Raw genomic sequence first — 72,089 nt, 5'->3', positions numbered from 1 at the left:
TCTTTATTAAAAACCTAGACCCACATCACTTCTATTCATCCAGGCTCCCCAGCAAAGCATTCACAAGAGGAGGAGGCCCCCTCCTCTTTTCATAACCAGAGGAAAGGCGGTTGTGTTCAACCCACGGTCTGTGCATGCCTGCTTGCATGCTAACTCCTCAATCTGTGACAGTTTGCGAGTGCAGCAGACAACAGAGCGTAACTAGCTATCACCCAATTCCTCTTTCCCGCCTGTTCCTCATAATGTCTAAGCAAACACATCTTTAGATAAGTACATATCAGCTCATTACGCATTCTCCTAAATCCACCTTATGTCTTTGCTTTAGGAAGCAAGGCAATGCACAGCACAATGACATATCACTAACGGTGTGCACCAAGCAGGTTTTTGTTTCAGTTCCAGTTCCAGGGAGTTCTGGAATAATTTCATTCCATTACCAGTTTGTTCCAACTGGGCCGGTGCTGCTTGGAACTGATCTGGATTTTTTTTCCAGCTGCACACACATGCAGTTCTTTTCAAGGGTGGAGTGGGGAGCAGTTGTTTGTGCTCTTAACCAAAAACTGCATCAAATATTAGTCTCCTTCCTAGTTTAAAGTAGGGTGGCCAGGTCCCCTTACCCTCCCAGCAGGAGGGGGGCTGGCAGTCACTTTGTCTTTGCTCCTTCTGTTTTTGCAAAGCTCCTGTGCATTTGTAGGGTTCCCAGGTCCCCCTACCCCCCAGATAGGAGGTGGGAGGCCCAACACATACCTTCCGTTCAATGGTCTTCAATTATGCTCACTCTCGGATAGTGCAATGACATCATTTTCAGGAAGTGACATCATCACATCAGCCATGGACCACCCTGGGAGTGCTCCTGCATTCCACAGGGGCCCGGATGGGGCTGCTGCAGAGCATGGGAGTGCTGCTGCACTCCACAGCAGCCCGATCCAGGCAGATTTGGGTTCCCGCACCCCACAGGGTCTGATCCAGGCTCTCTCACTCTGCAGGGGCCCGGATCGGGATGCTGCAGAGCACAGCAGCACACCTACTCTCTGCAGTGGTCCAATTCAGTCCAATTTGGGCCTGATCCAAGCCGATTCGGCCCAGGATTAGGCCACTGCAGAGCATGGGAGCACTGCTGCGCTCCACAGTGGCCTGATCTGGGCCGATTTGGGCCTGATCCAAGATGATTTGGCCCCAGTTTGAGCTGATTCGGGCCTGGAGCATGTTTACCCCCTCCCCACACCAGCCATGGAGATGCGTTCCCCCCCACCAGCTAGGTATGCAGGGATGGGGGGTTGGATGGGAGGGATCTCCCACCCCCAGAGGGGGATTGGCAACTCTACGTGTTTGGGACCCAAATTGGCCTACTGCAAAACACAGGAGCACTCTTGAGGTAGCACCATGACATCACTCCCAGGAAGTGATGCCATTGCACTGCCCCAGGAGCATGCCTGGGAGCTTGTTCCTGTGCTTCCCCCTACCATCAGCCAGGTAAGTGGTGGTGGGATTTAGGGTGGGAGCGGAGGATGCCATGCCCCCACCAGGTGACCTGGGATCCCTAGTCTAAGCAATTGTTCCACTGAGTTTTTCTTCAAGCACAATTACACACAATCTCACAACAATAACAATCGACCCTTAGAAGCCAAGTGTTGGCAAGTGGAACAGTGGGGCATGCCCAAACAGAAGAGCCCTCCAACAAATGCAGTCCTGCAACATTAAAAACAATTCTATTTCATGTTCAGTTTTTTCTTTTGCTGCAGCCTGTTGGTTTGATGTTTCCTTGTGCTTTGCTCCCCCATTGTGGGCCAATCCAGATCCTTCCTTTTGTTGCTTAGCATTCCGCTGCAAAATGGGTTATTCTCACTGTCAATCTTCTCCAGCTCCCAAGTGTAGGCAGGCAGACAGAATGATTGGCTGACTTCCTCCCTGGCCCTGCCCAAACAGATCAAAGTTTTCCTCTTGCTTCCTCTTGGGTGCAGGCAGGATTATTTTTAAAAGCGGGAAAGCAGGTACACCTTTGGTATTTGACTCAGAAAAAGAGAGAGCCCTGAAAGATTACAGAAGCAATCCTAAACAGGTCTACTCGGATTTATTTATTTATTTATTGTATTCTATTTATACCCCGCCCTTCCCACAAATGGGCTCAGCTCATAAGCTCCATGTTACTCCCAGGGAAATGTCTTTCAAATTGCAACCTATTATTGAAGTCTCCCTCCAAAATGTTTCCAAAGGTGATAGGAACGGAGAGGGTCTCCTCTTGTGAGGATGCAATTGGCACGGAGATAGATCCAGAGGAGTTAGCCGTGTTAGTCTGTAGTAGCAAAATAGTAAAGATTCCAGTAGCACCTTTAAGACTAACCAACTTTACTGTAACATAAGCTTTCGAGAACCACAGCTCTCTTTGTCAGATGTCTGATGAAGAGAACTGTGGTTCTCGAAAGTGTATGCTACAGTAAAGTTGGTTAGTCTTAAAGGTGCTACTGGACTCTACTATTTCCCAGGTAGCTATGCAGTCAGGATTGGGGAGATGCACTCACACTGCGCGCATTCCCCCTTCCTGTGCATTCCCTCTTCCTGCCAGCAGAATTAATTAATAACATAATGTCTCTCTCCCCATGGGATCTGATTGGTCCTGTTCAGGAAAACAAGCTTGCTGCCAATCAAGGCAAGCCCATTGCCTCCCCGCAGCTGGAAGGTATGAACTGCAATGAAACACACAAACTTGTTGGTGGGAGGGACTTGTTACAGTTTAGTTTCCCAGATTTGGGCCTTTTCTGCACTGGCAATTTTTGCCACATTTGGCGCCATACCTCTTTGGGTTTTCTTCCAAATTCCAGAAAATGTATTCCCCCTTCAGATTTCAATGTGGAGTTTCAAGAGTTCTCTCACAAGTTTTCTGCCTGCACTTTTTTCTGAGCAGGGAGAAAACTCAGAAGAGAACCCTTGAAACACACATGAAGAAAAGCATGCTCAGGACACAGGGTAAGTATCAAATCCCCCGCATTTGGTAACCCTAAGAGCCCCTGAGCAGTAGCTAGTGGGGCGGGGTGCTCAGGGACCTGCTGAGGGGAAGGGAAGACAGAGGCGATCACATTTACAAACCTGCTGCATTCACATTCCCTTGGAAACAACCCAATGTGTCTACCAATATTCTTAAAGTAATCCGGGGCAGAGAGGAACTTCTCAAAGCCGCGAGAACAGTGTCATATATGCATATGACAGAAACTTGAAAAGCGGAGAAGATGCTAGCTGAATTTATCAGCTGTCCAAACAGTTCATTCATTGGCACTTTTTGCTTGATTTTTCCCACCTTGTTTCATTCTGCTCATAATAACATCTATTAGTATGTCAAACCCATCTGTCTGCCACAAAATTAAAATACCTTCTGTCAGTCTCAATGGAGAATTGCCTGCCAAGGCTTAAGAGTATGCAACTTCATTGCTTATTCTGAATTCCTTTGCAAATCTTCTCTTTCTAGCTGTTCTGACCTGCTCATTATTGCCATTCTTCAAGAATAGGCTAGTATGAGTTTCATATTTGAAGCACTCACCCACTTGATCTTTTACCTCACCATTATCTTTTGTGAGTGTGGTAAGGCTTTTTTATTGTACCAGAGGCATAAAAAGGAAGTGAATATTCTTTTTCATCAGATGTAAATATCACTCAGCTTCCCTGAGATGGTGGCCATATTGCCTGAGGGCCAAATCTGGTTCATTGGCAATTTAGCACCAGGATTCTTGTTAGAAATTAAACCACTCTTTCCATTTTGAAAAGCTTGGTTCCACCCCTGAAGGATATGAGGAAGCGTTGGAAAAAAGAATGGGTTTAATTATCAGGAAAGAGAAGGCAGATAAAATAACACTAATATGTATTGGCTTTGGCTTGGATTCTGAGTATTGCTGGGGATAGAAGCATTTCTGCCTGGGGAGCATGATGCTTTCTCCTCTCCACTCCAGTTGTGGCCCAAAATGCCTTCCAAAACAGAAGCAGCATTTCAGAGGGAAATTTGGGCTGTAGTGAAAGGTGGAAGGTGAGTAAGTTGCTTTCTTCCTCCCAGAAACACTCTGCTGGACCAAGTCATTGTCTTTGTAATGTGCCCTTTTTGCTGTGGGTTCCCAGATTAGGATACTCAGGGCCAAGCTACAAGTGACAATGACGCTTGAACGGCAAGTGGACCGAGTGGAGAGCAAGTGGAGGGCAAGTGAACAGGGAGGAATACACTTGCCATTCAAGTGTCATTCGTCACTTGTAGTTTGGCCCTCACTCAGACACTCATCCTCAGGTCCATTCAGCAGAGACAAGCTGTCTCAAAACATCAGCCATTTATTTGCAAGAAGACAACTCCCACAACCAACAACTTCAGCTAACATACAAAAACTGGAAAAAAGAATCAAGAGCTCCACCCAATAGGACTGTTAGCCCACCCTCCCCCGATCCAATTGAGAAGAAGGCAGGCAGAGTAGAAGGAGTACAGAAAGTCTTTATTGCAATAAAGAGAGGAACAGGTTCTTTACACAAAGAAGTTACCTCAGGCTCCTCACAGAAAACAAAGCTACTGCCTCTTTTATACCAAGGGCAGTCTATTCCATATATGGTAATCCAAACTAATTGGCCTATTTCAATGGTGCAGTATGAAATTCAAGGTACATGTGGGTCTAAAGGGTTAAACAAGTTAAGTTGACCCCATTTCCTCTGGCTCCACCTGTGATCGGTATTTTCCTCTAGGAGTACTAGACCAGACTAGGCCCGACATCAGATATGTGCCATAGAGGTGCCATTTCCCCACCCAGGGTGGAGGATCCCCTTTCCCCCCCTCCCCTCAACCCACTTACTTGCTGGCCAGTGGGTGCGCTCCTCAGGGTGCCCCCCCCCAGGCGGTGCAGCACGCTCCTGTGCCCACAGTAGCCCAATTCAGGCTGAAACACACCCTGCAGCAGGCCCATTTCGGGCCAAATTGTGCCCCGCAGCAGGCAGATCCAGCCCTTTGGTGAGTGTGGGAGCGCTCCCAAGACACCCTACGACCCGTGTGATGATGTCACCTCCTGGAAGTGATATCATAATGCAACCTGGGAGCGCATGCACACACAACAAGGACCCAGGGGCACAGTGACGTAGGTGCCAGGCTCCTAATTTCCTGCCAGGGGAGTCAAGGGACCTGGGAAATCTAATGTGCCATCGGGACCGAACTAAATCACACAGATATTAGGGGAGGAGCAGACTGTTCTATTACATACATATATACATATTTATATATAGGGCTCATTTTGAAGGGGAATGAGCAGGAACGCAGTTCTGGCAGTTCCCCAAAGAGGTCACATGGCAGGTGGCCCTGCCCACCTGACTCTCAGCCATTTTGGACCCATTTTGGCCTGGATTGGGGCAGAAACGGCCTGGATCAGGCCTCTGAAGGGTGGTGGGCCATTTTCAGCCCCTTTTCGCCATTTTGGGCCCAATTTCGGTCCTGAATGGCCAGAATTGGGTCCAAAACAGCCAGGATAGGTGATGTCAAGGGGTGTGGCATATGCAGATCAATTATGCTAATGACACACTTCTGGTGCTGTCAAGAGGCATGGCATATGCTAATGAGCTATGCTAATGAGCTCCTCCAGCTCTTTTTCTACGAAATGACCCCTGTATGTATGTATGTGTGTGTGTGTGTGTGTACACACACACACACACACATACACACACACACACACACACACCACAGTCTTCCACACTATAATATGGCTTTGTGACATGTATCCTCTTACTCCACCAAGCAAAGTTTGGATCCTTTTTCCAGCTTAAAAAGCTTTCCTCCAACATAAGTTCTTGCCCATCTTGATCTCTCATTCCAGCCCTGACTAGAATTGAGTCCCTGTGCCGTGATTAACACATTTTACATAATTATGGAGGTTCTACCATTTAACCTGGTTTTACCCTTAGCTAGATTTGCCTTACCACTGATGCTCAGAAATATTGCCAGAGTTCAAGCAAGCAAAGTTTATTTAATGAGCGCATTCATTGCCTATGCATGTGCATCGTGCCTATGCATCAAGCAGCATCCTTTACTTGAAGAATTTTCTCTTTGACATAGATTTTGAAAGCATTGCTCAGTCAAAGCACAGTGGAATTCTATAGTGTGGCTGTTCGAGGAATAAGTTCACACTGAGGCTTTGTTATTTAGAACTAAAAATAGAAGTTCTTTATCGTGAAAGAACGCCATACTAGATAGGAAAGGCAAAATAAAGGCCTCTAGCTTTCTATTTCATCTAGGATGGAGACAGATTGTACAAAGCATGCCCAGTCGTCATGGTGGATAGAGGGAGAGAGAGAGAGAAGGGAAGTGACCAGAAGGAAGGAAACCCTCTGTACTGCCCTCCTATGAGACTCCAATGTCTGTACTGACATTAAGTAACACTGGACAATCCATTCCTTCCGATAGATTTAAGTATTACTAATTTTGTTAGAAATATGAGGGGAAATGGCAGACACAATAGCTTGTTTAAAGGCTTTGGGCTGGATGTTCCACACTTCAATACACTGTGCAGTTAGAGTTCCCAGGTGCCCACTGGTGGTGGGCAAACTCCTGGGGATTTGCCCCCTCGTCTGCTGATTGCCCAACCAGCACGGCAACATCACTTCCAGAAGTGACGTCATTACGCTGCCCGCAGAAGCCTTCCTGTGCTTCATTTGGGGACGATTTGGGCCCCAAACAGGCCAAATTGGCCCTGTGCAGACAGCGGGAGCACTTGCACAGCCAGCGTGGTGACATCACTTCTGGAAGTGACATCACCATGCCTGCTTCAGGGTGAAAGAGCACACAAGGTAATTCAGCACACAAGGTAAGTGCCAGGGACTCCCTCCGATGGGAGGTGAGGGGTACCTGCTATGTGTAAGCTCTGTTGAATTCATCTGAGATGAGTTAGTGTAATAAGGTTGCCAGCTCTGGGTTCAGAAACTCCTAGACATGTTGGGGTTAGAGCCTAAGGAGGGCAGGTTTTAGGTGGGGGAAGGATCTCAGCTGGGTATAATACCATAGAGTCTGACTTTCATGGCAGCCATTTTTCCAGGGGAACTGATCTCTGTCACTTGCAGATTAGTAGTAACTCTGGGAGATCTCCAGCCACCATCTGGAGCTTGGGAATGCTACAGTGTAAAATAAATCCAGTGGAGAGGAACATCAGGCCCTATTACCATACATGCATTGTTCATTAATAAATACTCCTTTCTAGATTCCACAATGGACAAGAATTTCAGCTTTGCCAAAAGGGTCTTTCTTCCATTGAACTCCTTTTGAAGCTCCTCTTCACAATCTCCGTTGGTTCTCACCATTATGAATCATTGGTGCCATCTGCAAACTTGGCCACTTCCCTTGTCTCTCCCAATGCTCTCCCAATGCTATTTTGATTGATTGTACTAATATTCTTAAATGTGTGCTGCATTCAAAGGCATATCAAAGTAATTCATATTGTTTCACTTTAAGGTTTAAGAATTATACCACTTTGCTTGAGTGTGCTAATCTTGTTTTAATACAATCTGGCTCGTTATGTATATAAAATATATGTATTTAAAATATTTATATATCTACTTTTACCTTGAGGATCTTAGAACTCAAGGTCCTTTCAGGGTATTACATTTTTTATTCCATGATCCTCTGAAGAAGTTAGCATGATGTTCATGAGTGATCCCCGGGTGACATAGTGCCCACCAATGTGTCTCCTGGTACCCACTTGCTTCCTCCCCCCCAAACATCTCTTTTCCCAAACAAACGTCAGGTCCTGGCTTCTTGCTCTTCATTGATAACAACCTGCAGTTCTCCTGTACTTTCACTATTACTGATTTTTCCAGAAGGAGGTAATTTTTTTCTGTTCTTGTGGAATCAACACACAATTTCTATGGCATGGATGGCCCATTATTGACTATGGTGTTCTTACAACTTCCTGCTCTGTTACCTATTACCTCCAAGCTATGCAGCTATACCTGTCCCAGTCTTGCTGGCAAAACAAAAAATCCATAAGTACATGAATGAATACCTTGAACCTAGAATAAACTGAAACTTGGGTGAAGCCTCTTGGGGAATAGAATGGCCAGGTCACCTGCTATAGTGGGAGACCTCCTGTCCTAGCAGGGTGGACAGGCATGGTCTCTCCTGGCAACTGGCAGAAAATGGGGGAGGCAGGAACTTACAGGTAGGTGGGCAATCAGCATTCTTGATCAACAATGTAACTTCTGGCATCACCTGGAAGTGCTGTAATCATACCAGGGCTGATACTCTAGCATTTGTCCAAAACTCTATGATTTAACCATAGAGTTTTTCAGCATACCACCACTGGAGTTACTGAACAGTAAGAGGGGGGGAATCATGATCAGAACTGACCGCCCCCCCCTCAAGCTCAATACTCCAGGCAGTAAATTGTTACAATTGCGTAATATGAAATGGAGTGTGGATTTTCGATTGCAATTTTGCATGCTGCTAATGCTGGACCAGCACTGACCATCTTGCAGAGAATGTCCTGATTGTGAAACTGATTTGGCTTCCATTAAGCCCTTGTCCTCTCTCTAGGCATGTTGACTTGGCTATATGAATCCTGTGTTACAGGACTTGCAACGTAAGATGAGACATTTAAGAGTGGAACTACATGAGACGTGCAGGTGTGTGTCAGGTCTGCAAGGTTCTCTGGGAAGTGTTGTTTAAAAAAAACCCTGGCCACTCAATAGGATTCTTAGCCAGGGAGAATATTTCTTTCAAAAATCCTCTGGAAGTTCAGGATGGGGGTGGGGAACAACGTAACAGGATGCATGAAAAAATCCGGGGTGTTTTGCATGCGAGAGAGAAACCCAGTGCCTCCCACTGTTGTTCTCCAAGCAGGGAATCACAGTGCTGATTTTCTCTCTCTCTCTCTGCTTTTTCCTGCCTCCTGTTACATTCCAGACACACACACACACACCCTGTCTCTAAGCTCCTGAAGCAAAACCGAGCCGAGTGGATTTTATTACAAAGAGCAGCCACTCGACTGGAGAGATGCTCTCTTCCAAAAATCCAGTTGGCTAGGTTTTCCTTCAGGAGCTCAGAGATGGGGCGGGGGAGAGGGGAATATAACAGGAGACAGAAAAAAGCAGAGAGAGAGAGAAGGAAAATCGGCGCTGTGATCCCTCGCTGGGAGAAGAACAGTGGTAGGGGCTGAGATTCTCTCTCATGTGCAAAATACCTCGGCTTTTTTCCTACCTCTTGTTATGTTGTTCCCCACTCCCCACCCCCATCCTGAGCTCCCGGAGGATTTTTGAAAGAGAGAGAGATTGAGATAGAGTCTTTCCCGTTGCAATTCTCCCAGGCTAAGAGTCGCATTGATCAGCTGTTTTTTTTTTAAACTACCCCTCCCAGGTAAGCATGCCAGACCCAACACACGAAGATCACGTCTGGCTCTAAGAAAGAGTTTTGCCCTCCTTTTTATTTTTCCATCTCAGTTTGAAACAATGTATGCCACTCACTTCCTCTACTTCCATCACTGTGTCACATTTAGCCTAATGCTTCCCTGATTGTTAATACAAACCCCCTCCCCGGTTCTGTTTAAATTAATTATTTACAATTTTATGACCTTGACCTGGTCACAAGCAATGTGCTGTCCTTTAGCAATTAGCCAACTGAATCTGTTTTCATTCTTTAGAGTTCACCCCAAAGTGGAATTCAGTGGAAGGAGAAAGCAGTGGTGTAGAAATGGGATGCTGGAAAACATTTCCTAAGAAAGGTTCTCTACTGAAAACTGATTGTGGCCTGTGAATATATGTGAAGGAAAGAAGATACACAATCCACTTGCAGCAGTAACTTCCAGGCGAATTTTAAGGAGACATTTCAAAATGGCATGAAAAGCCTAGATTGCATATTCAATACTATCGTCCACCATTATTTTTATTATTTAGCAGCTTATAAACTGCAGTGGAGAAAATTCCGCTCCCTCCTGCCCAAGTCAGTTCCTCGTCTATACAAGCTGCCTCCCTGCTAAGGAATATCATTCTCCATCTCGCCATTGAATTTATCAGCTTCTCCAGTGAGGAAGACGGGAGATGGAGATGGAGCCTCTTCTTCTCTGTGTGCTGAATTTGAAGGACATCCACTGTAACTTTATTCTGCAGGTGGGTGGTACATTTTTATTACATTTTTATTACATGCTGGTTGTTTAGAATAGCCATTTCCAGCTTTTATCAATAAATGTGTGCGTGTTTTTTCCAGATCTCTAATGAGCTCTTAGAAAACTTGTTAAACCATCAGCAGTGGCTAAAATTCCATATTTGGCAATGCAACTGGAAGGATACATAACGGTACAACAATTTTTAATCACAAAGGGCCCCTTTGCATGTTTGTGTGAAACTTGATCCAACATATACAAATAATTTCTAAGACGACTGTTAGGGCCATGTACTGTTTCCAAAGCCTCTCATAGTTTAGGGTTGTTAAATTGCTACTCGAGATGGAAGCTCTGATGGCTTCTACTCTATTGGGTACTGGCAAAAACAGAGCAAGGATTTAACTGCATGGTTTACTTGCAAGCTAAGTTTATAATATGCATATCATGTGTATGAATATGCAGAAGCAATATTACAAAGCATCACATATGAAGCAGCCCTCATGTAGAAGGAACATACTAATGTGAACGCATGTGAACACAAGAAGCTTGTATCTTCACATCACCTTCTACATGAACCTTTTAACTGAGTGAGCCAAGTTCCCACCAGAAGCAGTGATTTCCCCCCTGTCCCCAGCTCCCATTGCCCACTGGCATTGCAACAGCCGGCAGGAGGGGGAATAAACTTTTTAATTGATGTTGGATGATAGCATGACATCACTTCCAGGAAAAACCCTGAAGTAATGTCACACCTCTCTAAGAATCACTGGAAACTCTATGGTTACCACAGAATTTACAGTGATTCCTAGAAAGCTGTGACATTACTTCCGTTTATTCCTATGATATCACACCATCACCAGACAGCCCTCCCTTTCCCTGCCCCCCCCATCTCCCACTAATTAACAGGCCATGCCTGGCAACCTTAAAAGCAGATCATTGAGCCATGCCCCCATCCCAAATGACCAAACATATGAAGCTGACTTATACTGAGTATGACCTTCGGCCTATCAAGGACAATACTGTCTACTCTGACCATCAGCGGCTCTCACCCTGTCTCACATCATTAGATCTGGGTGTCTGATACTGATTGTGATGGAAATAATAAGAGCCAATGGTTTGCTATACTTAAATTTCCTGTCACAAAATGACTTCCTTTATCACAGAAGCCATTACCTGCACAACAGAAATGGAACCCAGAAAATAAATGATATAAAACAACCAGAACTCTTTGACACAGCAAACGTGAATTTTTCAAACATATGTATTCCATGTCTATGGGGAAGGTATCCCTACAGTTGAATTGTTTGAAAAGAACATAGTTAATTCAGGCAAAGTGGATTTCATTTCAACCGGCTGCGTGAAGGAAAGAAATGACAAAGGTAGAACACACTTGCACAGTGAAATCCTAGGCATTTCTATTGTAAGCTGTGGGTTTAAAAGGGAGTAACCCTGCTTAGAATCCCACTGTTGACTTCCAGGTCCCCTTTCCCACCTCCAAAACCTCCATATATGGAAATGTAATTGTCCTTTTTTACTAAATGGTGGAATAATCCTTGCCAGTGTTGGTCATGTCACCTTTTCTTTGCAATGGGTAATACAAAGAGCTCAACATCATATTTTGTTTCAAGCACAGAAGGACTAATGCCTCTGTATTCATTTCACTGGTGGCCATAGATCAAATAAATTTAAATAGAAGTAGAGAAGGAGGAAATCACAAGAAATCAGAAGAATAATGAGACTTGGAAGAGCACCTGTGAGCAGGGCCGGTGAGTCCATGGAAGTCCAGCAACTTCCTTTGAGCACTGAGGTGCTGGAGGGGGCTCTGGGGGCAGGGGCACATGCCACAGAGCTGGTGGGGGCAGTGCTGGCAGCTGAGCTGGAGGGCTGGGAAGCCACCCGCATGCTGCCCCAGCCACCTGCCACACCTGGCCCACAGCTGCTGCACTCGGCCAGGAGTGCGTGCTGGTGGTGGCAGCACAGGGCAGTCTGAGCGGGCAGCCTCCCAGCCCTCCTGTTCAGTTGCCCCATGCTGCTGCCACCGCCGCCTGCACACAGCTGTGGGACAGGCGCGGCAGACGGCCAGGGCGGCATGGGGCAACTGAGTGGGAGGGCTGGGAAGCCACCCAAGCACCATCCCAGCTGCCTGCTATGCCAGTGGGGCCAGCTGACAGCGGCATGCTGCATGATGATGTCACACGCAGTGATGTCATCACTCAGTCTGGAGGTGGCAACAGCCCTGAAGCTGCCCCCGGCCTCAGGCGCCAAAAACTCTGGCACCGGCCCTGCCTGTGAGGGAGCTAAATAAGATCCTTAAAGACAAAGATGTCTCTCCGGGAATCAAGATCAAGATAATCCAAACTATGGTATTCCCCATTACTATGTATGGATGTGAAAGTTGGACAGTGAAGAAAGCTGACAGGAAGGAAATTGATTCATTTGAAATGTGGTGCTGGAGGAGAGTTTTACAGATACCATACACAGCCAAAAAAAGACAAATAAGTGGGTACCAGATCAAATCAAGCCTGTATTCTCTCTAGAAGCTAAAATGACAAAACTGAAGCTATTGTGCTTTGGTCACATCATGAGAAGACAAAATTCTCTGGAAAAGACAGTAGGAAAAGCGGAAGACCCCAAACAAGATGGCTTTCTAAGCCGTCAGAACTGCCCTCATAATATTAGAAGGTTTATGGTTATGGATATGGCATGGACACTTTCTCTGAATGTGCTTCCAGCCGTAAAATTTCTGCCCAAGCAGGCACAAAACATGGAAGCTGCTGCCGAAACAGGCAAGCCAGATCCCAACCGGGAAATGGAACATGCAAACATGGGGAGAAGCAGGCAAGGCCTGTTCAACTCCCTCTCTTGCCCCAGAGGCATGCTAAGGACTCATAATACAATAGGGCCTTCCCAGAATTCCTGAATGAATCGTTGTATCCCACCTTATTGATCTCCGCTTAACCACTTTCCCATTCTTACACAGTTCAGAGAACTGATAGCCTCACCCATCCACCTCGCGGGTCATCAATCATAATTTGATAACAAAGATAAGGGTATTTGGATTAAGGTTGCCAACCTCCAGGTAGTGGCTGGAGATCTCCCGGAATTACAATTGGTCTCCAGGCCACAGAGATCAATTCACCTGGAGAAAATGGCTACTTTGGGGTGGGGGAGTGGACTCTGTGGAATCATGCCTTACCCACATCTTTTCCCTCCCCAAACTCCACTTTCTCCAGGTTTCACCCCCCAGATCTCCAGGAATTTCCCAACTTGGAGCTGGCAACCCTAATTTGGATTGATTTGTCTCCCTGTCAACTTAATCTATAAACTGAAAGCCAATTATACTTCTACGTAAATGGACTATAATACCACCACCACACACACACATACTTTTCCCTTAACCTAAAATAGCTCTATGCTAGAGTTTGATGCAATCTGGTTTAAAGCTAAACCTAACCTGGAAATTTCAGTTAATTTCCCCCAGTTACAGCAGATTCCCAGACACCACTCTAAAGAAAAATTCTGGGCTCTTCTAACCTCTTCGTTTTTGACATTTCTTTAATTTAAAGACACTTCAGTGGGGTAACTGTTGTTAGTGCATTGTAGTGAAAACAAAGTCAGATCCAGTCCATGAACATTTATTCTAGAATTTAAAAAATCGTTAGCCTTGCTAGAATAAAAAATTAGTCAGCCTTGCAGATGCGGCAGGACTCATGTTTGTTTTCAAACAGAACTCGTCAGAGCTGCAGTCTGGAATCTTTCAGGGTTTGGCTCTCAAGGATGTGGGTTAAACTGTTAGACAGATGAGATTTGTCGTTTCATCACTGCTCCTGCAGCTGCTGATACAAAACAGCGGCAACAAACCTTCTACATGGCTCAGTTCCCCATAGTTTCCCTGCCCCGGCTTTTTGGCAGAGGTCATTCTTCCCTCTCCCCCAAACACAGCATGAGGACTTTTTCGGAGTTTTTTAAAAATTCAACAATTGAATATCATTATATAGATATAACATTATAGCAATCTGTGTGTCATCTTCTGTGAACTCCCAGCACAGAGAGAGAGAGAGAGACTCTAGTCCCTTCCATTGGAGAAATATAAAGGGAAAACACATATATCCACAACAAAGGGGGCTACTTACTTTAAAAAAATGTGAACATTCAAAGAAAATGATATATGTATTCTTATAAAATTATACTGATATAATGACATTGTTTGCAATTTTCAGAAAGAAAGAAAGAAAGAAAGAAAGAAAGAAAGAAAGAAAGAAAGAAAGAAAGAAAGAAAGAAAGAAAGAAAGAAAGAAAGAAAGAAAGAAAGAAAGAAAGAACTCTCCCCCGGTTGCAGAGGAGGAAGTGTCTGCTGCAGGAATGGGGCAGAGAAAATGGCTGTTTTGTGGGTGGGGCTGGGAAAATCCAAATTCATATCCATGCAGCATCCATCCAGGCTTTGCTGTGATCTTTCCCAAAACTTCACAGCAAAGCAGGGTTGGAAAAGATAGGAGTTAAGCTGGAGAACCGCAAATGCACCACAATGCTATGGGGAAGCAAGAAAAAAAGCCCACTTGGTCAGCATCAAACTCAGTGGCCAACAACAACAACAGTGTGCTTATATACCTTCTGGACAGATTAGTGCCCACTCAGAGCAGTGACCAAGATCAGTGCTGTTATTAGCCCCACAATACAGCTGGGGAGTTGGGGCTGGGAGGAGTGGCTTATCCAAGGCCACCTGCTGAGTTCAAAGCAGTGTAGAACCATGAGGGCTACTCCAGAAACAAGGGACTAAACACTAAAAACAACATTTCCTGGAGTGTATAGTTAAAGATAGTCAATTATTTTCAATATATTTTACAGTACATTAAAGTGACAAAATGCAAAAAGTGTTCCACAATAATAAATAATAAATATAACAATTCACATACGAACCAACAATTAACCACTTCACCGCTCTGAGTGGGCACTAATCTGTCCAGAAGGTATATAAGCACACTGTTGTTGCTGTTGTTGTTGTTGGCCCCTGACTTTGATGCTGATGAAGTGGGCTTTTTTTCCGGTGGAGAAGATTTAATCACTTCAAAACTACAACCGTTCATACAAAATACAGGAGTCACAGAAAAAATGAACACTAGAGTCTCTTGAATATTTCCTTGTAGGTATCCAGAAGCCACAATAGGCAGAAAGACTTCAGTTTATGGCTGCAAAATTGCCTGTGAAGCTGCTGTGAACGACGAAGCTGTAACCAACGCCTCAATGGGCTGAAAAACTTCAGTGTCAAGCTGCAAGATTGCCTGCCGAGCTGCTGCAACCACCGAAGCTGCAACAAACGCCTACGGGTTTTGCCGACATAAATTTATGCAATCCCGTTTCGTAAAATCACTTCTTCACAGGCTTCTGCTTTCAATATAAATCTCCAACCTAACAGTATTTCACCACCACCGTGTTGGCTTCAATGGATAGTCCATTTTTAGGCTATATAAAGAGACAAGAAGTTGTAGGAATTTTGGTCTCCAGGGTTCAGGATGTTAGCAGAAGGCAGGAGAATGTTTTCCTACCAGCCACCTCAAAGCCAAACTACATGATATATTAGGGTCCCCTGATCAAATGTCCAAACATGTACTTCAGTCTTAAAAAGCAGGTTCAGGTGGGGAGTGGGTTTGTATGAAGGGCTGGGATTTTCTGGGGGGGGGGCATTTTCCTCATAGAAACACCTGAATTGCACCTGTCTTTTCCCTTACTGTGACTAATAGGATCTCAGGGTCCACTATCCGTGGTGGAAATGACTTGGGTGGGGAGGATAAAATCCAGACTTGCGCAGTGCCATCTCCCTGATTCAAACATTCCATTCTCAAGCCCTGCAGCTTCTATAGAAGGTCATGGTACACTTCAGCTCCATTCATGGTTCCCCGATGTAATATGTCGTTTGGTCAAACTAGGCAGATAGGGGGTGAATAGAAGCAAAAGAAAAATACCCTGTCCACACACACAACACAATATGCAGCTTTTCTGCAGACAGCAGAGAGCAATAGAGGGATTCCCCAACATATACATACCATAGGAAGTCAGCCAGTGGGGGGAAAGATTTGCTTGCATGTGCTGGTAAGCCGGCAAGGCTGCAGAAACTGGCTTCTGGAGACTTTGTATTGTGTCTGCATGTACTTTGGTTTTTATATGCAATGTATGCTGTATTTGGATAGTATTTATGTATGTTGTATACTATTTACATGGAAAACATACTATAATGTGTAATGCTAATTAATGGATATGCAAACAACATTAGGTAAGTGGGCAACAATGTAGCAAATTAAATTTCAACATGGGTAAGTGTAAGGTTATGCATATTAGGGGGGAAATCCTTGCTTAAAATATATGCCGATGGTGCCTGAACTGGATAAAAGTGATTGAAAGAGATCTTGGCATTGTTGTAAAAAGCCTGATAAAAATGTTGACTTAGTGTGCGGCAGTGATAAAAAAGGCAAACTCCATTCTTGGAGATAGATCAAGATGGGTAGCTGCGTTAGTCTGTCTGCAGCAGTAGAAAAGAGCAAGAGTCCAGTAGCATCTATAAGACGAACAACATTTGTGGTAGGGTATGAGTTTTCATGAACCACAGCTCATTTCTAGGAATTATTAGATAAGGGACTAGAAATTGAGCTAAATTGCGAACACATTTGGAATACTCTGTGCAGTTCTGGTCACCATATTACAAAAAGATATTACTGTGCTGAGAAAAGTACAAAAGAGGGCAACCAGGATGGGTAGAGGGTTGGATCACTTTTCCTATGAAGAACAGCTTGAGCATGGAATGTTTCAATCTAGAAACAAGACAGCTAAAGGGAGACAAGGTAGAAGTTTATAAAATTATTCATGAGTCAGAGAAAGTACATTGAGGGAGTTTTTCCTCCCTCTCCCATAATATTAGAACTTGGGGGCACCCAATGAAGTTGTTGTAAACTAGGTACAGAGGAACTAAATTGTGGAATTCACTGCCGATGGAGGTAATGATGATGGCCACAAGTTATCTGACTTTAAAAGAGGTTCATTGACGGCTACTAGCTGTGGTGATTGAAAAGAGCCTCCATGTACAGAGACAGCAAACCTTGGCATGCCAGTGCAGAGAGGCAGCTGCAGGGGGGCCTGTATGCGCTCTTTGTTTGGCCCTCCAGGGCAACCGGTTGGCTGCTGCATGAAACAGGATGCTACAGCAGATGGGCCACTGATCTTATCCAGCAGGCTCTTCTCATGTTCTTAAGTTCTTAAAAAGGAAACATTTGTATGTCTTACAGGAAAAAATCAGTACAAGGAAATAGAAAATGGTATGAAAACAACCTCTCAGATTCAGAGGAATGTTTCAGTGGTTGCACAGAGTGCAATTTTCTTGCCTTCCCCATCCTGCTTAGTCCAGAAACCTCTCAAATGCTGTTCCTGGGGACTCCTGCCCCCGAGGAACATCATCTTGGGGCAACTTTTTGGCTCCAGTTGCAAGGGGAGGTTAGAAAGTCACACTCCTTAGGTGCAATTCTTTCATTTGACAGAAATTCAGTTTTTCTCCAGAAGTGATGTTGTTACACTAGTGGTATAGCTATTTTTTAAAATTCTCTTCTACCACTTAGAACAGTAGCAGGTAATGGGAGCTTGAGGCGGGGATACCCAACCCTCACCAGGAGCTTGGCAGCCCTAAGCTCACAGCACAATGTCAGTTCTTTCTTCTAGGAGATGTTTGCTCCTCTCTTCACCTTGGTACATAATTACTTACTCTCTTCTAAAGCTGTCCATCTCTCACTTGAATGAAGCAATATTTGTGTTGGCTTTTTAAAAATTGACATTTTCATCAGCTCATTCTACTTTTTAGGAATCTGCATTTCAAGAGTCTGGCGGATTGTGATTGATGAATTGACAGGCATTTTGACAGCGCCCTCATTTCTTTTATGTTTCTTCTCTTCCTCCCTCAAAGCTGTTTGGCTGCCCTGCCATGGTCCAGCTAAAATAAACATAATTAGATTCTTTCAATAAGCCTTTAGCCAGGAACCAGGAGGCCTGGTGCATTAAAAAACAGATGTTCAACAAATGCAGCAATAATTGACTTGCTTCCTTTTTTACTTGGGGCCTCTGGTAAAATTCAGTAGAAGCAAAGCTGCTTTGTGTCCCTTCATTTCCTTGTGCTTATCATCTCAGTGTATTGTCACTTATCTGCAGGGAATGGAGTGGATGTTATTTTGACCTGCAACATGGTATGGGCAGAAACATAAGCCTGGCCTTGTGGACTTCTGCATCCGCTAGTGCTGTTTTCTTTATTATTACCAGAGATAAGAAAACAAGCCATGTGGCCTTCTTGACCTTATTTTCTACTGATTCTTCATACCTAAAATCTCTTCTCTTTCTGCTCTCTTGGTCTTTGCAATACACAGGCCCTCCCACCACAATATACTCCACAAATCCTAAGGACGGGCATTTCACTCATGGATGTCTGGTAAGGATCTTCAGCAGCTGAGCTTACTTTTTCATGATCAAACCATGAGCCCATCAGGGATATATTCAAATAGCACTGAGCAAATTTAAACACCATAGGCAGTGTTTTGCAACTGGTGGGAGGGTTTTGGGTGGGCAGCATTGCAGGAGAACATTTTCTTTTAAATGCAGCCTCATGTACTTACTGAACATGACAAAGAGTAGCTCTAGGAATTGCCAGAAACTCTATGATAAAACCATAGATTTTTCTGACAATTCCTAGAGCTACCCTTTGCACTTTGGTAAGAACTTTTGGTAAGTACATGAGGCTGCATTTTAAAAAAATTCTCCCACTGCTGCTCTGAGCCATGGTGGGCAACCAGACCTGGGTATGGAAGATTCCCTCATCCACACTGAGGGCTTGGCAGACCTAGAATACTAAGGTTGCAGCTGCCTGTTGGTCAGAAGCCTCTTCAGCTTCTGAGGAGGAAGAACAGCATCAGGTGATGAATGGCCCTGTAACAATTCAAGAGGTGGGGGAAGCAATTAAAAGGACAAAAATGGGGAAGACACCAGGCCCAGACGGACTATCTGGTCGGTATTATAAATACTTTGAAGATGAGATTTTAGTACCCTTGCAAAATACAATGAACTCAATTTTATCGGGAGGCAAGATATGAGGGACTTGGAAAGATGCTAACATACATTGATACCTAAAGAAGGGCAAGATCTAACATTTGTCAGGCCTGGCTAGGGGATTCTCTCAGACTCTCCACTTCACACACAGTTGTATGAGTTAAAGGTCTTTATTAGAGCATGCTCCCTAGAAGTACCCTGTACATGGTAATTGCCTGGAATGCCAAAGCAAAGTCTTCCCACAAAGGTTATACCCCCAGTCTCCTCCCCCTGCCCAGTTCAAACGACAGTCAGTTAAAGTTGGCGTGGAGCTCAGAAGCATGAAAGTCCTGGAAAAGATTAGTAACAGCATTAAGTCGAATGAACAACGATTTAGGATTGAAGCCCAACGCTTTGTTTATGGTGCCTTTAATGCGAGTTCTGAAGAAAAAGAACCAATAAAGTTGTATCATCGTGTTTGTGGCTTCTTGGACTTCCTTGTTTGTGCTATCTTTGAAGCCACCCCCTCTTATTTCTTCCTGTCTGACAACATTAGCAAAGAACTACACAGACCTATATCACTGCTGAATAATGATTATAAATTATTTACTTCGATTTTAGCAGAAGGATTTAAGTATGTTCTTAAAGATTTTATCCACGAGGATCAAAGTGGTTTCTTACCCAAAAGACAGTTGAAAGAGAATGTTAGAACTGTGTTAGACATAGTGGAATACTTGGATAAACATTGTGAAAAACAATTTTCTTGGGTGGTGAAAAGGCCTTTGACAATTTGAACTGGGGGTTTTTTGTCTGAAGTCTTAGAAAAGATGGATTTTGGGGAAAACTTTATAAAATGGGTGAAATCGATTTATACTTCACAGAATGCCAAAATCATCGTTAATGGAGAACTAACTAAACCATGTAAGATACAGAAAGGAACACATCAAGGATGTCCGTTGTCACTGCTCCTTTTTATTTTAGTGTTAGAGGTTCTGAATAGAGGCATTAGACAAGAGGAAAGAATCAAGGGGGTTAAAATAAAAAAGAGTCATATAAATTAAGAGCCTTCGCAGATGATTTAGTTTTGTCTTTGAAAGACGCATTGGATGGAATTGAAATATTGATGGAGAAGTTGAGAGAGTTTGGTACTCTGGCAGGCTTTAGAATAAATGAACAGAAAACAAAAATGTTGACAAAAGACATGGATATTAAAAGTCAGGAAGATTTGATGAAAATAACAGGTTTTAAGGTTGAAAAGAAGGTAAAACATTTATGTATCATGCTGATGGGGATGAACTGTATGCTATTTTAAAATAATTACGTTAAGACATGGAACAAATCAAAAAAGATATGTTAAGATGGGAAAGAGTACAGTTGTCCTTGTTGGGGAGAATATCAGTTATTAAGACGAACATTTTACCTAGAATGTTATTCCTTTTTCAGACAATACCGTGTTAACTTCAGATGTACCATTTAAGCAGTGGCAAAAGGATATTTCAGCATTCATATGGCAAGGGAAAAAACCAAGAGTTAAATATAAAATTCTACAGGATGCAAAGGAGAGAGGTGGACTTGGTTTACCAGATTTGAAAGTGTACTATGCATCCTCATGTCTAGTGTGGATGAAGGAATGGATGCTTTTGAGAAATGAGAGACTCCTGGCACTGGAAGGTCACAGCCTGAGATTTGGATGGCATGCCTATTTGTGGTATGACAAAGTAAAGGTCAATGCAGACTTTAAAAATCATTATATCAGGAGAGCCATTTTGAGAATTTGAAACAAATATAAACTGAGACTAATACAGAAGACACCACTTTGGATTTCAATACAGGAAGTGTTTTATAGAAGAGATGATTTTCAAACAGGGATGGTTGACTTATGGAGATTTACTAGAATTCTCACTGGGAGATTGTAAATTGAAGACAAGGGAGGATTTAATAGCTAAAGGTTATAACTATCAATGGTTTTCCTATGCTCAACTTTTAGAAAGATTCAAATTAGATAAAAAATTATGGGGCTTTGAACATGACAAGTCTGAATTTGAAAAAGAGCTGTGTTTAAATGATGAACATGTTATTTCTAAAATGTATAAGCTGTTACTGAAATTTGAAACAGAAGAAGAATTTGTGAAAGATTGTATGGTAAAATGGGCTATATATTTTGGGCATAATATAGTGGAAAAATATGTGGATAAAGGGGCTTAAATTTGCTTTGAGTGTTAGAATTAAAGAAATTTTTTATAAAATGATGTATCGCTGGTATATGTCCCAAGATAAATTAACTAAAACGAGTAAAGGTATGTCAAATAAATGTTGGAAATGTGAGAATCAAGAAGAAACATTCTATCATCACTGGTGGACTTGCTGTAAGGTGAGAAAATTTTGGATTCAAATCCATATAATAATACAAAAAATGTTAAAGACTACTGTACAGCTTAAGCCAGAAACCTTTTTGTTATGATTAATGGACAAACAGTTGTAAAATCAGCATGGAGTTTTATTTTTGCATATGACTACAGCAGCTTGGCTTTTATATGCGCAAAAATGGAAAAGCACAGAATTGCCTTCAATTGAAGATTAGATTATGAAAATGATGGAGCTAGCGGAGATGACTAAACTTACAGCTTTGATCAGAGATAAAACGTTGTCTACTTTGTCTACTTTGTTGGCTAACTGGAATCCCCTTATTGACTTTCCATGTGAAACAAGGAAAAATGATTTGATGTTTTGTGGCTTTGATTTTTAAGAAGATAAATCTGGGGAAAAACAAATAGAAGGGAGGCAGTAGTGGAAAAGATTAAATTTTAAGCCCGGAAAACCCACAACAACCATTTAAGTACGATGTTTGTTTTAAAAAGGTAAGTGTTGTAGAGAAGAATGGAAATGAAATATGTATTATTGTTTTGTTTTATTTTTAAGTTCTGTTTTTTTCTTGTTGTTGTAAGCTTTTTACTATCCTTTATTTTTTCTTTCTGCCCTTTTTCTTGGACTTTTAATTCTATGAATAAAATAAAACATTGAAAAAAGAAGCCTCCTCAGTTGATTGGGGGAATCAGCTGTTAGTCAGGTTCTTTTCTGTCCCTCAGCAAAATAGTTACACAGTGAAGCTGCAAAAGGGAGCTTTTCCTTCTCCTCCAAGCTGGACTGGGACAGAAGAAATGCTTTTAATTGCTGCACTGGACAAAGGATAAGAGAAAGAGCTGGTTTCTCTGCTTCTTTTATCTGTAGCCCAAGCCAACAGCTTGGGTGGGGAAACAGAAATCAGCTGGGCTTCTAATCACCTCCGATCCCCATTTGCTGCATCTCTGCAAGTCTTGGAAGCAATAAAGTTTCCAGGATGAGAGATCAGATGAACTGACTACCAATCATCAGCTCCCCTGATCCTCCCGTTAAAATTTCCCCAGGAGAAGATAGTAAGCCTATTTCCAGATGATCCCTTATCAGCTGGGAGTCTATTCATGATGGCTGCAAATAGCCTGTTCCTGCAAATATACACAAACAAGTTATGATGATCAGCTGAATAGCCCATCAATTAATTGCCTGCCTGATCACCATCAGTGAATAGGAAGTGAGGCACCCCTCAGATTCCTGCCAGTTGCAACCCTAGGAGGTTAGTAAAGGGGTTGTGTAATCCCTGTGAGGTTAATTGGTTTAGCCCAGTGGGGTGGAGTCAGAAGCTAGAGGCAGGCTGCTGAGGGGGAGGCTGTTTGCAGGGGAGCTTAATAAATTATAAGCTCTTATCACCTTGAATAAGGTAATCAAATATTGTATGTAAAACATGATTTAAGTGGTGTCTGTGTATTGTGTGTAGCTGGTGTTACTGGGATTGTATTATTTTTGCAGGGCTATAATTCCCAACCAGAAGCCTGAAGCCTGGGGTGCAGCTGCTTCAAATGGATGAGAGAGGACGCATCATCACTTCTTGGATGCCGTTTCAAGGACATTGTTGATTTGGAGGGTTTTTTGGTATGGTTGTACTTAAAAGTTAATTTTTTGTTAAAGTTGTATTTTATTAATTGTTAAAAAGTTTAAAAGAAAAAAAAGTTGTTTCTTAAAATTTTGTGAAAGTGCTTTCTAAGCCCCATAGAACCCATGTAAAGAGAAGTTACAGTTGCAAAGCCTATTCATCACCCCAGCACAACCTTGTGAAAATCACACTCCTTTGACCTAGCCTACCTCACAGGGTAGTTGTAATGATAAAATGGGGAAGGGGGATATTTGCTGTACTGAGCTCTTTGGAGGAAGAGCAGGAGCAAAATGTTCTAGACCAATAGATAAATACACTTGCCGAGCTCAATGAAGAGCATTACATTCCTAGCTTTAAGAAAAGCCCGATACTATATATCTTCTTTCAAAATCATTCTTCACAGTTAAATATAAACAGACTGAAGTGATGATTTGAATATTATATTCAGCATCCCAGAGTTCTCATTACAGAGATGTGGAAATGCATCAAAGGTACCCACTTCATTTAGAATTAAGCAGATGGTTGCGGCCCTTGACTTTGGCAATATATAATACATTCCTTGTAAATCTAGGTCATCCTTCTTTCCCCTCTCAGTGTTTCTGGTTTTTCATCTCCAAAAAATCTGGAAAGCTTTTAAGTGAAAAACAGACATTCCCCTGATGCAAGTATATCATTCCCTCAGGCTGCTAGCCACAGCCAGGCACGAAGCATTATCCTTGTACAAGAAGAAGCAGGGGGCAGGGGGGAAACAGTCTAGCCATCTGAAGGGTCCCTACAGGATTCAAAAACAGCCTCTTTGTTTTGGAAGGTTTTCAATCACATTCAGGTTATTTCTGCCCGCTGTCATCTCTGCTGGCAAAAGTGACAGAGTGAAAAGCACCAAGAAGGCCTGGGTTGTTTTTCTCCCTGAGGGGCCTCTAGCTAGCACAAAAATAAAAAATGAAGTTCACATATCCTTTACTGGTATCCTGACTTTGAAACTGTTTTGTGTGGCCAAGTTCATATAAAGGAGTAGGAAGGAAATGAGGACTGCTTCCTCCAAGGCAGGGGTATTCCAAGGGTTTCAGAGAAGATCCAAGGCTGACACTAACCTTGATGCAGGTGTACAGGCTCATTCCCTTTAAAAACAAAGGGTCTTGGCTGTTGCCAAAGAGGATAAGGAAGTGAGAGGAAAGGGGCTCCCTCAGCTACACTTTCTGAAGGAAACAACTAAAATATACTTTGAAGATGGAAGAGATGTTCTATGCTAACTATTGAGATGGACTAAACCAGCATTTATTCCACCTCACTGTTTCCAATCTACTATTTTTTAAATTTTACTTTGTCTATCATATTTGAATCCTATTGCTCCTCCAAGGACTGTTGCCTAAATAAGTCCCTGAGTCAGGCCTATCACATCAAGAGCATTCTCTCTATGGCTGTTTCCCCACGTCTTAAAAATAGCACCCGACTCAGATCGCAAGGGAGTATACTTTTTTTTCCCAGAAAGACAGATCGTTTTCAAGAATAGATATGATTTTGACATCAAGGGACATCGCCACTAGGGTGGTTAAAATAGAGGTTTTACCCAAGACTTTCTCAGATAATAATCCTGTATCTATGACTTATAGGGGGAAAATGGGTACCTTTAGGTGGCGATTAAATGAAGCTGTATTACAAAATGAAGGGATTATTAAAGACAGTATAAGTAAACTAAAATAATTTTTGAATTAAATCTAAACAAAGGCACAGCAGTCTGGGATGCAAGTAAAGTGTTTATTAGAGGTTATTTAATCCAACATAATGCTCAACTGAAGAAAAAGAATCAAAAGAAAAAGCAACATATTCTGGAGGAGAAAAGAGTAAAGAGGAAGAATTAAAGGGAGCTCCTGAGAATACAAACATGTTGCAACATATTAGATCCTACAACAACAATTATCGATGTTAATGTCAAGAGAAATGGAAATAAAATTGAGTTATGCCAAACGAAGAACATTGGAATACGCAAATAAGCCAGGGAAATGTTTGGCATATAAACTGAGAAAGGAGAGAGAAAAGAGAACAATATTGAAAATACAAGAGGCAGACACCATATTAACAGATACTTCAGACATACAAAAGGCATTCTATCATCATTATGCAAATATGTATAAGAGTTGTGACATATCAGTGGAGAAAACAGATGAATACATTAATAACCAGAAGTTACCTAAGATCACGGAACAGCAAAGACAAATGATGAATGGACCTATAACAGTAAGAGGATTTGGAGACACTATAAAAAAGAGTAAGTTGGGGAAAGCGCCTGGACCAGATGGACTCCCCAATTAGTTATTATAAATGTTTTGAGGATAAACTTCTGCAGCCTTTACAAAAGACGATGAACTCTATCTTAAAGGGAGGTAAAACACCTGAGATGTGGGAAATGGCCAATATAACACTTCTACCAAAAGATGGACAAGCCCAGACATTGACAAGAAATTATAGGCCAATATCATTATTAAACAATGACTATAAGTTGTTTGCAATGAGACTGGCTGGAAGACTTAAAAATATTCTCCAGGACATTATTCATGAAGACCAAAGTGGATTTCTACCTAAGAAGCAGCTGAAGGACAATGTAAGAATAGTATTGGATATTCTGGAGTACTTGGAAAAACATAATAAAAAACAAGCTGCTTTGATTTTTCTAGACGCTGAGAAGGCCTTTGCTCATTTAAATTAGAAATTTTTGTTTTAGATCTTGGAAGATATGAACTTTGGAGATAATTTTATAAAATGGACCAAGGGACCATTTTCTCCAAGGGCAACTCACTGAGTTCCACCACCTCTTTTCCCAGAAAAAAAGCCCTGAGCAGAGGTGTCTGGTTGGAGGACAGCACCAAGGACTGCACCTCATCAATAGCCCTGCTTAGGCTGGGAGAGATAATCTCTGGAGATGCAAGATATAATTTTTCCAAATAAATAAACACTCTGGTAAGGCTAGTCATTCCCATGGACACACAATGGGGTGGGGACACCAGGATGTTCATTGGGGTGACCCAAGGAATTGTTGAGGAGAACCCCCCCCCCTCATGGCCCATCCATAGTTGCCTGCTTGACGACTGAGCTATGCTTCCCTGTCAGAAGATATAATCAGCCAACTGGCTGTGCATAACTGTTTAGCCCCATCCCTACAATAAATTATGGAAAATAAGCATCTCTGTGGAAGTGTATTTACTTTGGCCGAATCCACACTCACTCGCCATCCACTTATCTTGCGCAGTCGTGGCAATCGGGTTCATTCCACTACCATGCTCTGCATCTTTACATTCACCCTTCCATTGCGTCTTTATGGCGCAATCAGTTCTCCACACACCACTAAGTAAAGTGTCACAGTGGGTGGTTCCATCCTCCACCATCAGAACTGACGGTGCTCGTCACTTCCCATTTTTTTTTTTAAAGGGTCAATTATCCGGTATACCGATATCTTGACTCCGGTGACCATTTCTTTTCCCGTGCAAACCACTGCTCACTATGGTTGGTTTACCGGTATACTGACCTTTATGCACTGTGAAAAAAAAGGGGAGGAAACGGATTTCCGCCAATATCACGTGGTTTTGAGGGAAGGCGCAATAGTGGCGCGGTGATGGCAGGGAACACGCGGAATGGAAAAGTGTGTGAGTATCTGCATGAATAGCGCGCCTCTTGCGAAAAAGGCGCGAAAACAAAAAGGAAGTGTAGCACAAAATTCAGATTTATTGCACAGGGATAAAATAGACAAAGTTCTGGCTATGGGTTGATCTCTTGTACAAAATGAATTTTCACCTGATAAATGTTGGAAGGTGTGGTAGTTATTCTGCAGGGTTATTTCTTGCCAAGAATGAATTAGGGACTGGCATTTGGCTCTTTGTCTGAGGTAAAACTGAGGTCACAGATTCTGCTTATATCCCCAGAAAAACTCTAATAGCTCTATCAATAAGTAACAAATGGCCTGTGCCGCTTTTCACTGTGTGTTCCCACAGTTAATAAGCTGTGACACTTAGCTTTATAGTACTACAAGAACCAATATTAATGTGACTGTTGGAAGCACAGGTTGAAAATGTTATGAAGGCAAGCCACAATTCTTTACCTGTCCAATGCACAGAAAAGACAGGTGCTGTAGACAACGAAACAGATGAATATTTGAGGGCTGCATAGTTGGCATAACTTCCTGGCAGGAAATGGAACTGTTACCAAATATGAGGAGTTTTATACCTGGAGGCTAAATGGGCACATGGAATAAATGAAAGAATGAGTGCTTGGGAAGCACTATTTGCATCTCTAAAAATTTTTACCTTTTATACTCAGAAAGAAACCCTGTGGACAATACATACATGCAACTGAGCAATCAATGTACATGCTTGTTGTGGATTTTCCGGGCTGTATAGCCATGGTCTTGGCCAAGACCACGGCTATACAGCCCGGAAAATCCACAACAACCATCGTTCTCTGGCAGTGAAAGCCTTCGACAATAAATCAATGTACAGGTTATTGTAACATCATAGTGAAAGAAAACTTACAATAAACTAAATTACTATTATTTACCATAATGGGCTGATATTCTATACTCCAATACTAAATAAAAGAGCCTCATCTTGTATAAATATCACTATCGCTGTTGTTTTCAATATTTTGCATGTAAGACGATGGCCTCTATCTAGTTAGAGGGAAGCCATGTGCAATAAGCAGTAGGTTTCCTCGTACAGCAACAATCACATCAGTTCAGGGGTGGTGGTATGGAGATAAACAGTGCTATCCTATGTAGAGCTTCTTGAATCTATTCTTTTCACTGTTAGTTCTCTTCCTCGGACTCTCCCCAGAACAGCTGAGCCATACAAATCACGCCGTCTTGGAGAGAGCTTTGTGTACTTGCTGCACACACACATAGAAGAACTGCAGCCTCTGGCTCCTTAGAGTCTTGATCATACCTAACAAGTTAATGAGATGCTGAGCACAGGTTCAAACCTGTGGCTGGTGATGCAATTTTACCTGGGAACTGTAGTTTTCAAAGTCAGAGCTGTGCGTTGGGGGACAGGGGAGGCATTCCCTTGCAGCCTCTGCCAGCTGCTTGGCTGGCTCCCTACTCCCCTGCTATGGCTGCTTGCCCACCTCCTGTGCTGTGCCACCTTCCACCTGCCATTGCTGCCTTCCCCTACACTCTGGGTGACTGCATGCCCACACTACCAGAAGGAGCAAAGGTAGGAAGATGGCAGCAGCACACAACAGCCTGTGCCACCACACAAAGCATGGGCAGTAGGGCAAGGCGAGCAGCCAGAGCAGGGGGAGGGAAGCCAGTTGAGCAGTCAGCAGAGGAGTTGGCAGCAGCCAGGCAGAGAGCTATGAGGGAATCCCTCTCCTCCCCCCTCTCCCAGCAAGCTGGCTCATCTCTGTCTTTGAAAACTACAGTTGCCAGGTAAAACTGCATCACCAACCACTGTTTTGAAATCATGCCCAGTGTGTCATTTGCCGTGACCCTAATTCTTGAACTTTCAGTTGCACAAAACCAACAGAGCCAAAGTAGATGATTGCCATCTTAAAGACTAGCAAGTTCTTATTATAGCAAAAGCTTTTGAGGATTAGAGTGCACCAACATGACCGTGCAAGTTTATTCTAGAGTGATAACTTCCTAGTCTTCAAGGTGTTGCATTTCAACTACTTACGAGTGTTCAAAATGATAAAACTTTCCAAAATGATAATCAATGAGAGATATTTTTAGAAAACTAACAACCTAATCCTTAATCAAAAAGAGTCCAGTAGCACCTTTAAGACTAACCAATTTTATTGTAGCATAAGCTTTCGAGAATCAAGTTCTCTTCGTCAGATGCCTGATACAGAGACTGCTCAAATACAGAAGAGGAGGAGAGAGAAGAGGCAATTAGGGGGAGGAAGGGGGAGGGAGCAATCAAAACATTCCTTTGCTAGTATATGTAAACATCTCCTTTTAGCGTGTGTATCTTCAGTCAGAAATACATCCAGTTGTGTCCAGTGGTACTTAGTCATATTTAGTCCATTTTTGCTGAAGCCCTGTTGAAATCAGTGTAACGAGTTAGTCATGACTAAGGCTGAGACAAAAAAGGGAAAGAGGCTTTCTTCGTATACTTTCACACCCTGTGCCCTCCCCCTCAACCTTTAATGATCTTTCAGAGGAAACTGTGAACAGGATTGACAGTGTTTGAGACAAATAAGAAATTTCAAAACAAATTTTAGAGTAACATGGCATCATGATGTCATCAAGCGGGCTACAGGATCCCTGACTTGTTGGGATAACTATTCCTAGCAGGAAGAATAATACCTATTGATTTCAAAAGGAGTTCTGTATTACTTTTTTTCCACATTAGGACTTTATTTATATCATTTATACCCTACTTTTCTCACCTATTGGGATCCAATGTGCCTTATAACATTCCTTCTCCATTTTATCCTCACAATCCAGAGAGGTGGATTAGGCTATGTGGCTGGCCCAAGGTCACCCAGTGGCTGACTGAGGATTCAGACCTAGATCTTCTATGTCCTTGTGGCAGACTGCATATTTTTAAAAAGCCTGAAAGTGCTGTACACATGGCTGCAGGACAAATAAGTGTTAATTCTTCACAGAATCAGAGGGCTTTGAGTGACAGGCTACTTCAAGAAATCTGATTGGGTAGCATGAGCTGGAAAGAGGAGGGTCTTTTTATCAGTCCTAGCAGAGAGAGATCCAGCGTGAAGAGTTGGGAGATGGATTCCTAACAGGGAGCAGTTTTAACCCTGACAGGAGAACTGGGGAAAGTTGGCAAGGAGGTTTGGGAAGTAGGTGTAGAATCCCATTCAGGCCAAAGAAAGGGGATAGGTCTTCTAAGGAGAGGAGACATTCCCTGCCCAATCAAATAGGGAAGTAGCTCGGGAGAGTGGAAAGATCCCTGGTTGGGTGTTGTTGGAAACTGCTTGTGGAGACTTTCAGATTCAATTAACAACTGAAGAAAAGCATTGGTGTGTGGAGAGAGGGGGCTTGGGGTAATAGAAAATATGTACCAGCATTCCTAACTGCAGGAGAAAAACAGAATACTAAAAGAAAGTATACTAGAGGGTTTGAGGAAATACAAGGGAACAAAGCAGGGCCAGATCTAGAGGGGGCAGGGGGGTTGCCTGCCCCCAGTGCCGATGAAGAGGGGGCACTGGGCGCGGCTGCCAACCAGGAGCATGCGGCAGCACTGGCGGTTGAGAGGGAGAGGGCTGGGAAGCTGCCTGTGCACTGCCCCGGCCGCCTGCTGCATTGACGGCTGTGCCTGGCCCGCAGCTGTTGTGCCCAGCCAGGAGTGTGCGCTGGCAGCGGCAGTGCAGGGCAACTGAGCAGGTGGCCTCCCAGCCTTCCTGCTCAGTTGCCCCATGCTGTCGCCTCCAGCACGCGCACTTCCAGCCGGGCGCAACAGCTGCTGGCCAGGCGCAGCCATCGGTGCAGGAGGCAACAGTGCAGGGCAACTGAGCAGGTGGCCTCTCAGCCTTCCCACACTGTTGCCACCAGCACATGTAACTTCTCTTTTCATGGGTTCTAAGAGGCTTAGAAAGCAACTTTCACAAAATTTTAAGAAATAACTTTTTTTTCTTTTAAACTTTTTAACAATTAATAAAATACAACTTTAACAAAAATTAACTCTTAAGTGCAACCATACAAAAAACCTCCAAATGAACAATGTCCTTGAAAAGGCAAACAGTTCAACATCCAAGAAGTGATGAGTCCTCTCTCATCCATTCGAAGCAACTGTACCCCAGGCTTCTGTCTTCTTGTTGGGAATTATAGCCCTGCAAAAATAATACAACCCCAGTAACACCAACTACACACAATACACAAACACCACTTTAAATAATATTTTACATACAACACTTGATTACCTTATTCAAGGTGATAAGAGCTTATAATTTATTAAGCTCTCCAGCAAACAGCCTCCTCCTCAGCAGCCTGCCTCTAGCTTCTTACTCCACCCCACTGGGCTAAACCAATTAATCTCACAGGGGTTACACACGCGCACTCCTAGCTGGGCACAACAGCTGCGGGCCAGGCACAGGAGGCAGCCAGGGCAGCGTGTGGGACAAATGAGCAGGAGGGCTGGGAGGCCACCCGCACGCCACTCTGACTGCCTGCTGTGCCGATGGGGCAGCCAGCTCACAGCTATTGGCCAGGGAGCGCACGGAATTGTGGGTGCGCTCCAGGGGGCGGTGTGCTCTGCGTGATGATGTCATCACACAGTGACATCATCATGCCCTCTGGGTGCATTCGTGTGCGCACTAGTGATCACAGGGGTGGCAACAGCCCTAGAGCTGCCCCCAGGGCCGGTGAGCCTTGCTACAGCCCTGGAACAAAGCCTCAAAATGGAAGCTTTTAAGTATCTGTGAAGAGCATAAGAACTGAAGTCTATACATTTTCTGAATTTTACCTCCTTCTACACACACACACACACACACACACACACACACACAAATAATCTTTGGAATTTTAAAAACGCCTCTGGTGCTATTTCTGTTAATTTAAGGACAAGAGATCGTCATAGTCCTAGTCAGACATTCTAAACAGTACACCATGCTGGTTCTTTTTAGAAAGCAATCAGTCAAGTTTTCAGTTCCCACCGAGGAAAAACTACATGAAAACTTTGAATTCAAATCCACCTTCAAAAGACTCCAGTGGGAAAAGCAACAGTCAGGTGTACCCCCCTCAAAGTAACAGAAAGCTTACTTAAACAAAGAACAAGCTTATTCTATACTGGTTTTAAAAAAACTATAGCAGATCCAGTTCTGTGTTGTGAATTTACATCAGGCCTCAGAACACTATAAATTTTCTCTCTGGAAATATTAACATCTCAGCCGTGATTTCTAACATTCACAGCTTCGTCTCACGCAACTGACTTCATGCCAAAAGCAGCTTCTTAGGGGACGTTTCAAGCCGTGGGTGTGGAAGTGTGTTGTAGCACCATCAGCAGTGGGAGGGGCTGCTTCAATTCTCTTCAGAAACCACCAGCAAAACATAAGTTTGAATCATTCACAAGACGACTGCAGCCTGGAAGTTCCCTGAGGACATTGCTGACTCGCCTTCTTCACAAACGACTGAACTATTTGCTGGAAAGGTATGTGCTACTGATTCTCTTTGAAATCCTAAACTGCCAGCTAACTTCTGAAAGTTTGCCGCAAGCTTTACTAAAGTCTCACTAAATTATCAATGAAGTTATAAGGTGGGGTCTCCTTTTCTTCTTTTTTGCACTTTCAAAACTTTTGCTTTTTCACAGCAATGCAAATACACGTTTGACTGAGGAATGCAATACAGTTTCAAGAGAGATGGCATAATGCCCGTTCAGCTTTGCTCCTGACACAATGGACTTGCATATGCATGGCTGGTGTTTAAGATAGTGAGAACAGTGATTCCAAAACTGGTCTCATCTGAGGTTGTAGGAGTGATAGAGAGCTGTGGGTCACCAACTGCTAATCAATGATAGGTTGGTGATAACAGTGGAGTAAAGGAGCTGGAAAAGGAATGTCTGTATGTTGAGGGTAGGCTCCATAATAATGGTTGCATGTTAGGGGCTGACCCCAAGCCACCCTGCTGTCTCTCAAGAAGGGAGCTCTGACTCTCAAAAGCTTATACTCTGAAAACCTTGTTGGTCTCTAAGTGCCACTGGACACAGAGTCTCTCTATACAAGACATCTTACACAGGGATACTCAAGTGACTTACTTTCTGCGTGGTCTTATATTCAAGTGTACTCTGTCTCCATAGCAGTGCACGTGTATCCACAATGGGAGAACAAGTGTAAGATCTTTTACTTGATCTTACTTGTGTAAGATGTCTTGTGTAGAGAGACTCTCATATCCTCCTGGGGTGCGGGTGGCTTAGGACACTGTCTGCAATATAACCTTTCGCTGCATTATTCACTAACCTCATAATTTCCGTATTAAACTGTGTTTTTAGTGCAATCTTCTCTAATGTTGTGTACAATTACTAGGGAGTAATCGTTGACTTTCTATGTTATCATGATCTTACTGCATTATTTATAGTTGTTTTTAGTGTGATCCTCCTGGGATCATTATGAGGAATGTGGACTGCAAATGAAGTAAATAAACAAACAAACAAACTGGGAAAACAGAGAAGAAAGACAGAAGTATACGGTAAAAACATTAACAGTAGTTCCTGTGTTGCAGCCTGTAGGTTAAAGACGGCTCTCAGGTTCTGAAAAGTTTAGATTGTTGCTGTGGGAAATGCACCCGCACAGGGTAATGCAATTGAAAAAGCAGACTGGCACAATCAAAATACAGTAGCTTTGATGTAGGAGCCACAGAAAAGAGGATAGACTGAAATAGCAATCTTAGGGTCAAACTTGATGTGATGCAGGTGAGGAGGATCTCACATGTTTTTTGATTAAACTAATTTGCAGACACATATTCCCCATTGGTTGCTTTGGAGATCAGGGAAGGGGAATGGTGTGTGTGTGTGTGTGTGGTGGGGGTGGGGGGTGTAATTTCTTCCTATTCCTTTGGAATTATTGAACTGGCCAAAACAAAGCTGCTGTTAGCTCCATGTATCCATCTCCTTCCTTGCCTTCTGTGAAACTAATTGCAGCTTCAGAGGGACAATTTAAATTGCAAAAGAACCATGGGAATGAAAGGTTATAATGCCCACTACGGAGACTCCAGATCATGAAGGGAGGCTTCAAATTAGTTGTTTTCAAGAAATTAGTAGTCCAAATTATTGATTCCTTACATCTCATTTGCCTCTTATTCAAACGTCACTGGATCACTGGGTTTTACTTCTAAGTAAGCTTGCGTAAAATTGTCCTAACTAAAGAGTAAGGATCACCCACAGAAGACCAGGAAGAGATGCTTTTAAAAGGTTTTTCTTTCCCCCACCTTTCCTTCATATGCGCTAGTACCTAGGTTTATGTAGGTGGGCAGGCTAGTAAAATGTTTGTGTGCAAGACCAGGCATCCTGGTCTTGCAGCTTGGCTCTCCGACTGCTGTCCAATGGACTTTTCAACTGTCATTTGTCCAACGTTCCTCCAAGCTGCCTACATTTTCCATCAAAACTTGAGGGAAGCTGAAAAGTGTCCAACCTGTGTCAGGCGTCACTTGTAGTTTGGCCCTAATAGTTGAAGAATTAGGTCCCTGTTTGCAACTGGGGAACAAGGTGCAAGCTGAACGAGCAGGTGTTACAGCATCCCTAGTGATCAGATGGTAGAGAGAATCTTTTGAATGCAGACAGTCTCAGGTTCAATCCCTGACATCCCCAGTGGAAAGGATCACGTAGGAAGTGATGTGAAAGACATCCATCTGAGATTCAATAGTCTCTGCCAATCAGATTAGACTATACTGACCTTGGTGGACCAGTACTCTAACTCAGTATATAGAGCTTCATGAGGTCATGTATATGTAAAACTTTGCTTATCAGCAAGAAGAAACAAATATGTTTTATTTTGCCAGTGACTCTTGCTGTGAAGAGTATGAAAAAAGTTCTAAGGCATCATCCATGAAAAATATAATCCCAACAGTGAGACTAAATAGCTTTTGTATAATCAGTATATTAGAGGAAGGGCTCGATAATATATCATTATTTCCCTTGGCTCTCAGAGACTGGTTCTGCATTAGATCTCTGTATCTCTCCCAGCTATAATATTAAAAATGGGGTTTAAAGCATTTGGAGCTTGTGTAGAAGCCATAGCCAGCACAGCCGTGGCTTGGGCGGAACTGGACATTTGACAGGACTCAGAGATGACTCAGAATCCCACCACTGATCATTCTTATCAATGTTCCCGATAATGTGCATACTTGTGCTATGATCTCCAATGCACCTTAACAGGTGGAATGTGGGATGCAAGCTAAAAGCAGTAGAACAGTAAGACTTGAGTCCAATGGCACCTTAGAGATCAACAAGATTTTCAGGGTATGAGCTTTGGAGAGTCAAAACTCCCTTCTTCAGGGAAGTCCTCTGTTAGTCTCTTGGGCAAGACCCTCCAAAAAAATAACTGGAGGTAGCTTCGGTGGAAACCATTTTTGGATCTCCTCCAGTTGTTGTTTCTACAGCACTCACAGGGAACAAATGCCTCAAACTGAGGGTCAAACTTGACATAATGAGTGCCATGTCTAGACTCTCTGTCAGCCTTTTGAAAAGGAAATTACAGTTATGCACAGCCCTGATTCAGACTTGGGCAGTGTGGTGAGAGAAGTTTAATCCTTCCATCCTTCCATGGCTACCACTCTCCCATGCTGTTATTAGCACTTTGAAGGGGGGTGGGGAATGTGCATCTGGCTTTTGCCTATGGTCCCCCTTCCTTCTAAAGGGTTGTTGTAGGTATGGGCCTTTATTACTGCGAATGAGTGGGGCCTCATTAGGAAATGGCTGTGTCTAAGCACTCGTGGGGAACTGGAGAAGGTGACCTCCCATGTGAGCGATGGTGATGGGGCAGGTGCATGTGAGCCTGTGGGAAAAGGACATTTCACATCTGGGCTAGGAAGAGAGAAAAGCAGACCCTGCTTTAAGTTGGCTGACATATCTGGTGCAAGATATTTTATTTTATTGTTTTCATTTATAGTCCACCTTTCTCACAGGGACCCAAGGTGGTTTGCAAACTATGATAACATCAGGCAATCTGTGAGTTTATTAAAAGATACGATAACATTTTAATCTAACATCAATGATTTCTAGTAAGGCAAAGAATGCAGTTGGGCTGAGATTAAGGGCCAAGGTACAAGTGCCATAGTGATAGAGTGGAGTGCAAGTGGAGCGCAAGTGAACAGGGAGGAATACATGTGAGTCTGTTCACTTGCCATTCAAGTGTCATTCGTCACTTGTAGCTTGGCCCTAAGTAACAGGGGGGAAAGGAGTGGGGAAGATAGTGGATCTGTTGCCCTATCAGAGTGCTCTTTTCCTCCACCATGGTTCTACCTGTATATTTATAAACAAAGCAAATTTTACTCCCCACAAATCATAAGATACTACTGCTTCCTCCTCTAACAAAAACTAGCTTGGGTAAGCACTGCCCTTAAACTTCTTGCTTCTTAGAGAAACATGGAACACTAACTGGGCTATTACTGTGCAGGCAGTCCAGTTTCTATTGCCATGGAGGGGTAGGAAAGTCATTTCCCCCATTCTCATCCCAACATACCTCCAAACAAAATTATGCCTCCATGCAGCTGTAATTGCTGGTAAAAAGAATTTGGGGGATCCAGTCACAGGTAGGGTTCCAAGGGCAAACTCCCAGTGATTTGCCTCCCTGTGATTGGCAGGAGGTAGCAAGCGCCCAGGAGGTTGCCTACCACTGACGGGCACCCAGCGAACACATGCCTTGTGTGTGCTCGCTGGGGGCGCAGTGACATCACTTCCAGAAGTGGTGTCATCATGCCAGCCACGGGAGAATTCCCGCACTTCATTCAGGACTTATTTGGGCCCCTAATGAGCTGAATCAGCCCAAAGCAGAGCACAGGAGTGGTTGCGCAGCTGGCAAGGTGACATCACTTCGAGAAGTGGCATCACCACTTCAGCCTCAGGGTGCACTCAAAGAAAGGCTGCATGCCCGACATAAGGTAAGTGCCAGATACCCTACCCTTCATGGGGGAGGGGAGAGGGACCTGGCAACCTTAGTCACAGGTCTCTAAGTATCTTATTCATTTTAACCTCAAGTGAGTTTTGTTCCATTTAACCATTTATTGTCTACTCTGAGAGGCAACAGGTCTCCGAGGCCTCAAGCTCATAAAAATGTTAACTCTCTTCCTATAGACATCATAGGACACCAGTGAGCAGCAAAAAGGTGAATGCCAGGTCCCCCCCGCCCCCCGGTCAGGAAGGTAAGAGAACCTGGCAACCCTACACTGACAAGAAAGATCTTTCTACAAACTTGAAGAAAGCCTCAGGTTTGCAGAAAAATACAAAATCTAAAACCAAACAAACCTCCAAAATGTTGTGATGTTACCCCCCCCCTCAAATAATAGAAGCAGGCCTGTAGCTTTAAGAAAGAAATGCCCTCAGAGGTGGTTGTTAGGCAAACACAATTGTCAGAATTTAAGACTTGGTTTCTGTCATTAAAAGGTAGGATCAGGTCAGGTCTAGAGATGGGCATGAAATGGGGGGAAATGAACCCTGAGTTTCGTGGTTCATTGTATTCCACGAAACATGAATCACGAACTTTCACGAAACAATTCATTAGGTTCGTGATTCATCAGATCCTGGGGTCCTACAACAGCCCCCTTCATACCCAGAGATGCCAAACTCGCCAGGAGACTTCAGCAGACTCTCCTCCAGCCACCCTCCAAGTAGCTCTCTTCAGGCTCTCTTTGCTAACTTTTCCTTCTTGTCCTTCCGCCCTCCTGCTGCTCTGACATGCCCTCCCCCCTGCCTGCAAGTTCTCGAAGGAAAAGCCAAGCAGAGCAGATCCACTCATGATCCTCTCTGGGGAGCTTGGGGGCAGGGGGCTGGGAAGGCATGTCAGAGCGGCAGGAGGACAGGAGGTAGAGAGTCAGGGAAGGGTTCCTGAAGCTGGAAATCAGCAAGCAGCAACAGAAAGAGCTGCTGAGGCTGCCGCCACAACCAATGCTACTCCACCATCCCGTTCTTAAAAACGGAGAAGGGAAACAGAGAGGGGAAGGAGTCTCCGACTACAGTTCCTAGGTCAACTTGCACAGACCCGCATTGCTCAGCTCTCAGGTTGGCAGCAAGAGCTGCCTGTCAAGGTTATGTGAGCAAGGATTGAGGTTTCCACAGCAACAAAAGGTCTGCAGACATTCTGAGCCTATGTTGCCTAGAAATCAATGGATCAGCGCCAACCAGTCTGGCATCATGAACCATTCACGAATTGAACGAATTGGCCCCCAAAGTCATAAATTTCGTGAAAAATGCAGCCACATGAAACATGTTTTTGTGATATACGAATCGGCTTGATTCATCATGAAATTTGATTTGTATTTTGATTCGTGCCCATGTCTAGTCAGGTCCCTTTCTAAAGCTACTTTAGCCTTAGAGGGAGGACTCATTGGGATCAGGCTAACCACCACCACCATCATCATCATCTGAGCAGAATACAACATATATAAAATACATAAATATAAAATACATATCAAGCAACTTGTTACCATACAACTTCCATGACTCACCCAGGACTGACTGCTTGCTCCTGTTGAACAGCAGCCACCCAGAGAAGACAGTGTGGTGTAGTGGTTAGAGTTTCAGATTAGGCTCTTGGTGACCCAGGTTTGAATCCCCGCTCTGACATGGAAACTCACTTGGTGGTTTTGGGCCCGTCACACACTCTCAGCCTAATAGGGTAGCCAGCCTCCAGGTGGTAGCTGGAGATCTCCTGGAATTATAACTGATCTCCAGGCCACAGAGATCAGTTCCCTTGGAGAAAATGGCTGCTTTGGAGAGTGAACTCTGTGACATTATACCTCACTGAGGTCCCTCCCCTCCTCAAACACCACCCTCCCCAGGCCTACTAGGATATAATTTTATGATTCTAGTGTCAAGTCTGAAGTGATTTGTGTGGTAACTTGGCTCTTTAGCTAGAAACTGAGAGTCCTTTGCTTCAGATGAGAAGACCTTTCAGGGCAGGATTACATCGGTGCAAAGCAAGGAATACTGTTTCCTAGGCTCCTAGCTGTTGTTAATAAAAGTAGAATGTGACCTTGCTCACCCTTCATTCTGGCCAGTGGAGGGGGTGGCATCTCTCTCATCTAGTCTCATGGTAGAGAGCTAGCGGTCTGGCATCCTTTAACTTTAATTGGACTGTATATGACTCTGGGTAGAAAACAGGACGTGAGTGTTGTTGTTTTTTCCCCTCCACTAGCATCATTTCCCTAGCAGAAGACGCCTGCTGCAAGAGGAAAATGTAATGTCCTCAGCTCTTTGTATGTCATCTACCTGGCCACTTCGTTCTATGTCTCCCAGGGGGAACGGCTCTCGTCTCTTGCTTTTATCTCATGTGATTGCCTATCAAGAAATGCTTCCTTAATTGTTCTGGGGGACAGCATGCCAAGCTGGAGAAAAGTACATTAAGCACCCTCGGAAAAGGACAGGTTCCCCTCCAGTGGCAAAGAAAGAAACGGGTCACAACCAGCAAATGTGGAAAAAACTGAGCAAACTCCCCTCCTCATGAAGTTAACGACAACAGCTTAGCCTGAGATTTCTCAGAAGAGCAGATAAGCAAGCATGATTTTCTTCTGTCTTTCTTTTTACATTTGATTGCAAGTCACCTCAAACAAAATAGAGGCAGGATATATATATATGAAATTAAAATAAATAGCACTGGCAACTAGACATGGGCATGAATGGGAAAAAAAACCCCAAACACCCTGTCATCATTCGTTGCCATCCACGGACAACGAACAACGAACATGGACGAACATGAACTGTTCCCGGACATGTTCGTTGTTCGTGGGGCCAGAACCATCCCCAACCCCTCTACACTTATCCCCCCTCCCCTCAAACCCACTTACCTGGCCCTTTAGAGATCCCTTTAAACTATCAACTGGAAGGCGGCAGGGGGGATTCCCCCCTGCCACCTGCCAGCTGATAGTTTAAAGGGCCCTGTCCTGGCAAAAACAGCAGTGTCTGCTGGCAGCTAGTTTGAGGGGTTACAAACTGACCTTCCCAATGTCCAATACCCACCAAATTTGCAGGGGACATAGTCTTCACTGTCCTCTGAAGACCCCCCCAAGTTTCAATTTGTGTCAATTTGGTTGGTGCCAATAAAAGGTATTGAGTTGTGGTAAGCCTGTAAGGCTATAGTAACTAGTAAGCTGTCCTTACTTGGAGGCTGCAACATTTCCAGATTGGGCCAATCCCTTCCCATAACCGTGCCCAGTTTGTACAGGGAGAAACAGTCACATGGCTGAAACTGTAGTCCTAGCTTAGTGAAGGAAGATCCAGCCCCCAGGCTGAAGAAATTGTACATCCCGGCATTTTGTTACCTTCTATTTCTTTTAAACATCTGGCCACTTTCACAACCATAGTAGCTGGAGGGTTAACCATAAATTTATCTGAAAAGAAGTTCCAGTTCTTTAAAGGATCCAGAGGAGTTAGCCGTGTTAATCTGTAGTAGCAAAATAGTAAAGAGCCCAGGAGCACCTTTAAAACTAACCGACTAGTTGGTTAAGTCTTAAAGGTGCTACTCGACTCTTTACTATTTTGTTCTTTAAATGGAAACTGTAATGTCACAAATTCTAACACTATTTTAAAAAGAGGAAGGGAGTGGTCCAGGTAGGGCTCTCCTTGTCTGCTTTCATATTGGGGGGGGGGGGGGATGTGTGTGCATGCACAAAAAAAACATGGTCTTGCCAGACAGCAGCAACAAGCTTCATGGGAACCTGGGAATGGCATCCACATGCCCCATCCAGGTTGTTACTTGATTGGATTTAAAGGAGAAAGCCCCGGAAAGTCTATGGGTCAAGAAGATCAGAATGATCCATGCTCCCATTTAAATCGGGACTCCTGCATTCCATGCCAGAAAAAAATCCTACTGTGGAAACCGCCTCTGTCTTCTTCAGCATTTACTTCCTTCCTGCTTTACATGCTCCAGTTGCTTTGTTTCTTTATTTAGAAGTCTACAGAAAGCACATCAGCTTAGCAAAGTCTTCACCACAACACAGCTCATATCAGGGGAGAGATGGGGGCTGTAAATAAATCCCAGAATATAACTGATAAATAAATCGTATGATGGCCCCAGAAACCTAATTCAAGAATCCCATGTTTGGGCTGTTAGAAGAGTTTATTGTTTAGCAGTAAAAGCATATTTATAGGTGGTTGTGAGCTTGTTCTGCTGACTGGTGTGTGTGCAGGAGAGAAAATAACACAGGATATACCTATTTATATTTAGAAAGGATATGAGAGTTCATTATTGTAGGAAATCCATACTCTGATAGGAAAGGAGGAGAGATGGATTCTTTCTACCTATCTAGTCTAACGATGGGCATGGATGCTAGGACAAGTCCTGCAACCGTGGTTCCAAGATGGAGAGAAGGAGAGAGATGGTGCCTGGAACAAAGCCAGGAAGAAAAGAATGAGGAGGACGTCACAAGGAGGAAGTCTTGAGAGTAGCAATCTACATATCAAAGGGATAGTCAGAGCAGTAAACAATAAACAGAATGCAATAAACAGAAGACTTCTCTGTCTTTTTAACTCTGGTTTGTCCTCCTCTGAAACCTGAGGAAGGGGACAGTGCTGAGTCCTCTTCTTCCAACAATAAGACGTTTTAGAATCATAGAATTAGAAGGGGTTTACAGACCATCTGGTCCAACCCCTGCCAATGCAGGAACAGCCTAAAGTATCCCCAACAAATATTCGTCCAGCTGCTCCTTGAAGAGTGCCAATGAGGGGGAACACACCACATCCCTAGGCAGCCAATTCCACTGCTGGATTACTCTTCACATGAAGTTTTTCCTAACATCCAGCATTTCCCTCTTGTAGTTTAAACCCATTGTTTCTAGTCCTATACTCTGTTGCCAACCAGAACAGCTCCCCTCCCTCCTCACAGTGGCAGCCTTTTAAATACTTAAAGAGAGCAATCAAATCTCCCCTCAGCCTCCTCTTCTCCAAACTGAACATTCCCAGATCCCTCCGTCTTACCTCATAATGCTTAGTCTCCAGGCCCCCGATCATCCTTGCTGCCCTCTGCACCAATTTGTCCACATCTTTTTGAAAAGAGGCTTGCACACAATACTCCAGGTGACACCTAACCAACGTGGTATATCAATTGCATATAAATTGAGGGGGGCTGGGGGGAATGAAATGGTCAGGAACACCGGCAATTAACATGTGCAGAAGGAAAAGACTCACAGTGACAAGGTACAAAATCAAAAAGAAACAAAAAGAGGCTTCCAGTCTGAGTAGACAATACTGATCTTGATGGCTCAATGGTCTGATTCAGTATAAGGGAGCTTCATGTGTTCCAGGTAAGGTTGCCAGGTCCCCTTATCCTCCTGGTGGGAGGGGAGGCGGCACTTACCTTGTCTTCACTCCTCATGCCTGCATGATGATGTCACTTCTGGGAAGTGACATCACCACGCAGGCACAGGAGCGCGAGTGTGCTTTGCGGTGGGAGCACTCGGGGTGGTGTGATGGCGTCACTCCCATGAAGTCACTTCGTTGTACTGCCCCAGGAGCATGCCTGGGAGGTCCTGCCAGCCAGGTAAGTGGTGGCAGGGGATGGAGGGTGGGAGCAAGGGATTCCCCCACCCCACTGAGGGACTGGTAACCCTAGTTGCCTGCAGTGGCTTCTACTGTTGGTTATTCTACCTCATAATCGTGGTTTAGCATCTGTAAAGGGATAAAGGAAACCTTGAAGCAGCAAGTGGTGGTAAAACTAAATGATACATATAGTCCCCATGTTCTTGGGTGCTCGAGACTACAGTTCTAAGAACACTTTCCTGAGAGTAAGCCTCACTGAATAAAATCAGACATACTTCTGAGTAGACCTGCTTAGGATTGCTCCCTAAGAAACAAAGGTCCTGTGCAGAGACCTATGGTCAAAGTGCACAGAAAAGGGAAATGAGAGCATGAATGTTGTGGACCTTAACCACAACTTCCCCGCATACAGATAATTTCTGGTGGGTGGCCATGCTGGTTTGCAGAAGAGCAAGATTTGGGTTAGATATCTGATGAATGGAGTTTGGACTCTCAAAAGCTCTTACCCTGGAAATCTAGTTGGTCTTCACGGTACTTTTGGACCTGATTCTTCCATGCATATACTGTGCCTTGGGCATAGAAACCTGTTATGGGAACGAGCCTCTGGAAAGAGGCTACCATCTAGAAGGACCTGCAGAACAGGGGCGACTTTATAACTACAATCCCACTCTCTCTGTGTTCATTGTTTCTTGAATGCAGTTGTATGTCCAAGGCTGTGTGATGGAGAGTGCCCTCAAGTCAGATTTGACTTATGGCGATTCCTGGTGGGGTTTTCACGGCTTTGGTCAGATCTGTAGTAGGGATTCCATTCCCCTCCCTGTCCCATGGGAGTAGGGGATTACCCGCTCCCAGTCTCCACCCACCACCCCACACCTGGCAGGTGGGGGGGAGGCATGGGAATGGGTCAGATCCCCTCCCCAGAGAGCACTTTCAAATGCTTCTACATTACACCAGGATTGGGGACTGGTTTTTACCAAATCAGCCCATGATGAGACCCGTCACTTCCGCATCGTGAATGACATCATTCCCACCGTGATGCAGAACCATTCCGGAGTGAGCGAGAGAGGTAAGTTCTCCCGGTGTGCCCCCCTCCACGACCCCCCATCCCCCAGTTTGAGCTTCAGGGCACCTGGCAACCCTATTCTGCAAAGAAGTACTGCTCCCAGAGGCCTGTTCTGGATCCAGGCTGTAATTGTGTGCTATCGATCTGACACAACACCTCCTTTATTCCGTCTCAGCATGGGCCTTCTGCCAACATTACTCTTGTGGTGTGGGAATGGATTCTGAGGGGCTATGGGCCTGGGCTTGTGTCCTGCCTAGCGCCTGCTGCCTATCTCAGAGGCCGGCGGCAAGGTCTCTCTTGCAGGCTCTGGCAGGGTGGCCTCTGGTGCTGCTGGGAAGTGGTTGGCAGGTGCTTCAGCAGCACCAGGCTCTCTCTGATCCCACTGGACCTCTTGGTTCCCTGGCCTTGGCTCCTCGGGCTCTTCTTCTGAGCACTCTGACTCAGAGTCCCCAGGCTGGTCAGAAGGGGTCATGACAATAATAGCAAATATTAAGGAATAAGAGATGAATATAGATGTGACACATTTTAACAAGACCAGAGAAAAGAAAAGCATGGCACATTTTAGAAGGATGAGACATTCTGTATGACCTCAATGAAAGATATGGGGGTAATACAGAAAACTGTTGTAAAACAATTAGTAGAAAAGAGCATGATGGGAAGAGAAGAACAGAAGAAATGTGGTGTTATAGCTGCAAAGAGAACTAGTCTGGTATTTATTTATTTATTCATTTATACCCAACTGTTCTCCCCAACGGGGAGACGTCCAGTATTCTGTTGTACCCAGTAAGATAGGCTTTGGCTGAGAGTGTGACAGGCCCATGATCACCCGTCAAGTTTCCCCTCACAGTGTGGGGATTTGAACCTGGGTCTCCCAGACCCTAGTCTGACACTCTAACCAGTACACCACACTGATTCTCATTATAGAGGTTAGGGTATCAGAGGACTTTGGAAGACTCAGTTTTCAGACCCCTTCCCCCTTCAGTGAGATCTCTGAGCCAATCAGACTTCCTTAATCTATGGCTACATCCATATGGAATTGTGCTATTATAATCATAACTAGGGTTTTCCTAGTGTGGAGAAGACATTCTATTTGTGAATGATTGCCACGATGCAGTGAGCATGAAATATCTAATGATGTATGGATTCAGCTTAAGTTACCTCATTGGACTATTATAAGGCCAAAATGGTGGAGGGGAGGGCTATGTATACTTCCCTGGGATCTTTGGTGAATTGATGGGATAGAAATGTGGAGATCTTGTCAGATCTTGGAAGGTGAGCAGGGTTGGCCTTGGTTAGTAATTGGATGGGAGAACTCCAACAAAGACCAGGGTCCCTATGCAGAGGCAGGCAATAGCAAGCCACCTCTGTTAGTCTCTTGCCTCGAAAACGCCGCCATAAATCAGCAATGACTTGATGGCACTTTCCACTACTATCACCCGGTATACCAAGCCTGAAGCAAAGAAAAGTCTTGAGATTTCAAGGCACAAGAGCAGGGGATCTCTTTGCCCATTGAATCTTCTTGAGCCCTCTTATGTGTTTATGTATGTTTCATGCTGTATAGCCCGTGAGCCACTAAGCTAAATGCAATCAATGAGCCATCCATGGTAGCCCATGAGGCACCTCAAGAGTTGGTCAAGCAGATTGCAAGCTGTATTTCACAGCCAAAGGGCTAAATTCAGGTTGATGGGGCATTTATACTGATCCCATGCTCTTTCACAAAATGCTCCCCAGAGTTACAAAGGTGAGTTTGTCCTATAATGTAGCGGGAAAGGAGCTGGTTTCCAATTGTTGTAGGCCCTGCAAGGGACGGAGCCCCCCACTCCTATATTCACTTTTCCAATACACACAGACAGGCAGAGGGAGACACACAGATTTACACAGATTCTTTGTCTTTTCTTCTGCCCCACTGTCTAAAAATGAAGGTAGGTGGGATGGCTGATTTGGGGTATTGGTCTAGCAGGAAAGCATGAGACCATGAGCATGTCTGCCTGACATGATCTCCATTCATGGTAACAGATCGTAGCAGGCTCAGTATTTTGGCTTCCCCAACCTCAACAGCTGTGCACACCTTGCCAGATTCCTGGCAACAAGAAGAGGAGTCAGAGAGTTTGTGTGTGTATGTGGGTGTGTGTAATTTGGCTGCCTGCTCTTTAAACTGTTTGGGTCTAAACTGGACAATAGCCAGCCCTAGAGCAAATCCCTTCTTGCTCCATGGAGCTCTCAAAGAATGCATACGTGAGCAGGCAGAAATAGTTTTAAAATGTTTAAAAACTGTGAGGCAGCAATTGGGAGCTCTGGTTGGTAGGAGGCCCTGGCAGATACCTGAGTTTCCTGCCTTAGATGCCCATTCAACCAATATAAATGCAAAGCTTTGCTGAGGGCAAATGGCACAAAACCCACGTTGTGGGGAGTCAACACTCTCACAGCAACTGAATCCTCATTTTCTGTAAGCTGGCAGGTGATTGGCCACCAGCCTTTGGGGTTCTATTTTGCTTGGGGTTCTTTTTAGAAAAAAAAAGAGAGAGTAAAGAGTGGTCTTAACAAAGTAGGTATAGCAGCAATGACCACGTACTAGCCCTGCTAACAGTCACAATGTATTTACTAATACAATACATAAACTCAATACACAGTAAAATGCATGTACAATGAACAATTATCAATACAATTAACAATACAATTAATTCTACACTTCACATGTGGAAAACCATTCATACAATTGATAAAATACAGGTACCTCAAGATAATAAAGTGCTGGTGCTACCAATTGCTACATAAATTCATTGCACATATAACTATTAAAGTGCATAGTAACAACCCAGCATATTTCTATTCCATAGGTCCTGGATAGCAAAAGTCCAATTAGTGAGTGAGAATGTCCAATAAAACAACTTCAGTCCTTGTTGTGTGTACTTGCTGTGTTAGATCTGCAGCAGAGACAACCATATTATACTCCCGTGACGGTCCGTTGTGGACATTTAGAAACCTGCTTCTTTGAGTGGTTTGAACCAAGCTACATTTCTTGACCTTTCCCCATATTAATCTGAAGACCTTACGTGCCGGTATGTACTTTATACGTGTTTGCTTTCTCTCTTTTTTTTCACTTAAATAATATGCTGCCTTTCTGCTTTGCAAATATGCGTGAAATCCTCCTGGAGTTGAGTGAATGGCAGAAGAATTGCTTTAGTTCTCCTTTGTGCATCTCAATGAACCAACTGCCAAAATTGGTTCATTGAGAATTAGCATCTCGCACTGACAAAATGCAATCTAGGCAGGGAGAGAAGCTCTTTTACCACGGGCCAGGCTGAAACGGGACCGATGATGTCGAGGCCCGTCTCAGCACCTGCAAAAGGCCTGTGAATTTGTTCTGCCTCTGGGAACTTCCCACCCTTCTGGCTCCACACCTTCCCTCCTCAAATGTGTATTAGAAATACATTGATTTTTTTTAAAAAAAGTCCTGGAGCATAGAATGCAGCAGGGAATGTAGATGATAAAGAGACAGGTAAGCCAAAACACTACAAGTAGGAGGGGAAACTGACTGACTTGATAAAGATCTCAAGTGCAGACAGTCATTTTTCTGGCATGTGGTCAGAAAGGTGAGCTACGGGGCCATTTGTACAGCCACCTAATCGTATTGTACATGAAACCCTGCGCCACTGCCTACGGTATTCATCATCACTGGACCACTTGCAAAGCCTTGTTGTAAGATGATGCCAACGGCATCTCTGTAGTTTATGGCCTGTTTCCTGGTTTGGGCAAAGCTGTTCTGCTTGTTAAAAAGAGATCAGAAATTATTTGTATCAAAGGATACGGAAGTTGCTTTCTATTAGAATCAAGGCAGTTTCCTCCCCCCACCCCTCTAAATTAGTTTGGGGCATAGCCTCTTTTTTTTCTTGCATTTCTAAAATGCCTTTTGCAAAGTAGTGAATGGTGCCAGGTTCTGACTTAGAGGTTTTAATAACCTGATGGGAACAGCTAAGCAGCTGCCTTCATGAAGAGTAAAGCCAAGTGAACATCTAGCTTACTTCTGCCATGTACTCAATCAGTGCGCACAACCTTCCTCACATTCGTTTCTATCCCTGCAGTCACTTCCATCTCCCTAGAAACGCCCCCTCCGGGGCTGAAGGTAAGGTTTTCACTTCAGGCCTTCACTGGCAATCCTCAGGAGGATTTTGGGGACAGAGCCTGGGGAAGTAGAGTGTCACAAATGTTGAGATGTCACTTCCGTTGGAGCACCTGGAAGTGACACCACAGCATCCACAATGCTCTAGGAAGTCCCCAAATCTTTACAGCAAATACCATGGATATTGGGGGAATTCCAAGGGAGTTTCAGATGCTATGACATCACTTTGAGGTGCTTGACCGAAAATGATGCTGCAACATGCAGGCCAACTCCGCCCCCATTTTTCCTTTCCGCTGCTCTGCTAGTGAGGATGGAAGCTGGAGTGCAGAGGAGGGAGCTTGCCCAGTGCAGTGGGCAACATGTTAAGCTTAGTTGCAGGATATATGGGGAGGAACGGCCATGTGGGCTGGAATTAGGATGGACAGGGAGTGAAAACCAGCCCCTTTGCTCCATGGAATTGTGACTGTTTCACTAGGTTGGCAACACTGCCAGCGCCAGGGTCTCTGGAGCCTGTGGCAACCCTCCCACGCGCGTGCGCCGCATGTGCCGTGTGCGCCGCGAGCGCCGCGTGCGCCGCGTGCGCGCACCACAGACTGTGTGATGATGTCATCACACAATGACGCCATCGCGCAGCGCAAGCCGGGGGCATTCACTGGTGGATGGCTGGGGTGGCGGGCAGAGGCTGCTCCATGCTCTACATGTGGCTGCTGCGCCCGGCTGGGGGCGTGTGGCGGCAGCGGCACAGGGCTGGCTGGCTGCAGCAGCTGCGGGCCAGCCACACCAGCTCCACGGCGCATGCCTCCACCCCCGACACCCCCTCCGGCACCTCTCCAGTGCCCTCGCGCCTGAGGACACCGCCTACCTGTCCTCTATGGGCGCGCCGGCCCTGGTTGTCAGGTTCCCTTACCCTCCCAGTGGGCGGAAGGGAACCCGTCACTCATCTTTTTTGTGCTCCATTGCAAGCCTGCATGATGATGTCACTTCCAGCAGCCAGTCTGGGGCCCAAATTGACCTGCTGGGGTGCGACAAAGTCAGTCCTGGGAGTGATGTCATTGCACCACCCAGGAGTACGCTCAGGAGGCCTGATCCCCTGTCTCCCCAACCCCACTAGCCAGGTGAGTGGTGGTGGGGGGTAAAGGGTAGGAGCAGATAATCCCCTACCCCCACTAGAGGATCTGGTATCCCTATATTTCACGCACTTGTCGTTCCTCACTCGAGCTCTCCAGCCCATGCAGCTGTTCTTTCACATGAGTCCCATGGTCCTGGGAATTATTTTTCTGGGTATTGGAAAAGGAACAGAGTGGAATTCAGACTAGCTCTTTGTCTGTGCATGGAGCAGAAAGAAATAGGCCACTATCTACATTAATGTGTAGAATAGCTGTCAGATGGGCCATTTCTGCCCCTCCTGTTTGATATTCTTAGTTGGAGGTGGCAATAATTGAACCTGAGTCCGTACAATTTAAGGTAAACTGAGCCGTCAGTGACTTTTGTAGATAGTCTTTTCTCATCGGCTAATACAAGTCACTATTTGAGGTTGAACATCAGAGATTTTTACGGGCGTAGGTGGTTCAGACATATTGGTTGATCAAGGGTTACTTGACACCAACTTGTACACAGCAATATTGCACATTCTTGCGCAGTATTACAATGATGAGCAAAGGAATGGGCAGCACTCTTCCATGTGCATGAAAGGAATGGGCAGCACTCTTCCATGTGCATGATCTTACAGCACCGTCACAGTAGAGCTGGAAGAGGAAGGAACCAACTCCATATTTTTCTTTGCTTTGCTGCTTTGCTGAAATCTTTCCCAAACCCGATTCGAGATGATCTTTTTTGGAAAGAGCCTTTCGACTCCATGTGGATAAGAAGCCATTTTTTCATGTCCCATCCACATTAGAACCATTTTCCTTACCCCCTTTCCCTTTGGCAGTCAGTCCCTTCCCACACCAGAGGACTTCAGGCGTTTTTTTAAAAAAATTGGTAATAGCCATACATATAGTGTAGTGTCATAACATTATAACAATATATTTTTTAAGTGTGTACTAGTTCCCAGATTTCATTTTTAAAACAAAGGTATCGCTAGACCTATTCATTGTTGAATTATTAGGGGAAAGCGACCAGCTGCACATTTCTTCTTATAAATCCATAATCTCAAGAACTGATCAAAAAATTAGTAGAACAGACACTGAAGGCTCATTGAGATGCCAAAATGTTAAACCTCAGCTCTTTGGTACCTGTCACAAAATAGAATCATAGAATCATAGAGTTGGAAGGGACCTCTAGGGTCATCTAGTCCAACTTCCTGCACAATGCAAGAAATTCACAACTACCCTCCCCCCAACTTCCCCAGTGACCCCCTACTCCATGCCCAGAAGATGGCAAAACACTGCCAGGATCCCTAGCCAAACTGGCCTGTGGAAAATTGCTACCTGACCCCAAGGTGGTGATCAGCCTTACCCTGGACATGTAAGAAGGGCCACAAGAACTGATGTAACCCATTCTGCCCTCCCCCTCATGATCTGCCCAGGTTCATAGAATCAGCATTGCTGCTGTCAGATGGACATCTAGCCTCTATTTAAAAACCTTCAAAGACGGAGAGCCCACCACCTCCCGAGGAAGCCTGTTCCATTGAGGGACCGCTCTAACTGTCAGGAAGTTCTTTCTATTGTTTAGCCAAAAACTCTTTTGATTTAATTTCAAGCCGTTGGTTCTGGTCCGATCTTCTGGGGCAGTGGAAAACAACTCTGCACCATCCTCTGTGTGACAGCCCTTCAAGTACTTGAAGATGGTTATCATATCACCTCTCAGTCGTCTTCTCTCCAGGCTAAACATTCCGAGTTACTTCAACCTTTCCTCATGGGACTTGGTATCCAGACCCCTCATCATCTTCATTGTCCTCCTCTGGAAACATTCCAGCTTGTCTATATCCTTCTTAAATTGTGGTGCCCCAAACTGAACACAATATTCTAGGTGAGGTCTAACCAGAGCAGAGTAGAGCAGTACCATCACTTTGCATGATCTGGACACTATGCTTCTGTTGATACAGCCCCAAACTGCATTTACCTTCTTAGCTACCACATCACAATGCTAACTCATGTTCAGTAGATGGTCTACTAAGACCCCATACTACTGCCAAGACAAGTCTCCCCATCCTATAATTATGTATTTGATTTTCCTTCCTAAATGCAGAACTTTGCATTTACCTCTGCTGAAATTCATTTTGTTTAGCCCAGTTTTCCATCCTGTATCCTCACTCTGTCTTCAGCCGTAAATGCAGCCATTGTCTCTCCCATAACTTAGCATTCAAGTTGGCTCAAAAACTGCACGCTCATTATTAAACTTATTTAACTGTCTAAGTGCTGAGAGATAAGATCAGTCTGAAGTATGGTCTTTTGTGTGTGTACTCTCTTGGTAGAAGAGAGCAGACAGGAGGCCTGGATCTCTGTGGGCAAGGCCTCCTGTCATAGTGCTCAGGAAAGTGACAGAGAGTGTTCCATTAAAAGCTTGTTGATGTGTCATTGGTCTGATTAAGTTAGGCAGTGCCCATGGGCTGATGCTCACTGCATGGCAGGAATGCTTGCTGTGTGTCTACCAACAAACACACTACATAGTAAGAAAGGGAGAAATGCATGTTTGTAAACAGAAATGCATGTCTCAGCGGCACTGTATGGTGTGTCCCATATGTCTGTTGTGCCAACTGTTGCTCAGCCCTTATATTTATTCAGTGTTTATTAGCCTTCTTTCATGTTGCACAGCCGGTTGCTCCGAATGTAGTTACATTTGTTGGTTGGCCTCAGAGACAGTTTCACAGTAATGCTCAATGACTGTGCCAGCTGTCCTGATGAGAGCACAGCATGCTCCATTCGAGCTGGGAATAGAAGAGTGAGAAGAGCAGGCTGAGTTGGTGACTCAAAGCGTCCTGAGCCACAACTGGCCTGGCTGCAGGGGGGGAACCTCTTGCAACATTCTGAACTGGGAAGCAAAAGCGCTCACCACAACCACCGCCGTGCTTTGTTGCATCAAGATGACACCTTCGTTGCCTTTATCGTACAGAATTTCATCATCCGGCTGATTCAGGTCTGAGCTTAGCCAGGGTGAGGAAGGGAAACAGCTCCAGATTCTCAGGAATGTGGTTTAGGAGATGCAGCGACTAGACAGGCTCTCGAAGTTCAGGAAAGCTGCAGACAAGGAGCCTCCTATATTTTGATATTTCTAACCTGCTCCTCCTCACATGGGAAATCAAAGTGGATCACAACATCATGCTCCCCTCCTTCATTCTATCCTCATAGTAACAACTATGTGAGTAGTTTAGACTGAGAGTGAATTATGGGCCTAACGTCACCCAGCAAGCTTCATGGCAGAACAAAGCCAGTCTCCCTGATCCTGGTCTGACACTCTAACCGTTACGCTACGCTTGCTTCCTGACTGTACTAATCCGATCGGGGCAATGTTGCTAGTCTTTACAGAACTGGTACTAGGGGTATTGGCTCATTCTCAAATCACCCAGCTTCTGACTCTCTCCTTGTTTTTATGCTTCCAGATCATTGTTGACATGCATTGGGGGGTGCGAAAGGAGGTTTTTGTAGCATTATACCATTTATTTGATTGATTGATTGATTGATTGATTGATTGATTGATTGATTGATTGATTGATTGATTGATTGATTGATTGATTGATTGATTGATTGATTATGTCGTTTATAGTCCACCTTTCTCATTGAGACTCAAGGTGGATTACACAGTATGAAATTAGTACCATCAGTATCAAGTACATTTCAATACAGTATCAAGGACATTTCATAAACAGTGCCATAGGGTAGATAGATACAAGTTTAAAAGACATAGGCCATTTCCACACGTCTTACCTTCTGCCGGAACATCGCGGAAGACAATGTCTTCATGTGTGAAATCGTGCCAGGAAGACGCTGTCATCCGGGATTTTTGCATGAAATTGCGTCTCCTGGCGTGATTTTGCACGCAAAGAAGCTGTCTTCTGCGATGTTCTGGCAGAAGGTGGAAACGGCCATAGTATTAGCAAGAATCCAATACAGAGTAGAAAAACACTGAAGCAGAACATAATCAATTCTAGGACTAACATTAGACAACAGGGAGCACTGGTGGCACATAGGAATACATATTTAAATCAGCAGATAATATGTAAGGCAACATAGTGATGAAGTCTATGGTCCCTAACTCATTAGTGAAGCACCTGAGACCCCCTCCCTACTCATAAATACTCACCCAAAAGCCTCCCCCACAGATCCTTCTCCAGTACATTCCTGCCTAAAACTATTATCCAGTCGGGGAGCCAGCTTCCTGTTATGGCAGGAGACCTCCTGGCAATGGAACCCATTGCCCACCAGTACCTCAGATGCCATTGGAAGAAAAATAGTGGGAAATGGGGCATGCACAGGGACACCTCCAACAAAGACGAGAGTTGCAGTGGCAGGCAATGGCAAACTACCTCTGTTGGTCTCTTGCCATGAAAACCCCACCAGGGGTCGCCCTAAGTCAGCTATGACTTGAGGGCACTCTCCACCACCGTACCTGCATTAGCTTTAAGTTAGAAAATCACATTTTGCCATCATTGGAGCAGCTCAGATCCAGCATTCCCTCTTGGGAGGGAAACGTTTGCAGAGTTGGAAGCTGAGTAACCATCACAATCTGTGCAGTGATGTGTTCTTTTTTCCCAACCAGCTTGAGGAAGAGTTCTGTGTAACTTGCAAGCATGCAACCTGCATTATGACCATGAGTTGCTTCAAACTGGCCCTTGCTTGCTGAGTTTCTTGTTGTATGGGACCAATTTGCTTGATCCTACAGAACCAAAAGTAGAGTGAGTTTGCATATAGGATTTCTGCTGTCTCCTTCCTTCCAATTTCTTCCCTACCTTCCCCCTGCAGTCCCTTTCTGAAAATCAGGGGAACCACAAGAATGACTTGGGATTGGGGCGCAGATAAATGGGGGAATCAGCAGGTATTCTTCGCCCATCTCTTATGTAAGCTTTTCCATGATATGTACATGGGGGTGTGATTTCTGCAGATTCCTCCTGACTGGGGCCTCCCCACTGCATCCCACACCATCCTGAGCCCCCCCCCCCAATACCTTCGGGGACACCTTTTTAGGATACTGCTATGTGAAGGGAAGGCTGTAAAAATCCCAGCTCCATACTCAGTCCATTGTGATTCTTTAGGATCCAGTCCTTTGATCTGTTTTTTCTGTTTTTCCTTTTGGGACTTCACAGGCAAGAAAGGAAGCTGATGCATAGGAAGCTGTTGCCTAGAAATGCAGCATATTTATTGTTGAGTGGAGCTGCCAGAGACATAAACATGCACACTGACCTCTCCTTCCTCCACAACAGAGATTTCAGCAAAGCTGTGAAGATGAATAGAACTCCCATATGGCTTGGCAATACTCCTCAAAAAAGAAAATGTTCCTCTTAATTACTGAAGGACTAGATCTGTTCTCCAAAGTCTTGCTAAGGCACAACAGGACACACACAATTACTCTAGGGGTTTACAGAAATTACAATAGTGTGTACCAGCAGCCAGCCAACCATGTGTGATGGGAGTGGGTACAATCTGCAATTTGTGTAGTCATTATAATCACGTTCCATGAAAACGAGCAGCATGCCACAGTATGTGCAAATCGGCAACTAAATTTTACAGGATTTGTATTCACATGTTGTATATGCATGGTAAATACATGCACTGCTCTGGTCACACAATTCGGCAACCATATGTATTGGGAGAATTGTGGGTAGTGCTTCTTCCCAACTTCAATGGCTAGTGGGCTCCTAATACATGTTATTGTAATGTATGAAAATGTCTTGTGCGTAGTCTGTACACATGTATGTTAGACATGCTTTCCAAACTGGCATCAGAAGTGTTACAAAGGACATGGATGTCTCACAAAAGAGCCAAGCACAGGAGAGAAACCTCTGCCATCTCTCATTTCCTGTCCCAGCAGGACTTTGGACTTGGATTTTAATATCCGGCTAGCTAGATAACTAGACCAGCACACTTCAGTTTACGTATCTTTTTGGCAGAGCGATGGGGCTCCACTGCAAGTTTACGATGAAGACAAAGATTAGATTGGGAGGCCTTTCCTGTCATCATCTTTTATTTTAAAACAGCAAGTTCTTTGGATTGCATTCAGTATTAAAGGGTAGTTGGCAATCCATCACGTTCCAGTGTTTTTTCCTGTCTTTTTTTCAGGCCTCATTACTGACAATTTCTAAACACAGTTTTTGGAGCATGAGACCATCCAATGTGAAGAGTCCGCAAGCTATTGAGTTTTCTCCGGTCCCTTCAACATTTCCTCCTTTCCATATGATTCCAGCTCTACTTAATCAATTCTGACTCTCTGAACTAATTGACTGTGATATTCCTGAATCAATCAAATTATACTCCCCCTCCTTCTTCTCCAATGTATAACAAACCAGGAAAGTGATAAAGAGCCAACGTAGTGTAGTTAGAGTGCTGGACTAGGATTTGGGAGACCCAGGTTCAAATCCTTACTCTGCTATGAAAGATTGCTAGGTGACCTTGGGCCAGTCACATCCTATCAGCCTAACCTACCTCACAGGATTGTTGTGAGGAATGGAAGTGATGAGAACAATGTAAGCCATTTTGGGTTCCTATTGAGGAGAAAGGCAAGGTATAAATGAAGTAAGTAAGTAAATTGGAATATCATTATAAATATTGGTCAAATGTATGGTGGTGGCTATGATACTACCACCAGATCAACTCTTTGTACAAATATAAAGCATGCTCCTGATTTTGAATGTTACCTTTTCTATGCTTTTCTTTTTAAAAAGTTTGCATCTCAATTCTACACCAAGCAAATTCTCTTGTTTTCACTTGTTTTGAATAATTTACCTGGCCTTTTATCAGTTTGCATAATTTACTCAGCATCTGTTAATTGAGAGCACTAAAACTCCACTCTGTCTACTGAAAAAAACTTATTTATTCAGAAGCTCTTTAGATTTCTGAGGCATCACCAGGCCACACAATTTCAAACACTGACTTGCAGTCCCAAGGACTAAAAAACCTGAAGTGCTTTGGAAACTGAATTCCACTCCCAGTGTTACATTCTGTTCCTCTTCTACACTTGCATGGAATTGAGGCAAAAGCACATCCCTGCCTGGCGGATGGACACCGGATAATGCAGTCTCTGGTGCAGGGTTAACTTGTCAGATAAGGTTGCTGGCCTCCAGGTGCACCCAGGAGTGCCCTCAACAGGCCTGTTCCCCCCTTTTCACCAGCCAGGTGAGTGGCAGCTGGGAGCAGAGGCTGGGAGTGGGTGATCCCCGTCCCCACTGGGAACCTGGCAGCCATGCTATGGAATAGGTTTGGGTTGGCCCAAAGTCACCCAAATAGTTTCAGGACTGAGCTGCTATTTGAACTCAGATATCCCATTTCTCAGTCTGTACCATGTGGGCTCAGGCCATTCTCTGACTCCTCCCCGTGCCAATGGGATCTTTCCTGGAGGAAAATATTGGTCTATGGAAGAGCTGCTGGGAGGGGCTCTTGTCACAGGGCTTTGGAGGTTATTCAAGCAGAGGAGAAATAGCCCTGCGGTAGCTCCTGCTCCTGTGTCACCCGGAGTCTTACAAAAGAGCTCCAAATGTATATCCAGCATAGGGTTCCCAGCCTCCAGGTAGTGGCTGGAGATCTCCCGGAATTACAGCTGGTCTCCAGGCCACAGAGATCAGTTCACCTGGAGAAAATGGCTGCTTTGAGGGGTGGACTCTATGGAATTATGCCATGCCAAGGTCCTTTCGCTCCCCCCAAACCCACTTTCTCCAGGTTTCATTCCCCAGATCTCCAAGAATTTCCCAACTTGGAGCTGGCAACTCTAATCCAGACATCAGTTTTTTCTGCTGGTCTCGTCTTCCTCTCCCTCTTCCTGCTGCAGCCTGCAATGCTCCCCCACATCCTGATCTAGGTGGGTTGGTGAGCCCTTGGGAACAGCCTGGGGCCTGGCTTCAGTGGGAGGAGGAAATGGGAGGGGAAGCAGAAGGGCCATTGGTATGAGCAGCAAGGCAACACACAGGCCAGAGCCTGCACGCTTGGTTTTTGGAGTAGTGTCGTCAGAGCAATGATTTCTGAAAGAAACTTGCCCTTTACCAAGATGCTATGGTACATTTCATATCCTTAGCTCAATTTCTTTCATGCACGGTGGCCTTGTGCCATAGGGTTGCCAGCTCTGGGTTGGGAAATTCCTGGAGATCTTAGGAGTAGAGCCTGGGGAGAGTGGAGTTTGGGGATGTGAAGGACCTTACTGGTGTATAATGCCATAGATTCCACCCTCCAAAACTCCCATTTCCTCCAGCGGAACCGATCTCTATGGCCTGGAGATCAATTGTAATTCCAGGAGATCTCCAGCCACCACCTGGAGGTTGACAGCGCTATTTATTTAGTTGCACTGCAAGGAAATACCACCCCCATTTCATAACTTCTTTTGTTGCTATCAACAGGTGAGAAAGACATGATGCACCACTAGAAGCATATTACAGCTGTCCTCCTTGAGCCATTTTTCCTGTCTTCCTCAACTTTTTCCCCACAGTGGATCCCATCAGGACTTCATGTAAAAAACTATCACATCCGAGTGAAAAGTCCTACCCTAGCCTGCTTTATTGTGTTAGGTTTTTTTCTTTTTTAAAAACTTGCAGGTTCTTTTTAATGTAGAGGGAATTAAAAATGGCACATTCTTATATGCAACAGGATAGTACATTATCACCTCATGATTCTATCACCTCAGTCCCACTCATTAGTTTACACATAGATATTTTAGACAGTTTTTCAAGCCAGTGGTACAGTCCTCCTGCGATGTTCTGCCTCTTTTGTTCTCTCTGTATTTAACGAGGTATAGTGGCTGGCTTTGTGGACTGAGCCTTTCTTTGCAGTGCTGCCAAAAGGGAATCTATTCCCCTGTGTCATTCTCTTCCTAGAAGGGTGTTCCTTGACTCTTTGTAGTCAGCAGGCCAAGATTTTAAAAAAACAACAACAGACAGCTCTTGAAGTGTTCTGGGTTTTTTAAAACCTGTAGTGGAGAGCTGCTGTGAGTTACATTTGTTGTTTAGCTTCTACTATTTTTTTCACCACTTTGTTAAAATTCATGATGTTGATGTTGATTGAATGTCTGTAGTGGCTTTTAAGTGATTTCCATTCACCATGTTGGCTATGTGTATCAAGAGGTGGGATATAACTATTTTTATAAATGAAGAGAAGAGTCCTGAGGAGTTGTTTCCGTATATGTGTAAAATAATAATGTAATTGTTTGCTATTCTAACATTATCTCTCGCCAGGGTTTCCTGAGTAGAGAATGGCACTGCATAATAAAGATAATATTTTCTTTTGTTTCCATACAAACACACACACACAACACTCATTAGCTGGTAACAAAGAAGCATGCTTCTTGACACATTGTTCTGGAGCTATTATCTAGGGTATTGACCATTTTCCTCATTTTACCCCAGATGATACCATTCTGATGCAAGTTGGTACCAGTCTTTTCCTTTTCCATGGGTGTATGACCTATGAAATGTAAAAGTTAGTCTTACAAAGCAAAGAAAGGAAACTGGATATATTCTGGAAAAAAATTACATTTTTAAAAGCACAGCATCCAAATGTTTCTCATTATTTATGTTTTCAAATACACAAAACTTCTTATAGCTTTGTGGAAACTCCTTGTTCCGAAACAGGCTACCACTCATTAACAGATGTTATGATAAATAACAGAATGGTTATCACTTTTGCATCCTGCTTATATAGGTACAGAAGCTTGTCTTGAGCTAAAGAGGCTTTGGTCTGACCCTCTAAGGCTATTCTTATGCTTCAAGGCATAAGAATAGCCAGGAACTGTATGGCAGAGTTCCTGGTGATAGCATCACTTCTAGGTTTTCCCAGAAGTGATGTCATTCCACTGTCGATGGCCACCCTCCATGTCTACAGATCCCAGGTGCCCGCCAGTGTCAGGCAATCTCCCAGCAGTTTACCTCCTTGCCTTGCCAGTTTTTGACCACCTGGAGATCGCCCACCACTGGCAGGCACCCTGAGAATTCATGTGACACATGCGCTCCCAGCAGATGTGACAACTTCACTTCCAGAAATGACATTGTCGCACCAGCTACGGGAATGCTCCTGCACTTCATTTGGGACCCAAAAAAGCCTGCTGCAAAGCGCACGCTCTCCTGTACCTGCACTATGAACGTCCCAGAAGTGACATTATCACCGAGGCTTAGGAGCATGGGCACGAGGAAAACAAAAGAGGTGAGTGCTGGGTCCCCCCTCCCGCTGGGAGGATAAGGCGACCCGGCCTCCCTAACTACAATGAATCATAATACTCATGTTGAAAAGGGCATGTAATTTCTTTACCACATGCCAAACTCAGCAATTCACTTCACATTTATTATGCTGCTCCAAAAGTTGAAGTACATCAAGTCATCAGAAATATGCCCCATGTTCAAGTTCTTCATCCATAAACAGATGGCCTCGCAAACCTCTGTGAATGTTTAGATTCCTGAGTCAATCTGTTTGGGAAGACCAGCTACAAAGGAGTCTGAGGCACTTCTGCCTTTCATAGTTGTACAGAAAAGGAGATTTCATTGTGTAAAGGGTTGTTTTATAGGGGAGGGAGGAAAGCTGTGTTTCTTCTTTAAATTCCTTCTTCTAAACAATTATTAATAGCATAGTAACCCTGTCTTGTTTTTTTGCATCTGTTCTACCTAGTTTATTTTACAGTCCATATGACCTCCCAACATGTCTCTTGCCTGTTCATAGCACTGCTATCTCGTAAAGATCAGATTACCTATACACAATACATTCAATTGCAGTCTCTACACCAGGCGTATGGGAGGAAGGGCACTGGTGGTACTTAATAGCAGCCCTCAAAACTATTTTCTGGCTTACTTGTAAGGACTCACTGGCTTGGATCCTAAGCCTTGCTTCTGGTTGCATCCCTCTTCATCCATCATCTTCGGGTGCTCAGTACCTCTTCCAGTGCTAGGTACTTTTTGGCTCATTCAGAGATGTTAGTTTTGGATAAGTGGTTGCTTGTAGCATCAGAGGAACATGGTCCCAAGTAGAGGACCATGGCTGTAACAGAAAATGGCACCACAGAAGCAAGTTTTAGCCTCCAAACCCATGTCTTGTGCAAGTTCCAACAATCCTACAACAAAAGCCATATTTTGTCATTGTTATTTTTCATTCGTAAACCATTTCCCAGGTGAGATGCAATGCTTGCATGAAAGGTCTCAGAAATTCACAATAGCTATAGAGGACAATGCTGCCTGTTGGTGGCAGAGCATTTGCTTTGCGTACCAAAGGCCCTAGGTTCAATTCCCAAGAAAGGATCTGGTAATAGGTGATGTGAAAGACCTCTGCCTGAGACCTTGGGGAGCTGCTGCCAGGCAGAGTAGACAACACTGACCATGGCAGACCAGTGGTCTGACTCAGTATCAGGCAGCTTCGTGTGTTCATACCAGACAATGAACAGGCCATATGCAGTACAGAGACCATGTGAGAAAGAAATGGGAATCATCAGTTCTTTTGCATTTTTAATCAGCTGTTCTTACTAATTGCTCCCATAGCACTTTGCAATGCTTTTCTCTGTGGACCTGTATAAGAACACAGCAGAGTAAATTAGGTCCAAAGGAGACAAGATTCTGGGAGGCCCATGAGTGGATCCGTGATCCACCATGGGGACCATCATCCATCTCTTAGTTCTATTGGCATCTTTAACATCTCTGGGTTGTGCTGCATAGTGGTCTAATGTGTCCTTTTCCTTTTCCAGCGCTGAAGCAGCAAGCGTTATGGCTGAAGGGAGTGCAGCCCTTGACAATGTTACAGCCATCTGGAAGTCTGTGATGAATCAGTCTGTTTGGCTCAATGCAACACACAACAATTCCTCCTGCCCCTGGCCAGAGAATTGGCCGTGGCTTTTCACTATCCAGCCATTTATCCTCTGGTTTCTTACAGCCTTGGGAATAGTTGAGAACGTATTTGTCCTCCTTGTCTTCTGCCTCCATAAGAGCCGCTGCACAGTGGCTGAAATTTATTTGGCCAACTTGGCCATGGCTGACCTCCTGTTGCTCTGCGGATTACCTTTTTGGGCCATTAATATAGCCAATGGGTTTAATTGGCCATTTGGGACCTTCCTTTGCAAAGCCGTCAATGCCATCAGTCACATGAACTTGTATTCGAGCATTTATTTCTTGGTGATGGTGAGTATCGATCGCTACCTGGCCTTGGTGAAAACGATGACCCTGGGACGGATGCGCCAGCCGCTGTGTGCCAAATGGAACTGCCTCATCATTTGGATTTCTGCTCTGTTCCTGTGCTCTCCTGCTCTGATATTCAGAACAGTAAAGTATGTGCCTGAGCACAACTTCACAGCCTGCTATCTGGATTACCCGCCTCATGGTCAGTGGCAAGTGATTACCAACACTTTACTGAACACGGTTGGTTTTTTGATGCCTCTCTGTGTAATTACCTACTGTACAGTTCAAATTATCCGAGCCTTGCAAAACAATAGCATTCAAAAGTTCAGCGCTGTTCAGACAGAGAAGAGAGCCACCATTCTGATCCTCGCCGTTCTTCTCCTATTTATTATCTGCTGGCTTCCTTTCCAGATCACCACAGTCTTCGACACACTGTTTAAAGTCAAAGTCCTTTCTGGTTGTACTGCTCGAGAAGTCATTGAAGTGGCTACTCAAATCGCCACATACTGCAGTTTCAGCAACAGTTGTCTTAACCCTATAGTGTATGTCATTGTGGGGAAGCATTTCCAAAAGAAATCCAAGGAGGTCTACCATCGCTTGTTCCTTAGGAGGCCTAGCCAAGCACCATCAGTCCAGATGGTGAGTTCCATGGATACCCTCAGAAGTTCTATCTCAGTGGAATGGCTACGGAAAAAATCCATTTTTTCTATACCACGATAGCACAACTTGTTCATTTCCATAGAAGAGACAAATCCTTAAATGAAGTAATGGGTAACCTATCATTTCACCTCTATTTATATGGTGCTGCCAATCTGAACAGGATGCAATCATTTGCCAATGAAACCTTGGGGTAGCTACTGTAGTAATGTTTGTGCAGGCCACGTGTTCTTGTCAAGTAATAGATGCCACTTTGATTGAATTAATTTTTTACAGTTATGTATAGCTTTAGGGAGGAATATTCTTGGACATTTTTAATATGAGCATTACTAAAATGCAGTCACTCCTAAAGAGAACTCATTCTTGGGGCTTACACTGCTTTTCTTGGTACCTAAACTACACAAGACTGTAGAACACCAGAATATGTCTATGTACATAACCTGCAACACAAAGACCTTCTTCAGATATCAGTGAAGGGAAATGTGTACATAACTTAATTCAGTGGAATATTGCAATGGAACTGGTCCAGATAGCAACCATGCTTCTTATTCCAGATAGCAACCATGCTCTCAACTCTGGCAGGAGAAAAGAGCAAGAGTCCAGTAGCACCTATAAGACTAACAAAATTTGTGGTACGGTATGAGCTTTCATGAGCCACAGCTCACTTCTTCAGATACCTGTGAGCTGTAGCTCATGAAAGCTCATACCCTACCACAAATTTTGTTAGTCTTATAGGTGCTACTGGACTCTTGCTCTTTTCTACTGCTACAGACAAACACCGCTACCCATCTTGATCTATTCAGCACTGGGTAACATTATGTAGAATAATCAAATGATGGGCATGAATGTGTTAATTGCTGTTTGATTCATGTAAGGGCCCTTAAAAACCAAGTAATTTCTAATTGTGGGTCTGTGAACAAGCAAGTAATTTTTTGTTGGTGGGTGCCTTTAGGGGCTAGTGCAGGCATCCCTGATCTTGTTGAGCCTGCGGTAACTTTTGGAATGTTGAGAAAATGGCTGCCATGGGACCAATCACAAAATGGCTGCTATGGGGACTAAGTCCAATAGAAAAACAGCATATTCCACAAAGTGTTAGGTGGTTCCAAACCAAGCAACCTCCTGTGATGGTGGCAACTGTTTTCAAATGGGAACTCCCTGCTGAGCTCTCTTAAAGCACCTCCTATTCAAACGTGGAAGAGGAAAGCTAGACCTAGATCTTTGCTTTAAAGGGATGTTTTGAGGAAGAAGCAAGTGGGACCAGAAAACACACTGGCAGGTGCCATAGCATCCACGGACACCACAAAGCACCACAAAGAGAAACTAGCACCTCAAAAAAATCTAATCCTGCACTGGCTGAGGATGGTCAGCATGCACAACAACACAGTTGGACTACAAGATTCATGGAAGACTTAACTTTTAGAATGTCAGAATGACTGGGCTATAAACCATGCATGGATCAACTGATCTACATGGTAGACTACGTGGAGGAGGGGGTGAGTGTGCTAAACCAGGGCCAAGGGTTCCAGCAGAAGGAGGAGAGATCCAGGCTGTAGGCACATACGGTAAATTTATGATAGTTCAGAAATTAAAAAGATGTTCTTTTCTTTCGTGCTAATTGAGACTGCATAGATGGGAAGGGAAGAGATGTGATCAGGAAGGGAGACTCATATTATATACTGATATAAGCCCGGCTGCCAAGAGAGGGGGACTGTGGGGACAAAATTCCTGGGGCCCAGAGTCAGCTTGAGAGCCCTGAGTTGGGGCTGTCCGACAGCCGACACAACACAGCTTAGCTTCCCTGGATTGCCTCTGTTCACCTCTGCCCTTTTGGCTGCCATTGGTGCACCATGATTACTCACACACAGTGTGAGGAATGGATGCTGGAGGTTGGCTTACTTCTCAGCCTACCGCCATCCTGCGCCTGCGTAGCCTGCTAGCCTCACCCACTGGGCTGAGCACTGGGGAGGCGGCACATGCCTCACTTGTCCTCTGATCTGCACAGCAGCCGCCAGTACCTGGCCACTGTTGTCCTTGTTAGCGGAGAGCAAACAGAGCAGAGAAGTTACGCTGTGCTGATTGAAGAGGCTAAAAGGGTTTATTTAGGAACTACATACTTGAGAATGAAGGAGAGAGATAGAGATAGGGTCCTTGCTATCTGACTACATCTTGTAGAAGAGTGAATAAGGCAGGAGAGAGAAGAAGCAGGATATTGCCCAGTTTAGCCCAATAGGAGACAAGACAAGGAAATGACCCCTAGGAAACAAGAGAGATGCTGCTCTCGCTGTCCTAACTAAGTGATCCTTGCTGCCCCCTGCATAGAAGGCTCTCCTTCCCTTTGCTGCTGCAGTACACCAGACATTGCAGTTTCCAACAGTCCTCCTCCATGAATCTGCTTTGCAAAAATCCCACCATTTGCTGCTCATTCCCTGCCCCATTTCCTGAGCTGTTTGGAGAGGCTTCTCTACCCCTAAAACAGGATTCTCATCCGGTATATGAGCCTCTTGCTGGAGGAAGTGGCGGGAAGCGGGAGGAATTCTCAATGATCTCATCGCCCAGAGAAAAATAGGATAGAAGGGGCAGGGCTGTGAAACCTCACAATGTGATGCTGGAAAGGCAAAAAAAGGTTTCCAGGATGAGCATCAGGACCAAGGAAATACAGATTGGGGTCTCAAAAAGCAGTGGGGGTTCCTGAAAAGGTTGCCAAATGACCAAGAAAGAGGCTTGGTTTGCTCCTCTGCCTTTAATGGAAGCCTGAGCCACAGCAATCAGCAAGCAGAACTTTTAACAGAACTGAGCAAAGGCTTAATACTGAGTCATTCCTGCAGTTCAAGCTGCTGTAAAGGTAGGGTTATGTGAGGGTTGCCTCATCTGGAGGTGAGGATGGGGTTATTCACTGCAATGAACTTGCTCTCATGCCTGCACAATGACTTCACTTCTTGTTACACCAGAAGTGACATCAATGCACCAGGGCCAGCATTTTAAAACATAGCATTTTTAGCTGGTTCTTAAAGAATCAGGACCCGGCACAATGCTGTCACTTTGGGTGTAACCAGAAGTGACATCATCACACGGGGTGTGGGAGCAGGCACACAGCAATTTGCCTGGGCTTCCTGCTAATGAAAGGCATTCTCTGGGCAGCCTGCCTCCTCCCTATGATTGCCAGTGGTCACCTAGCAAACCTATGTAAAAGCTCCAGTAGGAGTGAGTAAGAAAAAAGTTGGCAACCTCTAGGTCTAAGTTTGGATGCTTGGAGGGGTTTGTGGGAGGAGCATTTGGTGCTGGCGAATGTGACTTTAGGCTAGTGCAGGTGTGAGAAGACACCACCATCTGGAACTCAAATCACCTGTCTCTTCCCCATGAAGGATAAGATCGACTTTGTATATATCTCTATTTTTCTTCCCATCAAACATCTTTATGTCTTGTGTGTGTCTCATTATATTCAATGGGGCTCATTCCCAGTAGTAACTTATGTCTCATGTACATTTAATTTATAGTGCCCGGCAGTGTTCTAGCTAGGCTGGGGAGCCTTACTGATTCTGCTTGCTCTCCCCCCACCCCCCGGGAGTAAACACTGTAATTTTTTCTATGGTTCACATTGGTCAGTATAGAGTGTCCAAATGAGCACTCTCTAGACACCAAAGAGAACCCTCCTGGGTTGTTTGAAAGCTCCTGCTTTGGGAGATGGGGGAAAGCCAGGACTCATTCCTGGTTGTAAAGGAGAGATAATTTTGGAGAAGAAGAAAGTGGTTGCCAAGAAGCATACCTGTGGGTGCCAGTTGTGAAAAACAACATACCCAAGGCTTTTTTAAGCTGGAACACTGTGGAACACAGTTCCGGAACCTCTTGAAAATGGTCACATGGCTAGCACGGAGGGCAATCTAAACTCCCCTCTGTCTGGAGATCAGGGGGCGGGGCCACTAGCCATGTGACCATTTTCTCCAAGGGCGATTTAAACTTTTAAAAACTACCCCCTTGTTCCAGCTGACCCAAAGTGATGTCATTGTGCGGTCCTGAGAGCATGTGCGCACTTTGTGCACACGCATGTGGTACCAGGGGCACCCCTCTGCTGGCAACCCACTGATTTCCACCACCTCTTTTCCCAGAAAAAAACCCCTGAATATACCCAATAGCTCTGATCATAGAATCATAGAGTTGGAAGGGGCCATACAGACCATCTAGTCCAGCCCCTGCGCAGTGCAGGATCAGCCTAAAGCATCTCTGACAAATATTCATCTCAGCCTCTTCTTGAAAACTGCCAGTGAGGGGGAGCTCACCACCTCCCTAGGCAGCTGATTCCACTTTTGAACTACTCTGACCGTGAAAAAGTTTTTCATAATATCCAGCCGGTACCTTTGTGCATGCCCATTGCTTCGGGTCCTACCCTCTGCTGCCAAATGGAACAGCTCCTTGCCCTCCTCCAAATGACAGCCTTTCAAATACTTAAAGAGAGCAATCATGTCCCCCCTCAACATCTTCTCCCTTCTTTTCCTAAACAAGACAGTGAGACAGAGAGAATGAGAGCCTGCAAGTGAGAGGAAGTAAGAAAGAATAGGGCTCACAAGATCACCACCACAAATACCTTATTGCAATGTGCACTGTGTAAATAACTAAGTAAAATACGTTCTTTAATAATCTTGTCCTTTTCCCTTTAACATTCCTTACCTAATGAACAATTATTATTCTATTCATGGTAACAGAAAGTGAAAGATATTTGGGATTGATCAGGGTTACAGGAGGTGGGGGGGGGCAGATGGAACATTTGTCCATGGGCCCGTGGTGGGTAAGGGCCCTGCAAAATAACACTGGGGCCCAGGATCATGTGTTATTCTACAAGAACATTTTCTTTAAGACGGAGCCTCAGACTCTCCTACCACCATGGATGAGAGTAACTGAAGGCATCATCTTGATATGTACCTTATTTGATCTCAGTTGCCAAGAACAATCCTGTAGCACCATCTCAAGTGTAGCAGAAATGCACTCACACCCTTTATTCTACTCTATACAGAACCAAACAAGTCAGAATTTCCATTAAATTCCTTAGGGATTTAGAAGAGTCTCAGGGCCAAGCTACAAGTGATGAATGACACTTGAACGGCAAGTGGATTGAGTGGAGGGCAATTGAACAGGGAGAAATACACTTGCCGTTCAAGTGTCACTCGTCACTTGTAGCTTGGCCCACAGCCACCTAAACTAGTTACTTCAGAGTACCTTTTAAAATTCGTTTTTTAAAGTCTAATCCAATTGCCAGAGAGGTCCTTCTTCACACATTATGGAGCACACAGGATGGGTCCAGGGTTTCCACCCTGTATCCTGCATAATGGTCTCTTGTGGCATGCAGGTTCTTCTCAGTTCCTGTGCATGTGGAACCTGATTTGGATTGTGGGTGTGCTGTGCATGAAAGCATTTGAGCCTTTCCCCCCAATAGCATTTTCCCAACCTGCAATAGTCCTAGGGTTGTGCTACCCTTCCAGGGTCATTTTAGATCCTAAAAATGGGGTCTGTGAGGGGATGGGAGGCTGATGGCCCTTCTCCATGCTGCTGCATTCACAATGCAAACTGGGCACTGGAGGCATGAGAACTTTGGAGAACCTGCAAGTATTTGTGTCTGTTGTCCTTGGGACACAGGGCGGAGACCCCTGCCCCAGCCTGTATACTCCACAGCTCACCTCCTAGCAAGAGCTGCTGCCGTTCATTTCAATAGAATGAGCAGAGTCATGGACTCATTCCATGGCACGCACATCTGCTTCTTCTTCTGGAGTCAAGTAGATGTCCTGCGTTCACACTCAAGTACTGAAACACTCTATAAACAATGCAGTGTGTGTAAAACTTTCAATTTAGGTAATTATTATTCAAAAGAAACAGCATTTAACCTCCCCTACTCTTATCTCTCTAATACTTTTTCATCTCTCCCTTTCTTCAGAGAACTCAGGGAAGTGTATACAATTGTCCCTTTCTCTAATTTATCCTAGCATCAACCCTGCAACGTGAATTAGGCTAACTAGGCCAAATCACCCAGTGAGCTTCATGGCTGAGTCGGGATTTGAACCCGTGTCTCCCAAACCTAGCTCAGCACTGAACATTATAGCACACAGGCTGTAAAATGGACAGCACATCACCAGTAGCTGTTTGGACACCCCAGGTCTAAGTCTAGAAGTAAAGACTTAAATTAGTTCCGAGAGTTTGGTTCATCAGAGAAGACATATGTACAAATAGATCTAATATATAAAAAACACACCATTATATTGTCTTGTAAACTATGTTTTCTACAAAATAAAAATTTATCTTTTCAATCAGAACACCAATGTGGTTTTTCTGTCTACAGTGGGTCGGAGAGGACAGACCATTAGTTCAGCAGAAGGGTAGACGGTTGCCGTGACAAAGGCCCAGGACCCATTCCCGATTTGGTTAATTAAATAATCTAATCCATATGATGCTGCCTTATACTGAAACAGGCCCTTGTTCCAGCAAGGTCAGTATTGTCTGTTCTGACCAGCAGTGACTCTCCAGAATCTCAGGTGGGATCTTTCACATCACCTGATCCTGTTAACTGTGGATGCCAGGAATTGAACCTGAGACCTTCTGCATGCAATGCAGATGTTCTACCACTGATCCACAGCCTGAATTGTACTGTGGGGTGAGAACTGATTTTAGAATTCATGCATGAATTCCAGGTGAGGGGAGCTGGACCGCCCCCTTCTTCCTGGAGGGTAGAAGATGATAATCTTCAATCCACCGTTAGTGATGCAAGTTGTTTAGTAAAACATTTTTCCGCATTTCCTGTCCCCTATTCACCTGAAAACTTGAGGCACAGCTGCAGTTTTAACACAAACACTATGAACAGAACATTCTCAGCCATGAATGCTTTTTTTCCAGGGGAGGCCGTAAGTATTTCAAATTTAGACAAGTTGTTTTTACGTACATGTCTTCCAACCTGAAAAACGACTCGGTGGAGGAATTTAGCTATGTTAGCAAGAGAAAAGCATGGAAAGTCTTGTGGCAGAGGCCTCTGGGTGAGCTAAGCCTTACCTTATATGAGTCATTCTGTGGGATAAAATGTTGGAGATAATCACAGATCCACCCTGAAGCCAAGAAACCTGCCGGAATTCTGCATCCATTTTTAAGCTCTTCAGTGCAAGAATCATTCTGTGAACTGGAAATTTGGTTTAACTGTGGTCAAAGCCATTGATTTTTGGTTTTGTAGTAAACATGTGGTGTAGCTCAAGCTTTGGATTTTGGGAAGCGTTCTAGTATTTCACTGAGATAAGAAACTGCATATCTTTGGTCCTTTGAAAAAGCATCAAATGTGTAATGTTCTCTAGATGCACAAAATCTCTCTCTTAAAAGCAGAATTTTGACATTTCTAGCTTCACCCTAGGCATATTGACCACACAATCCCTTCATAAAGATATACTGGTGGGGTCTGAACTGGTGGAGTGAGAAAGAGATCTTGGGGTTGTAGTAGAAGAAGAGGAAGGAAGGCAACACTACCACCTTCACCTGTGATGAGATGCATGCCAAAGAAAAGAGGAGGGCAGGTGGGCTCAATCCTTCCAGGAGTTGCCAATCTACCACTGCCACCACCAAGAGAAAGAGAGCAACAGTGCCACTTTTCTGCATAACAGGCAGTCCACCCAAAGTACTGGAATGTTGGCAGCTGCCCAGTAATGCCCACCCCAACTAGGAATTTCTATTCAGACTTGACTATGTCTACGTGCATGATGTCCTACTACCAAGAATATTTGGTGGAAGACAGTTGGCCTCATGTTCAAAGTCAGCAGGCTTCTATTATCCTCAGCAGGAACTGTTTATCTTAAACAGGGGCACCATTCACTCTCTGAGTTCAAGTAAAGGGGAATGCACAGAAGCCTTGTCAGCACACACAGTCACACCACTTTCCTTCTCTATTTTCTTGATTTCCTGTCGGCTTGGGCTCCCTTCCATATGTTCTCATGCTTGGATTTCTTGCTTGGAGTGAAAGCAAGCCAGTGATTTGGAACTCAGGAGAGTTTGGGTGCCTAACGTTCTGCTGAGTCAGCTTTTGCAAGAAGTTATCTCAATTGGAATGACTATTGAGATTCAAAAGAAAGGATAAGGCGGTAGTGCAGTTTAGACAGAGGAGGAAGGGAAGGGTTACTGGATGGTTGAGTGGGGGGGGTAGTTCTAGAGAACTGTCCTGTAGTGTGGTATTGTGTTTAGAGTGTTGGCTAGGATTTGGGGGACATGGGCTCAAATCTCCCTCTACCATAAACTTGCAACTAGAGATGGGCACTGAAATACTAACCAAAATTAAGCACGAACCAGGCTGGTTCATGGTTCGCAAACCACGGTTTGTCAGATCCCATTTCTGATGAACCGTCATGAACTTTAAGCTGGTTCGTTTTAGTTCGTTTTTTGGTTTGTCACTGCAGACAGCCTGGTGCCAATCAATCAATTTCCTAGGCAACAGGGTACAGACTTCCTGCAGACCTTCTTCTGACCCAGAAGTGATTTTCTGACCTGGATGTGACGTTTTCACGAACCAAACAAACCAGTTCGCGAACAAGGGGCAGGTTCATGAAAGTTCATGGTTTGTGGTTCATGAAATTTGACAAACCACGAACCATATGGTTCGGGTTTTTTCTGGTTCGTGCCCATCTCTACTTGCAACATGACCTTGGGCTAGTCACTCTCTCATCCTAACATATCCCACAGGGTTGTTGTGAGTATAGATGAAGAAAGGGGAATCATGTGAGCTGCTTTGAGCTCCTTGGAAGAAAGGTGAGATGAGATAGTACCAGACAGGCAATATTCAGTAAGGAAAGAAAACTCATTATGACAGCCATAGTAGGTTATGAGATGCCGGTTGTTAAGGTAAAATGTCTTTGTCTGTTTTTCTCCTGTATTTTCAAAGTGGGTGTGTCACAGACATGCTGGGCAACAAAACAGGAGAAGGTATAGGGGCTGCAGTGAGTTCCAATATAGAGAAAGGACCTCCAAATAGATGGGGAAATTCTGCCTTTTAGAAACAGCCTTTGACAAACACAGCACACCCAAGAGCATTAGATGCATGCACCAGTCATTATGCCAGTGAACATGGGCAGCAAGCAAAGGCAGGGTTGCCAACTCTGGGTCAGGAAATTCCTGGAGATTTGGGGATGGAGCCTGGGATTGGTGGGACTTGGGGGAGAGAGGGACCTTACTGTTTAAGCTGTTCAGAGTCCACCTTCCAAAACCACCATTTTATCCAGAGGAACTGGTCTCTGTAGTCTGGAGATCAGCTGTAATTCTGGGAGATCTCCACACCCTCCACAAGGGTTGCAATCCTAAGTGAGGGAGGGCTTTCAGCCAGCTGGGGTCTGTAGATAGGCTGACAGGAAGACTAGGCAGCAAAGGTAACATGAAAATGCATATTCTCCAAGGCCAGTTCTCTGAGGCCTTTCTGGGCCCTCTCCCTCTCAGCCTAACACAAGCGTCCAAGATGGGGAGAAAGGTATCTCTCTCACACACACAGCCCTTGAAGACAGCCTAGGGTTGCCATATCTGGATTGGGAAAGCCCTAAATATTTGGGGGGTGGAGCCTGGGGAGGATGGGGTTTGAGGAGAGGAGGGATCTCAATGAGGTATTATACCATAGTATAATACTCCATAGCAGCCATTTTCTCCAGGGGAACTGATCTCTGTTGTCTGGAGATCAGTTGTGATTCTAGGAAATCTAGGCAACTTTAAGCTAGGCACTGTCACAGTTTCTCTGCCACAACTGAAAAGTGTCCCAAGGGGGTGCTGTGAGTTTCCCTGGAAGTAGGCAAATAGAGAATTGTGGACATGATGGGTATTGTCTGCTTTGAGCAGCGGGCAGCTGTTATTGCTGTTGGAGCTGCATCCCTGTAGCCACGTTCAGAAAGTCTTGTTATAGCCCTTCTACTTGAGCCACATATTTCCCGTTTTTGGCAATGGGGCTGCCTGGGTGCAGCATCTTTCCCTCAAGTAGGGTTGCCAGACCAAGCCAGCAGGAGAGTTAGGGGGTGGGGACAGGAAAGCATATGATGTTGCTGGTGTTACTAAGTCACTTCTGGGTACAGCTGGAAATAACAGTGGATAACTCTAGAAATCACCAGAAACTTAATGGTAAAATGTTTCCTAGAGCTATCTGTTGTCATTTCTGGGTTGTGTATGAGGCTGATGTTTTGTTTTTTCTCCCATTGCCTCGTGAAGTGGTGGTGAGCAATAGAGTTTGACAGAAGATTGCCTACCAGAAGCAGGCACATGGCAACTCTACCCAGGAGCTTGTTTCACAGAGTCAGGAAGCATGGGAAGATGGAGATGATAAAATCTCTTCTTTACCCAGCTTCTGTCTGCCCTCAGCCCCTAATCTAGGGCAGTTGGGGTGTAGGAGAGAGACTTGGAACTCCCACTCTATAAAAATCCGCCATCTCTATTAACTTGTCGCCATCCACCTCTTTGTTACCCCATGTCTCTATGGCACCTGCCATAGCACTGGTGTGGTGTAGTGGTTAGAGTGCTGGACTAGGATCTGGGAGGCCTGGTTTCAAAAATGTGTAGGATGACCTTGTCCAGCCACTTTCTCTGTGCCTAACCTACCTCACAGGGTCAATGTGAGAATAAAATGGGGAGAAGTAGAATGTCGCCTTGGACTCCTTGGAGGAAGGGGGGGTAGAGAGGTGTCAACTGAGGTGCCATTCCTGGGAGAACTCCTGCCAGTATGTACCCTGAGAGGTAGTAACTTTGCTATGTCTCAGTCTTTCTGAATTTTGAGTCACGGCAATGCTAATAGACTCCTAGCAGGCAGACCATTCTAAAACAAGA

General features: G+C 44.5%; 1 protein-coding gene across 1 annotated transcript; it reads left to right on the top strand.

Annotated features, from left to right (window-relative positions):
• Positions 1-32,151: 32,151 nt before the first annotated feature.
• Positions 32,152-61,866, top strand: BDKRB2 (bradykinin receptor B2). The gene is made up of 2 exons (XM_054972174.1): positions 32,152-32,195; positions 60,203-61,866. The coding sequence occupies exon 2, from the start codon at positions 60,222-60,224 to the stop codon at positions 61,347-61,349; it is 1,128 nt and encodes a 375-aa protein (XP_054828149.1). The 5' UTR covers positions 32,152-32,195; positions 60,203-60,221; the 3' UTR covers positions 61,350-61,866.
• The last annotated feature ends 10,223 nt before the right edge of the window (positions 61,867-72,089 follow it).

Source organism: Eublepharis macularius, chromosome 2, assembly GCF_028583425.1.
Source record: "Eublepharis macularius isolate TG4126 chromosome 2, MPM_Emac_v1.0, whole genome shotgun sequence".
Classification (NCBI taxonomy): domain Eukaryota; kingdom Metazoa; phylum Chordata; class Lepidosauria; order Squamata; family Eublepharidae; genus Eublepharis; species Eublepharis macularius.
The sequence above is the reverse complement of the archived record's forward strand: the minus strand, read 5'-3'. Positions and strand labels throughout refer to the sequence as shown.

What these genes read in the sequence shown, in the direction of transcription:
- BDKRB2 (XM_054972174.1), top strand. Translation starts at nt 60,222, where the DNA reads ATGGCTGAAGGGAGTGCAGCCCTTGACAATGTTACAGCCATCTGGAAG.